The sequence below is a fragment of the Pseudophryne corroboree genome, chromosome 1 (assembly GCF_028390025.1).
Source record: "Pseudophryne corroboree isolate aPseCor3 chromosome 1, aPseCor3.hap2, whole genome shotgun sequence".
Classification (NCBI taxonomy): domain Eukaryota; kingdom Metazoa; phylum Chordata; class Amphibia; order Anura; family Myobatrachidae; genus Pseudophryne; species Pseudophryne corroboree.
In genome coordinates, this window is record NC_086444.1 from 43,757,902 (window position 1) to 43,829,990 (window position 72,089).

The window sequence follows — 72,089 nt, forward strand, 5'->3', positions numbered from 1 at the left end:
GCCTTCCGTAGGGGTCCCGCATGCAGGGTACTCCAAACATATATTCACAGACGGCGGCACTCGTGAATTATCAAGCAAAGACAGGGATGTGCTTCAACGTTTCGAGGACTTTATTTCCTCGTCATCAGGATAAATAAACAAACACAAAACTCACGTTTATATCCCCTCACCGCACCACGTGAATCACGGCTGGATCCGGAAGACCGAGGACGGCGCCCACATGTGACGTCATCATTCGTTCCCCGTCACCATAACAACCGACCAACAAACTTCTGTGACAAATAAAACGGCATAATGAGGGAACGAGTCACCATAAGGAGTATTCAGACAGATACATAGAGTAGTTCTAATATGTCTTATGTTGTTATAGTCCATTGTTGATCTGGATCCGATCACACAAAAAATAGTACATTATATGGTATTCATTAAAACTCACATAAACCCGGCAGATAACCCAGATGAACTTAATCTAGCACCATGATAACACATATCTAAATAACAATATATGCAAGCCGCACATATCCCATATTATACATTGCATTATAGCATACAGATCCGCAATCATAAGAACTTTTACTCTCATAGAAAGCAGTGGAGCCCAAGGGTTTCATTGAGACCCTTAGGGGACAAGGTGTTTAATCTGTGAATCCACCTAGATTCACAGCGCAAAAGTGCAAGAGATCTATCCCCCCCTCTGCATCTGGGAGGCACGTGATCTATAATCATATACCTCAGAGCTGATAGATTATGACCAGCTCTCACAAAGTGTCTTGCAATAGGTTGATCGCTATGGCCCTTCTCCAGAGCAGTCCTGATCGATAGTCTGTGTGTAGCCATACGTTCACGTAGGGTTCTATCTGTCTTTCCTACGTAACTAAGGCCACAGGGACAGGTGATCATGTATACAACGAATTTCGTCGTACATGTCACCCGATGCCTAATAAAAAACTTTTTACCGCTATATGGATGTCTAAAGCTGTCCCCTGCCACCATATAGCTACAGGTGGTGCAGCTCAGACATTTATAGCAGCCGTTCTTTCTTGACAAAAAATGGGACTCGGGGGTTTCTATTTTAGTAATGTCAGTCTTGACTACCCAGTCACGTATATTCCTCCCCCTGGTATAACATGGCATCACTGTCTTACCCATTAAATTCAAATTTTTGTCAGTACTGACTATAGGCCAGAGTTTTTTTGTAATGGTTCTAATCTGATTGCTCTTATCATTATAGTGGTTAACCCACGCAATGCGATTAGTGTTATCATTTCTTTGTCTGGTGACCAGAAGTTGCTCACGGGGAATTGATAATGCTCTGGCTTTTGCTTGCTGTAGCATCAGCTCATCATAACCCCGAGTTTTAAATTTAATTATCATTTGATCGATGTTATCAATAGCTAGCTCATCGTCACTACAAATCCGCCTAGCACGGAGGAATTGAGAGTATGGTAACCCATACTTCAGAGGCTTAGGGTGGAAACTTGATGCATGTAACAGGGTGTTTCGGTCTGTTTGTTTACTGAATAAATTCGTGGAAATTTTACCATCATTCAATTCTATCAGCACATCAAGAAAATGTACCGACTTACAATCAATAGAATAAGTGAATTTAATGGGACTATCGGATGTATTATGACTAGATATAAGCGACACAAATGATTCCTCCGATCCCGTCCAAATAAGGAATATGTCGTCTATATATCTAGCATAAAATAAAACCTTATTCCCAACTAATGTTCTATTGAAGAAAATATCACGTTCTGCGCTAAACATAAACGCGTTGGCGTACGATGGGGCCACATTGGACCCCATCGCACACCCAGATGTCTGCAGGTAATACTTCCCATCATGAAGGAAATAATTTTTAGTCAATACTAGTTCCAACAGTTCTAAAACAAAATCAATATTAGGACCAGTATATAATGGATTTGAAACAATTAACTCCCTTACTGCACGAATACCCTCCGCATTGGGTATAATCGTGTACAAATTTGAGACATCTATACTACACAGTAAACTATTAGCTGGTATATTGTTTACAGAGTACAATCTTTTCAAAAATGCGGTAGTATCTTGAATATATAAGGGATGTCCCATAATGCACGGCTGCAATAAGCAATCGAGATATACCGAAATTGGTTGGAATAATGACCCCCTGGCAGAGATGATGGGCCTGCCAGGTGGATCATCAAGTCCCTTATGTATCTTGGGTAACGTATAGAGCAGTGGAACAGTAGGCTTCTTACACCGCAGCATGGTGCCAAGTTCTGCTGTAATGTAGCCCTGGTCCACTGCTCTATCCAGACATCTAAACAGTGTCTGGCTAAAAACATCAGTGGGGTCATACAATAACAACCTGTAAACATCACCATTAGCCAGTTGGCGTTCTATCTCCTTTCTGTATATTTCTAGATTTTGTACAACTATAGCCCCGCCCTTATCTGCGGGGCGTATAGTTATGTCGGTATATGAAGATAGATCTCTCAACGCCTTAAATTCATCAGAAGATAAGTTACTGTATGATTTATTATATGACATAGAATTAACCACACCGTCTACCTCGTGATTCAACATACGAGAGAAAGACTTAATGGAAGTATTGTTAGTGGGGGGGTCATATATATATATATAACACTTATTTACAACATACTGTGTATGTGTATATATATATATATATATATATATATATATATATATATATATATATATATACTGTGCATATATACAGTATACATAGATATAAAAACATGTGTGTGTATATATATATATATATATATATATATATATATATATACACACATGTCTATGTATACTGTATATATGCATGTATATGCACAGTATATATATATATATATATATACATATACATATACATATACATATACATGCACACACATGCACACACATACACACACACATAATGTTGTAAATAAGTGAGATATATATATATATCTATATATTATATAAAAATCTCTCCCTACAGTATGTGTGTGTGTGATAGAGAGAGATATATATATATAGATATATATAGATAGATATATATATCTATATATCTATATATCTATATATCTATATATCTATATATCTATATATCTATATATCTATATATCTATATATCTATCTCTATCACACACACACATACTGTAGGGAGAGATTTTTATATATATATATATATAACACGTATTTACAACATACTGTGTATGTATATATATGCGTGTAATGTGAATATATGTGTATGTGTATATATGTATGTATGTGTGTGTGTGTGTGTGTGTGTGTGTGTGTGTGTGTGTGTGTGTGTGTATATATATATATATATATATATATATATATATATATATATATATATATATATACATTTACCTGTATGTACGTGTCTATGTGTGTGTGTATACATACATACATACATACATACTAGATACATACATACATACTAGATACATGCATACTAGATACATAGAGGTACATATATACACACACACACACATACATAGACACACATACATACGTACGTACATACACTAGATACATAGAGGTAAATGTACGTATATGTGTATATATATATATATATATATATTTCTCTAACGTCCTAAGTGGATGCTGGGGACTCCGTCAGGACCATGGGGAATAGCGGCTCCGCAGGAGACAGGGCACAAAAATAAAGCTTTAGGATTAGGTGGTGTGTACTGGCTCCTCCCCCTATGACCCTCCTCCAAGCCTCAGTTAGGTTTTTGTGCCCGTCCGAGCAGGGTGCAATCTAGGTGGCTCTCTTAAAGAGCTGCTTAGAAAAAGTTTTTTTAGGTTTTTTATTTTCAGTGAGTCCTGCTGGCAACAGGCTCACTGCATCGAGGGACTTAGGGGAGAGAATTGCAACTCACCTGCGTGCAGGATGGATTGGATTCTTAGGCTACTGGACACCATTAGCTCCAGAGGGAGTCGGAACACAGGTCTCACCCTGGGGTTCGTCCCGGAGCCGCGCCGCCGACCCCCCTTACAGATGCTGAAGATTGAAGGTCCGGAAACAGGCGGCAGAAGGCTCTTCAGTCTTCATGAAGGTAGCGCACAGCACTGCAGCTGTGCGCCATTGTTGTCACACACTTCACACCAAGCGGTCACGGAGGGTGCAGGGCGCTGCTGGGGGCGCCCTGGGCAGCAATATTTTATTACCTTAAGGCAAAAGAATACATCACATATAGCCATTAAGGCTATATGTATGTATTTAACCCATGCCAGTTATCTAAATCCACGGGAGGAAAGCCCGCCGAAATAGGGGGCGGGGCTTATTCTCAGCACACAGCGCCATTTTCCTGCTCAGCTCCGCTGTGAGGAAGGCTCCCAGGACTCTCCCCTGCACTGCACTACAGAAACAGGGTAAAACAGAGAGGGGGGGCAGTTTTTGGTGATATACTGGATATATTTAAGCTGCTATAAGGAACAACACTTATATAAGGTTGTTCCCATATATATTATAGCGCTTGGGTGTGTGCTGGCAAACTCTCCCTCTGTCTCCCCAAAGGGCTAGTGGGGTCCTGTCTTCGATAAGAGCATTCCCTGTGTCTGCTGTGTGTCGGTACGTGTGTGTCGACATGTATGAGGACGATGTTGGCGTGGAGGCAGAGCAATTGCTGATAATGGTGATGTCACCCCCCAGGGAGTCGACACCGGAATGGATGGCTTTGTTTATGGAATTACGTGATAATGTCAGCACATTACAAAAATCAGTTGACGACATGAGACGGCCGGCAAACCAGTTAGTACCTGCCCAGGCGTCTCAGACACCGTCAGGGGCTGTAAAGCGCCCTTTACCTCAGTCGGTCGACACAGACCCAGACACAGACACAGACACTGAATCTAGTGTCGACGGTGATGAAACAAACGTATTTTCAAGTAGGGCCACACGTTATATGATCACGGCAATGAAGGAGGCTTTGCATATCTCTGATGCTGCAAGTACCACAAAAAGGGGTATTATGTGGGGGGTGAAAAAACTACCTGTAGTTTTTCCTGAATCAGAGAAATTAAATGATGTATGTGATGAAGCGTGGTTTAACCCAGATAGAAAAATGCTAATTTCAAAAAAGTTATTAGCATTATACCCTTTCCCGCCAGAGGTTAGGGCGCGCTGGGAAACACCCCCTAGGGTGGATAAGGCGCTCACACGCTTATCAAAACAAGTGGCGTTACCGTCTCCGGATACGGCCGCCCTCAAGGATCCAGCAGATAGGAGACTGGAAACTACCCTAAAAAGTATATACACACATACTGGTGTTATACTGCGACCGGCTATTGCCTCAGCCTGGATGTGCAGTGCTGGGGTCGTCTGGTTGGATTCCCTGACTGAAAATATTGATACCCTGGATAGGGACAGTATTTTATTGACTATAGAGCAATTAAAGGATGCTTTCCTTTATATGCGAGATGCGCAGAGAGATATTTGCACTCTGGCATCGAGAGTAAATGCGATGTCCATATCTGCCAGAAGGAGTTTATGGACGCGACAGTGGTCAGGTGATGCGGATTCCAAACGACAGGCAGCAAGCAGCCCCTGCCCAGGAACAGAAGCCCTCCCAGGGTTCTGCAAAGCCCTCAGCATGACGCTGGGGCCTTACAAGCGGACTCAGGAACGGTGGGGGGTCGACTCAAGAATTTCAGCGCACAGTGGGCTTGCTCACAGGTGGACCCCTGGATTCTGCAGGTAGTATCTCAGGGTTACAGGTTGGAATTCGAGAAGTCTCCCCCTCGCCGGTTCCTAAAGTCTGCTTTGCCAACGTCTCCCTCAGACAGGGCGACGGTATTGGAAGCCATTCACAAGCTGTTTGCTCAGCAGGTGATAGTCAAGGTACCCCTCCTACAACAGGGAAAGGGGTATTACTCCACGCTAATTGTGGTACCGAAGCCGGACGGCTCGGTAAGACCTATTCTAAATCTGAAATCTTTGAACCTGTACATACAAAAATTCAAGTTCAAGATGGAGTCACTCAGAGCAGTGATAGCGAATCTGGAAGAAGGGGACTTTATGGTGTCCCTGGACATAAAGGATGCTTACCTGCATGTCCCAATTTGCCCTTCACATCAAGGGTACCTCAGGTTCATGGTGCAAAACTGTCATTATCAGTTTCAGACGCTGCCGTTTGGATTGTCCACGGCACCTCGGGTCTTTACCAAGGTAATGGCCGAAATGATGATTCTTCTGCGAAGAAGAGGCGTATTAATTATCCCTTACTTGGACGATCTCCTGATGAGGGCAAGGTCCAGAGAACAGCTGGAGGACGGAGTAGCACTAACCCAAGTAGTGCTGCAACAACACGGGTGGATTCTGAATTTTCCAAAATCTCAGTTGACCCCGACAACACGTCTGCTGTTCCTGGGAATGATTCTGGACACGGTTCAGAAAAAGGTGTTTCTTCCGGAGGAGAAAGCCAGGGAGTTATCCGAACTTAAATCACAAATGGGTTGTCCCAAGAAAAGAAACTTAGGACAAAAGAAGCTAGCCTCTTTGTGGGGGCACTCGTTTGATTAATATAGATTTAAAATGTAACTTTTATTAAATTCATTAAAATTGTATATATGAATTCTTTATAATTCCCTTGAGAAGGATTGGCATGTGATGAAAGGAGTAGTATAGTAGTTTAATATTGGATGAAATTCTTCCTCAATGGTACTCCCTAGGGTGAAAATATCAATATATATATATATCCACATATATATCTATATATACATATATATATATATACATATATAAAGACATACACACATGTAAAGTTGTGTGTATGTCAAAAGATGCGTGTAGGCGGTGGTGACAATATAATTTTTCAAGCACCACCATCAGATATGTTCAACAATAGAGCACAGTGCTACCGTGTATGGAAAAATTAGTTAATCATCTTGTTGAAAAATTAATTAATGAATGGTGATAGGTTCTGGGCAATGATTTACCTCCAACCCCTGAAATTAGAAAGGTTGGAAGGAAAAGTATGGGCAGGATAAGGTAATCTGTAAGATCCCGTCTCACTATTCTTCCAGATATAATAAATCAATAACCATCCATTATAGTCATCAATGTTCCAACCCACCACTTAAATCAATTAACACCTCATTAGAATCAATGCAGCATAGAGTAGGCACAGATAGCAATCAAATTATAAGTAATCAAATGGTAGCTCACACCGTTTGAACAGAAGGAAGGGGGGTATATGCACAGTCTCCTTTCAGTCCTTTAATCAAACGTAGATCTATTAGTTATTTAATTGCTTGAGGTCAGTCAAGACACTGTGTTGAATATCTCAGAGCGAAACACTGAAATCCCGTAACTTTATATCTGAATGTGTTATTAATGGGTTGTCATACCGCACATGATCACCAAATAAGTAATCTTAGAGATTCTGAACATTAATCATATCAAAATGTCACAGCTTGTCTTGAAATCACATATACTTGTTAAATCATATGCCCGATCTAAACAAAATTTGTAACATTTGGTGGGTATTTGTTTCTCAGCTGTAATGATATGTTAATGCAAACAGTAAACAGTGTTTAAGTTTGTGACATATAAATATAACATTAATTAATATATAGGACAGAGAGACCCCGTTCCGTTGCCCATAGCAACATCTACTGCCTTCCCATGTGTGCACTGAGGCACAGTGAATGGGAGGTGAGAGTATTAACCATGGGTGGTAGCAGGTGGAAGAAAGAGAGTGTTTCTGCTTTCAAACGTTCATGTATCCTGGGACCCTGATGATATATATCATTGCAGGGCTGCAGGTACAGTACTGGTTTGATGAGAGAACACTGAGTACCTTAAATTTCTCTATGCTGCTCCAGCATGCAGATATTCAGTTAGCTGGAGGTGATTTGACAGGTAGCAGTGCTCTGTGCGACAAATATGCCCAGCTCCGGCTGAGCACGTATATACAGCAGGAATCCCGCACTGGCTGTTATAGAGAAACAGCGTTTTGCCGGGTCTGTGGCTCCTATTGTCTGCTCGTGTGAGTCTTACGGCCGGTAGCTAAGTCTGGTAGCGTAGTAAGTTGGCTGGTCTCCCTGTATAACGGGTTTCTCCAGCTACGGCCAGGCACATATACGGAACTTGGGTTCAGCGCTAGTGGCTGCGGCGCCGGATCTCCGGCTTGTATTCCCCGCTCGTATGTGACCGGCAACCGGTAATTACGTCTAGTGATGATCTGAACAGGCTGAACGTACGTTTCACCCTCTCTGGGGCTTGATCACCATATGCCTCAGCGGGGAATATTATTATTATTATTATTATTATTATTATTATTATTATTATTATTATTATTATTATTATTATTATTATTATTATTATTTCCACTTCTTCTTTATTAGTCCCTTAATGTTTACTGTGGAGCATAACTGTATGTGGCGCAGGGACTTGCAGTGAGCTAAATGGATTTAAATCCAATATATGAGCCATAGGGTACATCTGGGCATTATACACAGGTGCAGCAGTATAAACTTCTGGAAATCTGGTGAGTTTTGATCTGAGAAGTACGGAAAAGGTCAGAGTGCCTCACCTGCCATAGACTTTTTACTCCTGAGTTTTGGCTATAAAAATTATTAGAATAATGCAAAGAAGATATTTGAAACATAATCTTTGTATTTTTCATATACTTTATACAATCAAAACTCTGCTACAAATGTTAATATGACAGGAAAGGCTCTGCTTCACCTGCCTCACCCCACCGCATGTCACTTATGTGGCATAATGTGTGATGGGCATTACAGTGTCTGGCATAACGTGTAATAGGCATTATGATGTATGGCATAATGTGGAATGGGCATTATGATGTGTGGCATAATGTTTAATAGGTGTTATGGTGTTTGGCTTAATGTGGAATGGGCATTATGATGTGTGGCATAACGTGTAATAAGCGTTACGGTGTGTGGAATAATGTGTAATAGGCATTATGATGTGTGGCATAACGTGTAATAAGCGTTACGGTGTGTGGAATAATGTGTAATAGGCATTATGATGTGTGGCATAATGTGGAATGGGCATTAAGGTGTGTTGTGCTTGGACCTTTTGGACCTTATGTTAATATTGTTGCTTCAGTATAGGACAGTGGTTCTCAAATTATGGGGAAGATGTACTAAGCAGTGATAAGAGCGGGGAAGTGAGCCAGTGGAGAAGTTGCCCATGGTAACCAATCAGTTGCTCTGTATATATTTATAGTATGCAAATTCTAAATGTTACATCAATGCTGATTGGTTGCCATGGGCAACTTGTCCAGTGGCTCACTTTTCCACTATTTTCACTGCTTAGTATATCTGTCCTTGTGTGCCGTGGCACCGTGGGGTTCCTTGTGACTCTTGCAGGGGTACCTTGGATTGGTGGTCCAGGACCAATTCAAATTATTTATGGTCAACGTTATAAGCAAAACCAGTGCTGGTGGCTGTCAATCATAAAATATTTGGAGAAACAGAAGTTAATCTTGTCTCTCACCTCATAATTGAACCTAAGGATGACATATAAACACAATTTACTTAATATATTTCTTTCTAAATTTCTCAACGAGAAACTGTTGGCCTAGGGGTGCCGTGGTAAAATATTCTGATGCTATAGTACGCCTTGATTTCAAAAACTTTGGGAACCACTGGTAGAGGAACTGATATCTCTTCAGGGGAGGCCAGGTTTTCCAAGTTGGAACACATGTAGTTTGGAGCCTTTTTACACATGGTTTTGATCAGGGGTTCTCAAACTCGGTCCTCAGGACCCCACACAGTGCATGTTTTGCAGGTCTCCTCACAGACTCACAAGTGAAATAATTAGCTCCACCTGTAGACCTTTTAAAATGTGTCTGTGAGTAATTAATACACCTGTGCACTTGCTGGGTTACCTGCAAAACATGCACTGTGTGCGCCCCTGAGGACCGAGTTTGAGAACCCCTAGTTTTGATGGTATGAGTAGAAAGGCCTGTGAGACAGTGCTGTAATATCTGCCTGATCTGCTGCACTTGTGCTTTGATGCAGCCCCAAATGTTCGGAGGAATCAAAATGCTGACTCTGACTTTTTGCTATGGGTTTTGGTGAGTGCCCTCTCCTCCATCTAATGGAATAAAAGCTTGTATAGAGCATGTGTTGGCGCTGTTGGAAATAATTGATCATTTAAATGCTGAGAGTTTTCTATATTTCAAATGCATACATTCACTTATACACACATAATAAAAAATTATATATATATATATATATATATATATATACAACCAACTGCGGCAGCACTCCCATCCAATCACAATCTCACTGGCCGGTGCCCTCCTAGACCCGTATGGCAGCGGGTCATCAATAGCGTATTGTCGGCGGCACTCCGGTGTCATAAACAAGACAACAGCAGGTTTGCAAAAAATAACAACGTTTCGAAGTTTATTTACTCCGTCTTCAGGTTATACAAACATTGAACAACACATACCTTTTATCCCCTCCCAGTGTGCAGAGAGACCTGGCGTGGACCTGGCGTTTCTGACGCCCACTAGTGACGTCATCCCGCCGTCCTACCTGCCCGGGGCATAATTAAAACAGGTGTGACTGTGCTCCCAAACAAAAATAGACATTTACACATATAAAACATACACAGAAACAATTAAAAACAATTTTCATTCCACAAACTGTAGCATAAACACAGATAATGTGCGCATGTATCAAAATGTGAGCAACATGATACCACATGTTGCAGCTCGTTACTATAAAATTACATATCATCTCGCCACAGAAGAACCACAAATTTATTCACAAGAAACAATGTAATCCTAGGTTCTCATTCAACCCCCTAGGTGCCAAAGTCTGGAGCTCATGTATCCACTTAGATTCTCGTTGCAATAACTGCAATGATCTATTTCCACCTCTAATATTTGATGGTACGTGATCAATGATGATATACTTTAAACAGGCTATACTATGCCTTGCTACGGCAAAATGCCGTGCCACTGGTTGATCACTAGTGCCATTCAGTATAGCCTTCCTAATGGCCAATTTGTGGTTGGCCATTCTTTCCCTAAGTGTGCAGTCAGTCTTGCCGACATAATGGAGTCCGCAGGGGCAACTAATTAAATAAATAATATATTTGGTCGTGCACGTCACTCTGAAATTGATAGTGTATTTCTTGCCACTAAAGGGATGATTGAAAGTATTCCCCGTAAGTAGTGATCTACAGGTGGTGCAGTTTAGACACCTGAAGCACCCCTTGCGTAAGGCTAGAAACATGTTCTGTTCGCTTTGTGCAGAAGATAACCCCGTGATGTCAGTTTTCACTAACCAATCACGCAGGTTTTTGCCTCTCGTGTATGTCGGCATGATAGATGTCTCCGACAGATTCAAATCATGATCAGATTGAATCATGGGCCATAATGATTTGGCAGTTTTCGAAATTACCCCACTTTTGGTGTTAAAGTGATTCACCCATGGTAATCGAGAACTGCCAGTTTTCTTTTGTTTCTGAGAAAGCAATACTCGTCTATCCATATTAAGTGCCTTCTGTTTGGCCAATACCAGTTTCTCAAGAGGATAACCCCTTTGTCTAAATTTAGAGATCATATCATCGATCTGGGCAGTGGCATCATTCTTATCACTACAAATTCTCACGGCTCGTAGGAACTGAGAATATGGTAACCCATATTTTGATGGAAGAGGGTGAAAACTGGAAAAGTGGAGTAGTGTATTCCGATCAGTGTTTTTGTAATACAGATCTGTAGAAATCATACCATTATTACATCTCACCAATACATCTAGAAATTTAACACTTTCCCTGCTCATCTCACACGTGAATTTGATGGGATGTTCTGATAAATTATGTGCATTAATGACATCACTTAATTGATCCTCAGTTCCCGTCCAGATGACGAAGACGTCATCGATGTAACGTAAATATAGGATAATGTGTTCACGCACATCAACCCTATCGAAAAAGATTTCTTGTTCCACCATGAACATATATGAATTTGCATATGACGGGGCCACCGGGGACCCCATCGCACACCCAGAAGTTTGCAGATAAAATCTGCCGTCAAATAGAAAGTAGTTATGTGTGAGAGTCATGGCTAACAGATCTATTACAAAGTCGACATCAGGCCCATCGTATAGGGAATTACCCAAAATTAATTTACGTACGGCTTGTAGTCCAGCCTGATTAGGGATCACTGTATATAGACTAGAAATATCAATGCTGCACAGCACACTATTATGTGGGATATTTCCAAGAGCTTGTAACTGCCTGATGAACGAGGTGGTGTCTAATAAATATCTCTCCCTATCTATTATACAAGGTTGCAAAAGAGAGTCAAGATAAGTAGCAACATTCTGAAACAACCCACTCCGGGCAGAGATAATAGGACGACCCGGCGGATTGTCCAACCGCTTATGTATCTTGGGTAATGAGTATAATAGGGGGACCTTAGGATGTTCAACAATTAATGCTTTCATAAGTGATTTTGAAATCATATCAAGATCTACAGCACTCTGTAATTTGTCATGCAAACTTTGAGCAAAGGTCTGCGTAGGATCCCCCTTTAACAACCTATATACAGATGCATCATTCAATTGCCGATGTAATTCATTTTTATATGCATCCAGATCCTGAATCACAATACCCCCACCCTTATCTGCGGGGCGTATTGTGATATCAGAATAGGATGCTAAATCTCTAAGAGCCTCAAATTCAGCCTTACTTAAGTTATTGTGACACCTTAAATTCGAATTGAAATCATTTACACTAGACACATCATTACTCAATAACCGACTGTAAGTCTTGATGGTAGCATTATTAGAAATAGGGTCAAACTTACTGCGTCCTTGTAATTTAGCTAATTTAGGAGGTAATGGGTCTGCCTCAACTGAGGCTGCAGTCTGTTTAGTACCATGGAAGTGTTCATGTAATTTCAACTGTCGATTAAGCTTGTATTTCTCGACTTCCCACTTAAACGGATCAAACTTCACTGTAGGTACAAACGAAAGTCCCTTTCTAAGTACCTGTAGTTCCGTGGGAGTGAAGTTATGTGTCGACAAGTTGAATATTATTTCTTGCGGTACAGTGGAGGGCGACCCACTCTGCCCCGGCCTCGACCTTTTCCACTGTCCACCTCTGCGCGTCCACCGCCTTTGTCGGCACCTGTGGTGCGGCTCCGTACTCCTAAAGGGGACCGAGAGGACGATGTAGTAGCATCCGAAGTAATGTCAGAGTCGCTATTCGTGTTTTTATCCGCTGATGAGTCTGACTGCCACAGTTGCTTATAGTTCCGTGGTCGAAAGTGCCGTGGTCGATCATTACGTGTACCACAAGCCCAAAGGTATACCCGATTTTGCTCATAATCGGCATTAACCTTGGCAAGCTTGTTTCTTTTAAATTGAATAAGGTCTTTCCTGTAGGCTGTAATTTGATTTTCTAACTTCTCCAGCCAATTGCAGCGTGTGTCACTAGCAATAGCATTTTTATGTTTCTGTTCAAACGCAGAAATCTTGTCTCTGGCAACAGTTAGCTCACGGGTTGATTCCTCAATCACGAGTAGCAGGAGATCAAAACTGCATTTATTGAGGATTGCTATCCATCGTTTGCAGAATGCAGTATTATATCGCCCGATCGTCGGGGCATTCCGTATTCTGAAACCACGTGGTATGCGTTTCTCTTTGTAATAGTCACTCAACGTTATCCCGTGATACAGGTAATCAACTTCTTTTTGCTTTAATTTAAGCCACTCACGGTACAACATATCAGTAGATTGTGCATCAGTGTCGTCTTTCAGTCCACGATCACGTAGGATGACTTCAGCTTCTGCCTCAGAGAAGGTCAGAGTGGTTCCCTGTGTGAGCAGCGCTAGATTCACATGCTCCACTGTATCCGTGCCTGCCGACACATTTGGTTCAGCCATTCTCAGCTGACCACTGGATTCAACACACTGAAGGAAGAGATGAATATAAAGCAACGTGGGTGCTTAAGCCCTGGACATGCAGCTACCTGCCAGCACGCTTGTCCACATATGCAACCAACTGCGGCAGCACTCCCATCCAATCACAATCTCACTGGCCGGTGCCCTCCTAGACCCGTATGGCAGCGGGTCATCAATAGCGTATTGTCGGCGGCACTCCGGTGTCATAAACAAGACAACAGCAGGTTTGCAAAAAATAACAACGTTTCGAAGTTTATTTACTCCGTCTTCAGGTTATACAAACATTGAACAACACATACCTTTTATCCCCTCCCAGTGTGCAGAGAGACCCGGCGTGGACCTGGCGTTTCTGACGCCCACTAGTGACGTCATCCCGCCGTCCTACCTGCCCGGGGCATAATTAAAACAGGTGTGACTGTGCTCCCAAACAAAAATAGACATTTACACATATAAAACATACACAGAAACAATTAAAAACAATTTTCATTCCACAAACTGTAGCATAAACACAGATAATGTGCGCATGTATCAAAATGTGAGCAACATGATACCACATGTTGCAGCTCGTTACTATAAAATTACATATCATCTCGCCACAGAAGAACCACAAATTTATTCACAAGAAACAATGTAATCCTAGGTTCTCATTCAACCCCCTAGGTGCCAAAGTCTGGAGCTCATGTATCCACTTAGATTCTCGTTGCAATAACTGCAATGATCTATTTCCACCTCTAATATTTGATGGTACGTGATCAATGATGATATACTTTAAACAGGCTATACTATGCCTTGCTACGGCAAAATGCCGTGCCACTGGTTGATCACTAGTGCCATTCAGTATAGCCTTCCTAATGGCCAATTTGTGGTTGGCCATTCTTTCCCTAAGTGTGCAGTCAGTCTTGCCGACATAATGGAGTCCGCAGGGGCAACTAATTAAATAAATAATATATTTGGTCGTGCACGTCACTCTGAAATTGGTATTGGCCAAACAGAAGGCACTTAATATGGATAGACGAGTATTGCTTTCTCAGAAACAAAAGAAAACTGGCAGTTCTCGATTACCATGGGTGAATCACTTTAACACCAAAAGTGGGGTAATTTCGAAAACTGCCAAATCATTATGGCCCATGATTCAATCTGATCATGATTTGAATCTGTCGGAGACATCTATCATGCCGACATACACGAGAGGCAAAAACCTGCGTGATTGGTTAGTGAAAACTGACATCACGGGGTTATCTTCTGCACAAAGCGAACAGAACATGTTTCTAGCCTTACGCAAGGGGTGCTTCAGGTGTCTAAACTGCACCACCTGTAGATCACTACTTACGGGGAATACTTTCAATCATCCCTTTAGTGGCAAGAAATACACTATCAATTTCAGAGTGACGTGCACGACCAAATATATTATTTATTTAATTAGTTGCCCCTGCGGACTCCATTATGTCGGCAAGACTGACTGCACACTTAGGGAAAGAATGGCCAACCACAAATTGGCCATTAGGAAGGCTATACTGAATGGCACTAGTGATCAACCAGTGGCACGGCATTTTGCCGTAGCAAGGCATAGTATAGCCTGTTTAAAGTATATCATCATTGATCACGTACCATCAAATATTAGAGGTGGAAATAGATCATTGCAGTTATTGCAACGAGAATCTAAGTGGATACATGAGCTCCAGACTTTGGCACCTAGGGGGTTGAATGAGAACCTAGGATTACATTGTTTCTTGTGAATAAATTTGTGGTTCTTCTGTGGCGAGATGATATGTAATTTTATAGTAACGAGCTGCAACATGTGGTATCATGTTGCTCACATTTTGATACATGCGCACATTATCTGTGTTTATGCTACAGTTTGTGGAATGAAAATTGTTTTTAATTGTTTCTGTGTATGTTTTATATGTGTAAATGTCTATTTTTGTTTGGGAGCACAGTCGCACCTGTTTTAATTATGCCCCGGGCAGGTAGGACGGCGGGATGACGTCACTAGTGGGCGTCAGAAACGCCAGGTCCACGCCGGGTCTCTCTGCACACTGGGAGGGGATAAAAGGTATGTGTTGTTCAATGTTTGTATAACCTGAAGACGGAGTAAATAAACTTCGAAACGTTGTTATTTTTTGCAAACCTGCTGTTGTCTTGTTTATGACACCGGAGTGCCGCCGACAATACGCTATATATATATATATATATATATATATATATATACTGCAACAATGGCTTGGCACTCTGGACAATGTGGAAATAAATGTGGTGCCCTCCCCACATGCACTATTTTACACGTTTGTAACCACGTCCTGACGAAAAGGCCAGAGGGCCTTGAAACGTTGACGACGATTTAATATGGAGTTTCACTAAAGGAATTTATATTGAAGAATTTGGAGTGCCGCCCTTTATTCTTATTCATAAGAATTAAGTAACTATATAATTTTTTTTTTTTTTTTTTACAGCAGTCATCACGTCCCCATATCAGTAGCCACACCCCCTGCAGTGGCACATAATAGGCCCTTCAGAAAGTTCAGCTCCAGGCCCATTAGGACCTTAATCTGGCACTGGGTGTAGGTAGCGATAAGATAAACACTACTTAGGTGGGCCGCGGGCACCAGCCATGGACACACACACTGACCACGCTGGCAGCATTTCAAACGTAGCGATGGCCACCAGCCAGTCAGAACTGGCAGTCCGGCAGCCAATCAGGTGCCGTGGCTGCTGCCGCTTCCCTGATTGGCTGCCGGTCTGCCAGCTCTGATTGGCCAGTGCTACGTTTGAAATGCCGCCAGCGCGGTCAGTGCGTGTCCTCATAGCTGATGTAACTACATTGCTGACAGCTGGGCAGCGCTGTGCTATAGTGCTCAGCGCTGTCCGGTAAAACTGTGCATGCGCACTCTAATCCCGGGATTGGAGGCTCCAATCCTGGGATTCAAATCCCGGCATTTTTGGGTCCAAATCCTGGGATCCCGCCGATCCTGATCCCGGGATTGGCCTCCCTAGTTGTAAGGGAACCATTGATGGTCTGTAACCATCAGGCAGTGATGTCCATCCCTGAATAACTGCTGCCTTCTGTGCTCTTACATGTGTGTATCTTATGTTTCCTAGGTGGCTGACTGTTAATATGGCAGAGACAGTAGAGCAGCAGGTAAGTACAGTGTGTGGTGACACTATGGTATAGGTGAGGCTGGAGAATGGTAATGTGGGTTACTGTAGGTGGTCACATGCCCTGTATTGGGAGTATTTACACTTAATATTCAGGGATATATGCTTGTTCGCCTCATGCGGTTAGTAGTGTGCGCCTCTAAACCAGTCACACCCCCTCCCCTCCCAAATGCTACTGTTACAGTCCAGGTTTTAAGAATATCTATGCTTGAACCTAGATGATTAAATCAAATGGACTAGGGTACTAATTGAGTCACCTGTGGTGAAGCATGGATACTAAAACTTGGAGTGCAGTTTGGAAGCATTGTATGTAGACTAGGCACAGAATGGTGTATGTTTGCTCCTGTTCATTTTAAGTAATGGTGGTGGTCTACAACCCCCTTTAACAGTGCAGCCAGACCTTGCATGTGCAATGTGTGCTGCAGTCCCTGACTGATCAACTGGGCCACCTGTAGTTGTGATATTACTGGTCCTAGTAACCTGTGTACTATGCAACTGCTGCATCTAAAACTCACTTTTGTGTTTAAAAACCAAAACTGAGTGGTAATTGCCAATGTTATAGGTCACAACTGTAAACCGTAAATGTGCACCCTGAGCCCTGTCCACAGGTGTAGCCTCCTGGTCTGCTCAGAGAAGAACCCAGCTGTACGGTGTTGGACTAACTCTGGCTGTTTCTCCTGTAGAACGTTGTGGTCAGGTTGATCAACCTCCCCTTGGTGAGCTCAACATATGACATGGTGTCTTCTGCCTATATCAACGCCAAAGATAATCGCCCCTACCTCAAATCTGTGTGCAATGTAGTGGAGAGGAGTGTGGAGAACATCACGTCGGTGGCTGTGACCAGCGCCAGGCCAATCCTGCAGAGACTGGAGCCTCAGAGTAGGTTTTGAGACTTTCTGCTGTGTCTGGAAACTATCTTTAAGGAGGACACTTATCAAAGCTCAGAGTTGAGACTTTAGTGGCAATTAAAGGCTAACTGGCTGTTTCTTTATCAGTCTCCAAACTTTGATAAATACCCCCCGCCCACCCAATATTAGATCCAGTCTGTCATGCATTATTGACTTCCCTGTACTCACTGTGGACAGACTTGTCCGTATTTGACAGCCTAGTACGTCCTTAATTAAAATACACATACATTAAGTACTGTACTCTGTATTCTGCTTGTCATCCAGTTGCTGATAATTACCTCTTATGTTTTCTCTTACAATGAGGATTAGCACTGGATTTAGTTGGTGTAGCAGTAAAATGCTGATTTATGGTCTTGTATGTTGTAAATTCGGTCTCCTACTATGCAAAAAACAAGCCCATCTTAAATCACCTTGGCATAGAAAGTAGCCTAAATATTGGCTGTCCCTGGTCTAAGATACACATCACTAGGCTAGCAATTGATGGTACCATTGGTGGGTTAGCATCAATGTTAAATAACAATTGATGACTTCACCCACTGATCGTTAACCCCATCTATTCGCAGGGCTGCAGGCCAATCAGGGGGTGGCATTAGGCCCCATGTGCTTGCAATAACATTGGGGCTCTGTACCATTTATGTTGGAGAGCCATTGGATCTCTATATTCGATTGTTTGTAGTCATTGATGGCCAACTCAATTTAGATGCATACTTGGTGCTATGTACTGTTTCATAAGTGGCTTTTTTCTTTTCTTTGTCAAACCCTTTAGTTGCCCTGGCTAACAACATTGCATGTATAGGATTGGATAAGATTGAGGTGAAGCTGCCCATTCTCTATCAGCCTACTGACAAGGTAACTTTACAGCCCAGCAGCTATACCTGAATATCCTACACATAGGATAACATGCATTACACAGGCGTGTTGTATAAATGTCATCTGCAGTACCTGTGTCCTCCTCTAGGTGGTCTCCACTGCCTCTGAGGCAGTTCTTGGTGCTAAGGATGTGGTTGTACAGAGTATATCAGGAGTAGTTGGCAGAACTAAGGGAGCTGTGCAGGATGGTGTAGAGATGACCAAGGCTGCTGTGAATGGGGGCATTAGCACCATTATGGGGAGCAGTGTAGCGCAGATGGTGAGCAGCCGTGTGGACACTGCACTGACGACATCGGAGAGTCTCCTGGAACAATACCTGCCACCCACAGACGAGGAGCTGGGTAAGCCGGAACTGATGTGAGCAGTATATTCATGAACTAACACTTGGACTACAGGGACACAAAGTATAACTATAGCCACACAACTCTTACTAGGCCACTGACAGGCCAGCTGTAAAGCCAAGTCGGACATTTAAATGGATTTGTTATATTTCAAGCTTCTATATATTTTCAGCGAAGGAATCTACAAAAACAGAGGGGTTTGAAGTGGCAGCAGGAAAGTCAAGTTACTACGTTCGCTTGGGGTCACTCTCTACCAAGGCCCGTAAACGTGCTTATCAGCAAGCCTTGACACGAGTGATGGATGTCAAATGCCGGAGCCAGGAGGCCATGGCTCAGCTACAGAACACCGTTGATCTGGTCAGTTGCAGATTTATAACCATGGCCACCACCTGTCCAGTATCCCTTTTGTTGCTGTAGCTGTAAAGGACTATTTCTTTCTAAGAAGCAACATTTAGAATGTTGCTCAAGGTGAAGAAATGAGCTCATAAACAATTCCATGGTCTGGATGTAGCAGATGTGACGGCTGGGCTACCCCTGACATGGTTGTATCTGATGCGTCCAACACCCAGTGCGTGGCTGCTGGAAATATTCCAGCAGCCGTTAATCGTGGTGATAAAAAAACACAGCAGTGTAAATTCCTGGCGCAAAGAGTTGTCAGCCCAATCTAGATCCTCAACAGATCAGTCCAAATAACAGATCAAAAACAATATTCTAAGAAAAAACAAATGAGAGGATAGATCAAAGGCGATAACAAATAGAATGAATTTTGATATACGTCACATGGTATGATGTCCTTTTGGATATTCACTCTTTCAATTGTCTCATGATATCCAGATGTCAAACATGAAAAAAAGAGAGAGTACACATACATGGGTGGTATTGCTTTCAACACTAAATGAACAACCTATGAGTGTCCAGAAAAACGAAGCCTAAAGTGCCGGACCCAACTTGATAGTAGATGAGAATAGTATCTCGCCACCAATTTGCCAATATTTTGTGGACGTACCGAAACTCACATCAAAATATATAAGAACAGGTGTATAAAGGTATCTTTAAGCTGCTATTATCCCACGTGATGTAACAGAGTTTCGACTACCTTGAAAAAGACCCAGGAGGTCGAAACGTCGTTGGTGAAACCAGAGAGTGGAAACCACATAGAAAAACATCAGATTGCTGTTTTACGAACTTTTAATAAAAACCCTTTGAATTATCGTTGATGTCATTCCTGATCCTGGCTTGAAAGATACCTTTATACGTGGAACTAATCCCCCTCCAAAGTGAGTGGGGTACGTCTTCTGAAATAGCTCTCTTTCTGTGTTACATCACGTGGGATATAGCAGCTTAAAGATACCTTTATACACCTGTTCTTATATATTTTGATGTGAGTTTGGGTACGTCCACAAAATATTGGCGAGATACTATTCTCATCTACTATCAAGTTGGGTCCGGCACTTTAGGCTTCGTTTTTCTGGACACTCATAGGTTGTTCATTTAGTGTTGAAAGCAATACCACCCATGTATGTGTACTATCTCTCTTTTTTTCATGTTTGACATCTGCTTATCATGAGACAATTGAAAGAGTGAATATCCAAAAGGACATCATACCATGTGATGTATATCAAAATTAATTCTATTTATCGCCTTTGATCCTCTCATTTGTTTTTTTTTAGTTAATCGTGGTGGTTTGCACCCTTGGTTTCTCACCAGTGTGTCAAACACTGCTGTATCGGGAAGCTGGCAGCACCGCCACCTGGTGGTGGAGGAACAGCTGCTGCAGAAATGTACACTGCAGCACTTCCACTTCCCCATTTTTAAATACCCAGCAGCTGCTAGGTCATAGGAACACTGCTGCCTTTCACACATTCACAGATGAGCATTGATTATCAGAATATCGATCATCTGATATTGGGGTTTTTCCATTTCATGTATATCCATTAATGACTAATTTAATGAAATCTTCATTATGGAATCCTATATTGATAGAAGACCACTGATAACTTCAAATTCATGCACAGTATACCATAATTGCTATAGAAGAAAACATCATGAAATGGTATTGGGTAGTGTTTATGTACTTTAGGCAAAGACACGTTCATTATATAATCAAAAAATCAGTTTCTGAATAAACCTTTTCCAGTTTAAGTGATTAAAGGATCTCATCTTTTAGATTGAATTTGCAAGAAAGAACCTGAATGGTGCCAACCAGAAGATCCATGATGCTCAGAATAGGATGTACCACACGTGGGTGGAATGGACTAAAAGCACAGGACAGCAAGCTAGTGGGGAGGCTGAGAGCACGGAGGTAAGCTCCTCTACTGGTGTACATGCCAGGTGTCCAAGTACTGAATAAGTAACGCATAGAGCATCAGAGTATAATTTCTAACCTGTAACTTCCGGTTTTTCAGCAAATTGAATCACGCACTTTGACTATTGCCCGGCATCTGACTCTACAACTGCAAACCACCTGTCTCTCCCTGGTGACCGGTGTCCAAGGCCTTCCGCAGAACATCCAGAGCAAGGCTCAGAACATCAGTGTCATGGCTACAGAGGTCTATCGGAACTTCCGTTCTGCTTCCTCCATCAGAGACCTGTCTGATGGCCTCTTAGCCACCAGCAAGGAGCAATTCACCAAGATGAAGAGTTCTATGGATGACGTCATGGATTACTTGGTTAATAACACCACTAAACTGGCTGGTTGGTCCTTTTTACCCACAGATGGCTGGCTACCCACATGGGGAGCAAGAAGCTGATGTGACAGATTCTACTAATAGGGATGATTGATCGCACTTCAGTCTACAGTCACTTTGTACCAAATTCACCCAAGTGGGCTATCACCGATGTGTAGTGGCAAATGTTTCATGTAGCTTTACTGTATACTTTCACTCGTATTTTTACACAAATGCTTTTTAGATAAACCTGTATTAATTGTTTCATCCACCACACTGTCACTTATGTTGTGCACTTTTGTATATTAAATATTTTTGCGGTAATGGTTTGTGTTCATGATGAAGCTTTGTACATAACTTCATAAATTTTAACGTTATGGCACTTGGAATGGGGGTAGGGGTGTTAGTAAACAAATATTGCAGACTTCCTGTGCAGTTCTATGGGGTGTAAAGGGGAAAAGCCTGATGCCAGTCACAAGGATAAATGTTCTGATACATTACATCCATTGTTGCTCCCTTAATATGTAACTGACATCAGAGCAGCAGTGGAAGTATGCGGGTAGGCTCGGGTATGGAGTACCCTTAATAATTTGGAAGCAGGTACTCGGTACCACCTGCCACACACTTTGCCATTACCACGATTATAATGTGCCACAAAGCAGCAAGACCATGGTGCTTGGCAGCACGACGGGTCCCCCCCCCCCCCCCCCCCCACACACACACACACACACACACACTGTGTCAGGGTTACTGGGAGTGCAACAGTGGCTGTATTATCCTATTATAATGGAGGTATTACTATATTGTTAAATTGGGGGCATTACAATATATTGCTATTATACAGGAGGTATCCCTACATATATTTATACTGGAGGCATTACTATATATTTGTAGCTTTGCCCCCAGATTTCTCCCCCCCCCCCCTCCCCCCCCCCCCCCCAAAAAAAAGGGGCTGTCATGTAGCCACTCCCACTAGCAGCATGTGGCCACACCCCCTCATGACATGTCCACATCCATTTTTTGGCACTCTGTACCACTAAGAGAATATTTCTACTTGCACAACTGCATCAGAGCAAAGTATTTGATCAATTAGGACTTCAGTAATCTGGTCCTAAGAATAAATGAGAGGTAAACTACTTTATGGGTGGTAAGACTTAAGCAGAAACTCATTACACAATTGGGCTTCAGGGCTAAAGCCAGAGCTGGCCATAGGCATATACAGCCACAGTCTCACACAGTATATAGGCATGCTGCATATCATTTTAATCAGCAGGAGCTGCTTGTGTATCCTAGCCACATAGCAATGCAAGTAAGATGCATTTTCATTAAAAAAAAAGGTGCCCACGTTAGCATTGAGGCAAGATTTGAGGACACATCTGTATCCAATCAGAGGCAGAGGTCACAGTGTTAGTGGCAGTGTGAGTGCTGTGTGCATGTGAGTGGGTTGGTTGTGCAGTAGTGTTTGAAATATGTGTAAGCAGCATTATGTGTGTCATGTAAAAATTATTTAATAATGTGCAACATATGTGTAAGGGGCACTGTGCATCATTATGTGTATAAGGGCATTAATAATGTGCGGCATGTGTGTAAGGGAATTATGTGTAAAAGGGCATTAATAAAGGTTGTCATAATGTGTAAGGTGCATTAGGTTTATAAGGACATTAATAATGTGTCTAATGTGTAAGGGGCATTACTGTGTGGTATTATGTGTATAAATGCATTAATGTGTGGCATTATGTGTTTAAGGTGCTCTACTATGTGGCATTGCGTATAGAAAGGGCATTACTGTGTCATCTAATGTGAATAAAGAGCAATATGGTGTGGTGTAATGTGAATAAGGAGCAATTCAGTGTGATGTATTGTGAATAAGGGGCTCTACTGTGAGGAGTAACATTTATAAGGTACAGTGATACTACTGTGGTGGACACTATCGCATGATCAAATGTGAATAAAGTTGCAGTTCTGTGTGGTGTAATTTGTATTGGGGTTACTATTGTGTGGCCATGCCCCTTGCCAGAAAAAACACATACCTTTTTGGGCTGTGCACCAAATGTGCGAACTGTTCCTATTTAAAATATAGGGGGTACAAAGTAAACACCAAAATAAGGACTGTTATGGGTGAGGGGTGATGTGCTGGGAAAGAGGTGCAAGGTCAGAGGCGGAACCAGCGGTGGTGCTAGGGGGCACCAGCCAAAATCTTGCCTAGGGCATCATATTGGCTAGGGCCGGCTCTGGCTAAAGCCCCTAATACATTGCTTATGGTGGTCATTCTGAGTTGATCGCTAGCTGCATTAGTTTGCTGTGCAGTGTTGAGGCAAAAAAATGGCACGTATGCGTGACTTATTATTACAATGAACAATGTAGTTTCACGCAGGGTCTAGCGACGCTTTTCAGTCGCACTGCTGGCTGCAGAGTGATTGACATGAAGTGGGTGTTTCTGGGTGGCAACTGACCATTTTCAGGGAGTGTGCGGAAAAACGCAGGCGTGCCAGAAAAAAATGCAGGTGTGGCTGGCCGAATGCAGGGCGTGTTTGTGACGTCAAAACAGGAACTGAACAGTCTTAAGTGATCGCAAGCGCTGAGTAGGTTTTGAGCTACTCTGAAACTGCACAAAAAAAACTTTGCCGTTGCTCTGCGATCCTTTCGTTCGCACTTCTGCTAAGCTAAAATATACTCCCCTGTCATAATGATTGAAATAATAAAAAGAAGATATTTATCACAGAGTCTGTGATAAATATCTTCTTTTATTATTGGAATCATTTTTTCCCTATTACTGTGGCTGCATGTTAGGGTGGGAGGCAGCCGGAGAGGTGCCTCCCGCTGCTAACATTAAAGTCCGGGCAGTGGGGGGCGGGGTGCAGCAATGGCTGTGAAAGCCCACTGAAAAAGAATGGAGAAGCGGCACCACTACAGGTGCCTCAATGACAGGGGTGTGCATTCAGCCCCGATGAATGCACGCCCCTGTCACTGCCCCAGATGTGATTGGCCCTGCGGATCCAGTGCTGGATCCGCTGTCCAATCACTAGCGATACCCCTTCCCGGCTGCAGCAGGCGCCGTGGGCTGTGTGGGCGCCCGCTGCAGCCAGCGCCGCTGACTGACACCAGAGGTCATAATTGACCCCTGGTGTCTGAGCGGCGCTACTAAGGGAGAGACGTCATGAGTCATGACGTCTCTCCCATAGTACAGCAGGTACGAGCCGGCGGACGGAGATGGAGGACAGCGCTGCAGGATCGGTAAGTATTGTGTGTGTGTATTTTTTTTTTTTTTATGTGTTTGTGTTGGGGGCACCACTACAAGGGGCACAGCAACTTTGGGGCACCACTACAAGGGGCACAGCAAGTGGGGGCACCACTACAAGGGGCACAGCAAGTGGGGGCACCACTACAAGGGGCACAGCAACTGGGGGCACCACTACAAGGGGCACAGCAACTTTGGGGCACCACTACAAGGGGCACAGCAACTTTGGGGCACCACTACAAGGGGCACAGCAAGTGGGGGCACCACTACAAGGGGCACAGCAAGTGGGGGCACCACTACAAGGGGCACAGCAAGTGGGGGCACAACTACAAGGGGCACAGCAAGTGGGGGCACCACTACAAGGGGCACAGCAACTGGGAGCACCACAATGGGGCACCACTACAAGGGGCACAGCAACTGGGGGCACAATTACAAGGGGCACAGCTACAGGGGGCACAGCGACTGGGGGCGCAGCTACAAGGGGCACAATTACAGGGGTCACAACAACTGGGGGCACAGTTACAGGGGTCACAACTACTGGGGGCACAGCTACTGGGGCCAAAGCTACAGGGGGCACAGCGACTGGGGGCGCAGCTACAAGGGGCACAATTACAGGGGTCACAGCTACTGGGGGCACAGTTACAGGGGTCACAACTACTGGGGGCACAGCCACAAGGGGTACGCTACTGGGGCACAATTACAGGGGTTACAACTACTGGGGCACAGTTACAGGGGTCACAACTACTGGGGGCACAGCTACTGGGGCCAAAGCTACAGGGGGCACAGCGACTGGGGGCGCAGCTACAAGGGGCACAATTACAGGGGTCACAGCTACTGGGGGCACAGTTACAGGGGTCACAACTACTGGGGGCACAGCCACAAGGGGTACGCTACTTGGGCACAATTACAGGGGTTACAACTACTGGGGCACAATTACAGGGGTCACAACTACTGGGGGCACAGCTACTGGGGCCAAAGCTACAAGGGGCACAATTACAGGGGTCACAACTACTGGGGGCACAGCCACAAGGGGCACAGCTACTGGGGGCACAGTTACAGGGGTCACAGCTACTGGGGGCACAGCGACAGGGGCACAGCTACAAGGGGCACAGCTACAAGGGGCACAACTACAGGGGTAAAAACTACTCGGGGCACAGCTACAAGGGGCACAACTACAGGGGTCACAACTATTGGGGGCGCCTGCTCCATCCTCCCAGCCAGCAGCAACACTCTCCCCTGTCTGTGCTAACGTCCTTCCGCGTCAGCGAGTGCATAATATTCATTCATTTCTCTCTATTTCTCTCTCTCTCTCTCTCTCCTCTTGTGGATTACTTCATTTGTAAGTATAATTTTCATTTTTACAGGTACCGGCCTATTGGATTATACTCAGGGTCGGATTGGGAACAAAAAGCGGCCCTGGAAAAATTTGTACTAGTGGCCCCACATGGGCAGCACCAGAGGTGTAAGGTCTAGCCATGGGCCATGGCAGCAGCACCCACCCCCCAAGACTTTCCAGATAGTGGGCATGTCCAGCATCAAGGGGGAAGTTAAAAATAAAATTAAATTTTATGAGCACATTATATGATACACCTTCAGAATTTAGGAAACTACATCATTCTTAAGAAAGATATTTTCTTGCTTATTACACCAACCATATCCCAATCACTATTTACTCAATCTTATATGTCAGCCAAGCAGGCAGACAGAGCATACAATAGATCATCTGCAATCACAGGCTAAGTGGCAAAGTAATTTTCTTATATAAGCAAATTATTTTGCATCTTATTCATTATGTCTATAAAAAGGACCACATGTCCTCAAACAAAACAGGCCCCACGGGTGCGTCGGCCCACCGGGAAGCTTCCCTGTAAACCCTATGGCCAATCCGCCTCTCATTATACTGGACAAGTGGACGTGACCGGCGTGGGATGTAGGTAAGTAATCTCTCATTTTTACAGGAACCACCTATTGGATTCTACATGGACAAGTGGATGTGACCGGCGTGGGATGTAGGTAAGTATGTGTAAGTGTGTTTTAATAAATTTTTACTTTCACGGTGTGTGTGTTGTGTTTTTATTTGGGTATTTTTTTTGTTGTAGAACTACAGGTACCAGCGGGCCCATTATTTCCCCGCATGCTGGTACTTGAGGTTCAACAAAAAAACAATATTCTTTTTTTTTTTACACACTTATGGCTATCAGCCCGGCACCCACCGCCCAGGGGTGCTGGGGACAGCCTCGGGCTTTACCCCTGGTCCTTGGGTGCTTAGAGGGGGGGACCCCTTGATTTAAGGGGTCCCCACTCCTCCAGGGAACCCCGGCCAGGGGTGACTAGTTGGGGGGGTAATGCTACGGCCGCAGGGACCTACATAAATGTGTCCCCCGGCTGTGGCATTATGTCCCTTGCTAGTGGAGCCCGGTGCTGGTTTTAAACATACGGGGGACCCCTACATCTTTTGTCCCCCGTATTTTTGGAACCAGGACTGGTCTAAGAGCCCGGTGCTGGTTGTCTAAATACGGGGAACCCTTGTTCAATTTTTTCCCAGTATTTAAACAACCAGGACCAGCTCAAGGAGACCGAGGCTGGTTATACTTAGGAAGGGGGACCTCACGCATTTTTAAAAAAATTTTTTTAACCCATTCAGACCCTTCTCCATTAAGTTAATAGAAGCCCTGGACAACAAAATTACATTTATGTCCTCCTCCCACTCCCTTCCCAGTCCCAAACACTAATTTTTTTTTTTTTTTTATAAAAATTTACAATATATCACAAGTATGATGAGCAGGCAGGCAGAGGGCATTGGCGGCATCGGATTGAGATGCAAATTAGTGGAGGAGGGCTGGGTCAGTTGATGGTGGGCAAGTTTGTAAGCCATTGGCGGTGGCAGCAGGCATCGGCTCAGAGGCAGTAGCGGGCATAGGCTCGGCGGCGGTAGGGGTCATCGGCAGAATCCGGCGGACATTATGGCTGTAGTGCCTCACCAGCCATTGACCTCACCGCATGCCACTGGTTTGCACAGCTGCTAAAAACTGCTAGCGAGCGATCAACTCGGAATGACCACCTATGTTCCATAACTTGTACAGTGGAGTCATAACCTGTCATGTCTGTTCTGTTCCTCAGGGCTCGGCTCATTGGGTCTCTGACAACTAACTTGGCTTGAAACAAAACTGCTACCCCGAGGGCACCACCGCCGCCATGGCAAGAGCCGCTACTAATCCCCTGCCCCCAGCTGCAGTGGGCGCTGTGTGCGCCCGCTGCTGCCAGTGTCGCTGACTGATGCTAGAGGTCAAAATTGACCCCTAGTGTCAATGCAGCGCTGCTATGGCAGAGACGTCATGATGTCACTCCCACATAGAGGAGCTGGCACCCGGAGACGACAGCAGCAGCGGTCCAGAAGCAGGAGCAAGGCTGGTAAGTATTTGTGTTTTTTTTTTTTTTTTTAGGGTTTCAAAGCGGCGCTACTATTGGGGGCAAATCTACAGGGGGCACTACTATTGGGGCAAATCTACTAGGGGCACAACTACTGGGGGGAAATTAACTGGGGGCACTGCTACAGAATGCAAATCAACTGGGGGCACTGCTACAGAATGCAAATCAACTGGGGGCACTGCTACAGAATGCAAATCAACTGGGGTCACTGCTACAGGAGGAATAGCTACTGGGGGGGAAATTAACTGGGGGTACAGCTACTGGGGGCACAAGTACAGGGAGATAACTGTGGGTATGCCCAGTGGCGTAAGTTCGTCCCAGTAGGCCAGAGGTGAGATAAATATTGGTGCCCCCCCCCCACTTTACTGATGGAGTTATTTGCTCCTGTATAGGAAGCAGGAGAATTCTTACTATACGAAGTTACGCGTAATTCATACTTACCTACTCTCCCGGAAGCTGTGGGAGGCTCCCGTTTTTGGGGGTAGCCCCCCGCACCCCCGGAAGAGTGGGCAGGTCTCCCGCATCCTGCTCGCACCCTAGTGATGCGGGCAGGATGGAGAGATAACCTCCCGCATTCGCGGGTCCGTCGGGTGGAGAAGGGGTTAAAATGACGCAAATCGTGTCATTTTAGCCCCGCCCCCTTCTCGCGGAACCGCGAATCGCGGCATTTCCCGATGCGGGGGCGGGGCTTAGTGGTGTCACAGTCCGGCCCCGCCCCGCGAAGAAACCTGCAGCGTCTCCTCTCCGGGCTTCTCCCGGAGAGGAGAAATACAAAGTCGGTAAGTATGGTGTAATTGTCAGAGAAGTAACTTCATGTAGTTAGAATTCTCATATTTCCTATAGAGGAGCAAACAGCTTCATCAGTAAGGTGTCTGCTTCCAGTGTAATAGGTTATGGTTTCTAATCCCGGGTATGACACTTGTAAAATGTGTATCTAAAGTATAATAAAAAGGGTGTGACTTGTAAGGTATACCCCTTTTCCACTAGATCCTTAAAACACGGGTAAATGCGCGGGGGCGCGCATTTACCCGTGTTTTTCCCTAGTGGAAACGGGTCCCCCGGCAAATTCCCGGATCAAGTGATCCGGGAATCCTACCCTGGTAGCTAGCCGGGTTGAACACGTGTTCAACCCGGCTAGCTGTCTAGTGTGAACGGGAGCCGTGTCGAGGCGACACGGCTCCCATTCACAGTGCATAGGGAGGGCGGCGCTGGGAGATCATGTGATCTCCCAGCGCTGCCCCTGCCGCGTCACTAGCGCGTTACCAACCCAGCAAGTGCCGGGTTGGTGAGCGCTGTCTGCAGCACAGATCGCAGCCGTGTCAGGCGACACGGCTGCGACCCGTGCTACTCTAGTGGAAAAGGGGTAGTACAGGGACCAGTGAGGCAATTGGCTACTGATAAGAGAGTAGCAGCTATCAACTTAATTTAATGGTGTCACAGAATGGGAGGAGAGGTGCCCCCTTCAGAGCAGGAGCACGGCGGCAGATGACTCCGTTGCCTCCCAGAGTTCTGCCTCTGGGTATGCCCCTTCCCTATGAAGAAGCCACACCCCTGTTTTGGGATGCGCGCACCAACTGTATTTTACCTGGGGGGTGCCACAGGAAACTTTCGCCATGGGTGCCACAAGGTCTAGAACCGGCCCTGATCCACAGGATAACATTGGGATATAAGGTAGTGTCAGCGGATTGGCACCAATGATCGAAAGCGTTCGGCCTCCCAGAATGTAATGGGCCAGTCCCCTATATCCCCGCCTCCAGGCTGAGGAAATTCTGTTTTCCAAAACTTAAGGCAGGAGCGTCATAGAGAGCCCTAATCAGGCGAGAAGAACACACTTCTGTACAAGATGGAAGAGGTTAGTAGGTGTAAGGATCCTCAAATCGTATGGGATCCCTGTGGATACTGTGGACTTAGGTGAAAGAGTTATCGACGGTAAGTCTATCATAGCTACTATTTCTCCTGCAGGGTCCACAGATTATCCACAGGATAAATATTGAGATATCCCAAAGCAATTTTAGTGGAGGGGACGATCCTGATTAGACAGAATGCAGCGTCCTGAGAGGCAAAGGCATAATATTTAATGAATGTGTTAATGGAAGACCATGTGGCTGCCTTACATATCTGTTCAGCTGAAGCACCACATTGTGCTGCCCATGACGGGCCTACCTTATGAGTAGAGTGAGCAGAGACCTTAGCTGGTATAGGGAGATCAGCTTGAGAATATGCTTCTAAAATCGTCATCTGAAGCCACCTCGCCAGTGTCAGCTTGTCAGCAGACCATCTTTCTGATGGCACGGGTACGATCCACGTAGATCCTTAAAGCACAGACTACGTCCAATGATGACTCTCCCGCAGAAAGGTCCAGCCCTTGGAAAGCCGGGACTACAATTTCTTAGTTTAAGGTGGAAATTAGACACCACCTTAGGAAGATATCCAGATTTGGGACTGTGAACCATTCTATCTGGATGAAATATCAGAAAAGGAGGACGACATAACAATGCCCCTAAGTCTGAAAGTCTTCTAGCTGAAGCAATAGCCAGTAGAAATAGAACTTTCACTGTCAACCATTTAAGATCCACTTGCTTCAGTGGTTCAAAATGGGGCAATTTGAAGTGCCTTTAGGGCTAAACTTAGATCCTAAGGAACTGTAGGAGGAACAAAAAGAGGTTGGATGTGAAGCATTTCTTAGGAAAAAAAGTGCAAACGTCCTGCAGGTTAGCAATTTTTTTTTTAAACCATAGTCAATGCTGACACCTGAACTTTTAAGGAAGCCACCTGTAGACCTTTGTCCATTCCTGCCTGAAGGAATGCTTGGACTCTGGAAACTCTGAAGACCTAGGGTCAAATTTCCTGTCACTACACCATTGAATATTTGGTAATAAATGCGAGCTGAGGAAGGTTTCCTTGCTCTAAGCATTGTTCGAACTACCTGTTGTGAGAATCCTCTTTGTTTCAGGATGGAAGTCTCAAGAGCCATGCCATCATAGACAGCTGATCCGAGTGCTTGTAATAGCAAGGACCCTGAGACAGTAGATCTGGACGTTGAGGGAGTAGGAACAGAGCATCCACCGACAGCCTCTGCAGATCTGTGTACTGATGTCTTCTGGGCCAAGCTGGAGCTATTAGTATCACGGTGTCCTTTCCCTGTTTTACCTTTCGCATCACCCTGGGCAATAGGGCGATTGGTGGAAACACATGGGCCAGACAAAAGTCCCATCTTACTGACAGGGCATCCACAAAGGTCACTTTGGGATCCTTTGTCCTTGACCTTTATGTGGGAACTTTGTTGTTCTGATGAGAAGCCATGAGATCTATCTCTGGTAACCCCCACTTGTCTACCAGAGTCTGGAAGACCTCGGGGTGTAAAGTTTAGAACTCACTTAGAACTGCTTACCTCCTTCATTGGCTGCGAGTTCCTTCCTGATGATTGAGGTACGCTACTGTCGTTGCATTGTCTGAGCGAATTTAAACTGGTTTCCCCTGAAGAATGTCTTTGCCTGAAAGAGTGCCATATATATATAGCCCAAAGTTCCAATATATTAATTGGCAGGCAACATTCTTACTTGGGTGTTACCCAAGCCTCTTGCATAATCTCCGTGAGCTGTTCCGGCCCCCGGAAATTCAGCCCTGATTGTTTTGGGACGTTTAAACACAGGTGTCTTGGATTTTAACAAAGGCTCTGCTGCCTCCTCTAAGCATAGAATGGCATTCATAGTACTAATTAGCTCAGGTCTGTCCACTGAGCTGAGGCCTTCCTCCTTGTCTCTGTATGCAGACCCAGAATGCGAGGAATCCTCATCCTCCAAGGAGTCCTCATCTGAAACATGTGTAGACTGTGAGGATGTTGTTTCCTGTTTGTGTGATTTACTTACCACAGGCCTTTCAGCCTGTTTTTGTTGAAAGGCTGCACATCCCTGGACTGGATGTGATAAACCCCAGCGGAATGTTGCATGTAAGGGTTAATAGGGTAACCTATCACTGGTAAAGGAGCTGGCATTATCCGCTCAGCAGTCCTGGATAATGTCTGTGCAAAAGAAGCCCATGGGGGATCAACTTGAACCTGTGCCTGCCTTGGATTATTCAAGAGGCTTTGGTGAAAGCTAAAACAATTTGCACATAATCCATTTTGAACCAGATCCTGAGAGGTTAACCCAGCTTTGCAAGACAAACATGAAATGAGTGTTGGTGCTGCTGGGGAGAGTGTATCCTCATCACCCTTGCCTAGACATGATAAATAAATCACACACCTGTACAGTGTTAACTACACAAATTATAATTGAAATCACTTAAAAACTTGTTAAAGTGACATACAATCTGATCTCTTCCTGCTTTGCACCAGCATTGAGGATCGGAATACACAGAAAACTGACAGAATTATAGTAAAGTCAGCAATCACACTAGCAATCAGTCACAGGTTATACATTATCAAAATAAGCAATATGAGCACATAAACAACTAAAAATACATTTCAAGTATGTAGTAGAAACATATTACTGCATTGCCTTATATATGACTTCAGACGTATTCAGTTGCACAGCGAAAGAAACAGCACCAATAGTTTACAGACTCATATGCATCAGGCACTTATCCAACTACTCGTACTTGATGGTAGGTAGAGACATTGGGGGACATTTACTAAGCAGTGATAAGAGCAGAGAAGTGAGCCAGTGGAGAAGTGCCCATGGCAACCAATCAGCACTGAAGTAACATCTATAATTTGCATACTATAAAATGATACAGACTCAGAGCTGCTGATTGGTTGATGGGGCAACTTCTTCACTGGCTCACTTCTCCGCTCTTATCACTGCTTAGTAAATGTCCCCCTTAGTGCTGTATCATCCGGCTCAGGAGAGTGGGATACAGGGAGACTTAACCCCGCTTCCAGGATCCATCAATACGTTAGTGAATGCTGAGTGGATCCAGATGCCAATAGTGTACACTAACGCTCCGTGAACCTACAGTGAACACAGACGCCCAAGTGAACACCGACGCACCAGTCACACAGCCGCCTATGCTGCAATTGGGTCCTTTAGATACACAGCATCTCAGATGGAAACGGGAAATCAGTTCAAATCGGGAAACTCGGAGGAAACTGATCAGGAATCGGGGGAGGACAAGTCACTAGGTAATGAAAGCCAGGACTGAACAACGAACAATAAAAAGTTGCCACTGTCTTAGATTGGTGTTTGTGTAAGCATTGCATTCCCAAGACAGATAATCTTAGCCTAATGGGCTCTACACATTGCGCGATCCACCACCGAGCTGCCCGACGGCGGATACGGCCGACGGGCGACCCAGCGGCGGGGGGAGGCAGTGACGGGGGGAGTGAAGTTTCTTCACTCCCCCATCACCTGGCTCCATAGCAGTGCAGGCAAATATGGACGAGATCGTCCATATTGGCCTACATGCACAAGCGACGGGGCACCAGCGATGAACGAGCGCAGAGCCACGCATCGTTCATCGCTGGTGCCTCCACACTGAAAGATATGAACGGTATCTCGTTCATTAATGAACGAGATCGTTTATATCTTTGAGTATTATCACCCAGTGTGTATGGCCCATTAGACACCTAAGGGGAGATGTATCAGAGCCTGGAGACTAGAGAGAGATAAAGTAGATGAGATAAACTACCAGCCAATCAGCTCCTAACTGCCATGTTACAGGCTGTTTTTGAAAAATGACAGTCAGGAGCTGGTTGGTTGGTACTTTGGGGCAGATGTATTAAGCCTGGAGAAGTGATAAAGCAGTGATAAGTAGAAGGTGATAATGCACCAGCCAATCAGCACCTAACTGTCATTATTCAAATATGTAATGATTGGCTGGTGCGTTATCACCTTTCTCGTATCACTGCTTTATCACTTCTCCAGGATTAATACATTTGCCCCTTTATCTCTAGGTTTACCACACTGTCCCTGGGCTGGCTGACATCAAGTCTGCATTTCATCTGGTTTCAATCAGCTAGAGAACCTGTGTAATCCATGAGTGCTTAGATATAAAGGGACATTATGGTAAGCCTATTTATCTCTCTCCACTTTATCTCTCTCCAAGGCTTAATACATCTGCCCCATGTCACAGAAATGTAGTTAGACACTTATGGAGCTGACAGGAGACACTAATGATCTGCACCCACACCTGTAACTCCTCCTCCTGAGCCCTAGATAGGGGAGGGACAGAGCAGGTCACATGTGAGGCAGCCCCTATAAAAGCCAGGGTGCCCTGAGGTAGGGAGCAGCAGTCAGGAAGGAGCCAGGAGGTTGTGCAGAGCTCAGGATATTGGAATACAGGTAACCACTGGAACACCATCCAATCATTACCATTTGATGGCTGTAAACATTGGAATGCTGCAGTTGAAATATTAGTAGTTGCAAGGGAACCATTGATGGTCTGTAATCATCAGGCAGTGATGTCCATTCCTGAATAACTGCTGCCTTCTGTGCTCTTACTTGTGTGTATCTTATGTTTCCTAGGAGGCTGACTGTTAATATGGCAGAGACAGTAGAGCAGCAGGTAAGTACAGTGTATGGTGACACTATGGTATAGGTGAGGCTGGAGAATGGTAATGGGGATTCCTGTAGGTGGTCACGTGCCCTGTATTGGGATTATTTACACTTAATATTTGGGGATGTGTGCCATGCCCTATGCAGTTAGTAGTGTGCTCCTCTAAACCAGTCCCCCACCCACCCCCAAATGCTACCATTACAGTCCAGGTTTTAAGGATATCTATGCTTGAGCCTAGATTAAATCAAATGGACAGGGGTACTAATTGAGTCACCTGTGGTGAAGCATGGATACTAAAACCTGGACTGTAATTGCAGACTTTGGGGAAACTCTTCTAAACCATACTTTGACTGCAGTTTGGGAGCATTGTATTTAACCTAAGCACAGAATGGTGTATGTTTGCCCCTGTTCATTTTAAGTAATGGTGGTGGTCTACAACCCCCTTTAACAGTGCAGCCAGATCTTGCATGTGTAATGTGTGCTGCAGTCCCTGATTAATCAACTGGGCCACCTGTAGTCGTGATATTACTGGTCCTAGTAACCTGTGTACTACACAACTGCTGCATCTCAAACTGTGTGTTTAAAAACAAACCCAAACTGAGTGGTAACTGCCAATGTTATAGGTCACAACTGAAAACCGTAAATGTGCACCCTGAGCCCTGTCCCCAGGTGTAGCCTCCTGGTCTGCTCGGAGAAGAACCCAGCTGTACGGTGTTGGACTAACTCTGGCTGTTTCTCCTGTAGAACGTTGTGGTCAGGTTGATCAACCTCCCCTTGGTGAGCTCAACGTATGACATGGTGTCTTCTGCCTATATTCACACCAAAGATAACCACCCCTACCTGAAATCTGTGTGCAATGTAGCGGAGAGAAGTGTGAAGACCATCACGTCGGTGACTGTGACCAGTGCCAGGCCAATCCTGCAGAGACTGGAGCCTCAGAGTAGGTTTTGGTGTTTTCTGCTGTCTGAGCTTTGATAAGTGTCCTCCTTAAAGATAGTTTCCAGAGATGAGAGATTAGTGGCAGTTAAAAGATATTTGGGTGTTTACATGATCAGTCTCCAAGCCTTGATAAATACCCCCCCCCCCCCCCCCCCCCCCCCACCAATATTAGATCCAGTCTGTCATGCATTATTGACTTCCCTGTACTCGCACACGGGACAGACTTCAGTATTTTACAGCCTAGTATGTCCTTAATTAAAATACACATACATTAAGTACTGTACTCGGTATTCTGCTTGTCATCCAGTTGCTGATAATTACCTCTTGTATGTTTTCTCTTACAATGAGGAGAGCACTGGATTTAGTTGGCATAGCAGTAAAATGCTGATTTATGGTCTTGTATGTTGTAAATACGGTCTCCTACTATGCAAGAACAAGCCCATCTTAAATCGCCTTAGCATAGAAAGTAGACTAAATATTGGCTGTCCCTGGTCTAAGATACACATCACTAGGCTAGCAATCGATGGTACCATTGGGGGTTATCATCAATGTTGTATAACAATTGATGGCTTCACCCACTGATCATTAACCCCCATCTATTACTCGCAGGGCTGCAGGCCAATCAGGGGGTGGCATTGGGCTCCATGTGCTGGCAATAACATTGGTGCTCTGTACCATTTATGTTGGAGAGCCATTGGATCTCTATATTTGATATCATTGATGGCCAACTCCATTTAGATGCATGTTTGGTGCAATGTATTGTTTCATAAGTGGCTTTATTTTTTTTTTTTTTTAATAAACCCTTTAGTTGCCCTGGCTAACAACATTGCATGTATAGGATTGGATAAGATTGAGGTGACGCTGCCCATTCTCTATCGGCCTACTGACAAGGTAACTTTACAACCCAGCAGCTATAACTGAATATCATACACATAGGATAACATGCGTTACACAGGTGTGTTGTATAAATGGTATCTGCAGTACCTGTGTCCTCCTCTAGGTGGTCTCCACTGCCTCTGAGGCAGTTCTTGGTGCTAAGGATGTGGTCGTACAGAGTATATCGGGAGTAGTTGGCAGAACTAAGGGAGCTGTGCAGGATGGTGTAGAGATGACCAAGGCTGCTGTGAATGGGGGCATTAGCACCGTTATGGGGAGCCGTGTAGCGCAGATGGTGAGCAGCCATGTGGACACTGCACTGACTACATCTGAGAGTCTCCTGGAACAATACCTGCCACCCACAGACGAGGAGCTGGGTAAGCCAGAACTGATGTGAGCAGTATACAGGTTGAGTATCCCATATCCAAATATTCCGAAATACGGAATATTCCAAAATACGGACTTTTTTGAGTGAAAGTGATATAGTGAAATCTATGTTTTCTGTGGCTCAATGTACTCAAACTTTGTTTAAAACACAGTATTTTTTATAACTTTGTATTAAATGACTATCAGGCTGTGTATAAGGTGTATATGAAACATAAATGAATTGTGTGAATGTAGATACACTTTGTTTAATGCACAAAGTTATTAAAAATATTGGCTAAAATGACCTTCAGGCTGTGTATATAAGGTGTATATGTAACATAAATGTATTCTGTGCTTAGACTTGGGTCCCATCGCCATGATATCTCATTATGGTATGCAATTATTACAAAATATGGAAAAATCCGATATCCAAAATACCTCTGGTCCCAAGCGTTTTGGATAAGGGATACTCAACCTGTGTTCATGAACGAACACTTGGCCTACTGGACCACACAGTATAACTATAGCCACACAACTCTTACTAGGCCACTGACAAGCCAGCTGAAAAGCCAAGTCATCCATTTAAATGGCTTCATTGTATTTCAAGCTTCTATATATTTCTTTTCAGTGAAGGAAGCAACAAAAACAGAGGGGTTTGAAGTGGCAGCTGGAAAGCCAAGTTACTACATTCGCTTGGGGTCACTCTCTACCAAGGCCCGTAAACGTGCTTATCAGCAAGCCCTGACACGAGTGATGGATGTCAAATGCCGGAGCCAGGAGGCCATGGCTCGGCTACAGAACACCGTTGATCTGGTCAGTTGCAGATTTATAACCATGGCCACCACCTGTCCAGCATCTTTTGTTGCCATACATGTAGCAGTAAAGGACTATTATTTTTTTTATTTTCTAAGAAGCAACATCTAGAATCTTGCTCAAGGTGAAGAAAGGAGCTCATAAACACTTGCATGGTCTGGGCTACCCCTGACATGGTTGTATCTGATGTGTCCAACACCCAGTGAGTGGCTGCCGGAAGTCTATATTCCAGCAGCCGTTAATTGTGGTGGTTTGCACCCTTGGTTTCTCATCTGTGTCTCAAACACTGCTGTATCGGGAAGCTGGCAGCACTGCCACCTGGTGGTGGAACAGTTGCTGCAGAAATGTACACTGCAGCACTTCCACTTCCCCAGTTTTAAATACCCAGCAGCTGCCAGGTCATAGGAACACTGATGCCTTTCACAGCATTCACCGATGAGCATTGATGATCAGAATATCAATCATCTGATATTGATTTTTTTTTTTTTTGTTTCATCTATATCCATTAGTGACTAATTTAATAATCTTCATTATGGAATCCCATATTGATACAAGACCACTGATAACTTCAAGTTCATGCACAGTATACCATAAAAATTGCTATAGGAATAAAACCATGAAATGGTATTGGATAGTGTTTATGTACTTTAGCCAAAGACATGTTCATTATATAATAATCAAAATCAGTTTCTGAATAAACCTTTTCTAAATTAAGTGACTAAAGGCTTCTCATCTTTTAGATTGAATTTGCAAGAAAGAACATGAATGGTGCCAACCAGAAGATCCATGATGCTCAGGATAGGATGTATCACACGTGGGTGGAATGGACTAAAAGCACAGGACAGCAAGCTAGTGGGGAGGCTGAGAGCATGGAGGTAAGCTCCTCTACTGGTGTACATGCCGGATGTCTAAGTATTGGCTGCATAGAAATACTACTCGGATACTCTAACAGAGATTCTCAAACTCTGTCCTCAGGGGCACACACAGTGCATGTTTTGCAGGTATCCCAGCAGGTGCACAGGTGTATTAATTACTCACTTACACATTTTATTAGGTCCATAGGTGGAGCTAATTATTTCACTTGCGATTCTGTGAGGAGACCTGCAAAACATGCACTGTGTGCCCCTGAGGACCGAGTTTGAGAACCTCTGCTCTAACATGTAACTTCTGTTTTTTCAGCAAATTGAATCACGCACTCTGACTATAGCCTGGCATCTGACTCTACAACTGCAAACCACCTGTCTCTCCCTGGTGACCGGTGTCCAAGGCCTTCCGCAGAACATCCAGAGCAAGGCTCAGAACATCAGTGTCATGGCTACTGAGGTCTATCAGAACTTCCGTTCTGCCTCCTCCATCAGAGACATGTCTGATGGCCTCTTAGCCACCAGCAAGGAGCAATTCACCAAGATGAAGAGTTCTATGGATGATGTCATGGCTTACTTGGTTAATAACACACCACTAAACTGGCTGGTTGTTCCTTTTTACCCACAGCCGGCTGGCTGCCCACATGGGGAGGAAGAAGCTGACGTGACAGACTCTGCTAATAGGGACGATTGACCGCACTTCAGTCTACAGTCACTTTGTACCAAATTCACCCAAGTGGGTTATCACCGATGTGTAGTGACAAATGTTTCATGTAGCTCTACTGTGTACTTTCACTCATATTTTTACACAAATGCTTTTTAGGTAAACCTGTATTAATTGTTTCAGCCACCACACAGTCCATTATGTTGTGCATTTTTGTATATTAAATATTTTTGCTGTTATGGTCTGTTCATGATGAAGCTTTGTTCATAACTTTATAAATTTTAACGTTATGTCACTTGGAATGGGGGTAGGGGTGTTAGTAACCAAATATTGCAGACTTCCTGTGCAGTTCTATGGGATGTAAAGGGGGAAAAACCTGATGCTAGTCACAAGGATAAATGTTCTCAGTGGTGCACCCAGGGGGGGGTTTCTGAGTACCCAGAAACCCCCTTCCACCAAAAAAAAAAATTATTATTATTTTTTTTTTTAATGCTGCATGAGTATTGTTAATGGCTGTCTAGCATCCTCTGCAGCCTGCTCTCTTCCTGGTGGCACTTGTAAGTGCTTCATAAAAGTTTACTTTATTTTAATTATAGTACATATATCCATGTGCAATTTGTGCATACATATATACACATGCATATAAACACACACGTGTGTCTGTGTGTGTCTTACAGAGTACATAAACAAACTTTCAAACAGGAAAACAGCAACTTACAGTTGATGACAGTATAGGACAAGTACAGGGTAAATAAACATAGTTACTTATTCCAGTGTCATCTGCTGATGTATCAGGTGGCAGAAGACTGCTGGAGTTGATGCAGTTGAAGATTATTATAGTAAGACAAAGGATAAGCACATGAGGGAAGAGGGCCCTGCTCGTGAGAGCTTACATCCTAAAAGGGGAGGGGTAGACAGACAGGGGTGACACAGATGGGGTACACAGAGCGTAGAACAGAGGGTTAGGATGAGATTTGGCTGGGTTTGGTGAAGAAGTGGGTCTTGAGAGCCTGTTTGAAGTTTTGTAGAGAGTTGGAGAGTCTGAGGGGGAGAGGTAGGGAATTCCAGAGAATTGGAGCAGCACGTGAAAAATCTTGGAGGTGGGAGGAAGTAATCAGTAGGCAGGAGAATCAGCGTGCATTAGCAGAGCGAAGAGGACGGGTGGGAGTGTAAAGGGAGATAAGGTCAGAGATGTAGATGGGAGAGGAGTGGGTGAGGGCTTTGTAAGTGAGTGTGAGAAGCTTGAAATGGATATATATGCATGTTTAATATGCTATGTGTATATTATATTATATATATATATATATATATATATATATATATATCTCTATATATCTATCCCTCCTACCCTTTCACTTTATTTAGGGCTATGTATAATTTGGCGTGCCTCCACTCAAGCAAATATGGATACACCCGGGTTTGCTTGAGAGAACCCTACCTAATATAGGCAGTGGGTGTTGTGAGTGTGTTGCCGTAGCTATAGATTTAATATAGGGAGATCGCCTCACCTGCGTTATCCAGTATTTTCTTGTTTTCCAGGTTGCCCTCACTGTACAGGACTCTCCAGGATCAGGATATCGTGAATTCACCGGACAAGCGACCTTAGGTAAGTAACTTTATTGTCACTCTCAACATTTAATTAATCATCATGTAGATTGGATCAAATTAGGCTTTACATCCGCTAAAACAATCCTTATTTCAATATTATGCCACAAAGTCAATGCATGCAATACAAAAAAAACTATAAAATAACCAGTCTGATGGACTGGGTACCCGGGTTTTACCTTGTACCTTCTGCGCAGTTTACCTAATAAGTTACCTTAAGTGATCACTTTAAAGTTCAATAGTTCGGGGTGGCCACCACTGTGGTTTTAAAATCCCATAGTAGTACTGTAAATAGGGTACCAAACTACTAATCACTAAGCGTTAGTAAGCTATCCAGGCCGTAGCAGTACAATATCCTGCGTATGTAGAAACAATGTCTCTAGTCGGTTGAATCTCAGTTTCTATCTCCAAAATTAACCCCTGTGAGTTGTCAACAATAGCGCTTGGATTTAATCCCAATTTCTTGTCTCCATATAATAACTTGTGAAGAGTAATAATGTCTTCCAGGGTCAATGACGTGTCGAATTAGTCATCCTGTGCTATTCCTATGACCCTTCTGATAGTGGAAAATGGAGTGCATACAATTATCTGTCTAGCTAGCAATGAAAAAGTTAGTAGATTCTTTGTAGACAGCAGTGTGATGCATAGGAGGAAAGCATACAGGAAAGTAGGCAGTAGTATTCAAGCTGCAAGTTACATACCATTAGGCACACATAACCAGTCCCATCCCTATAGCTGGTCAATAATCCTGTCTGCGATGTTTAAGAGTAATTATTCTGGCACTGGACTTCATGGGCATAAGCTCAATACATGTACCATTGTATCGGGGGTTATCAGTAGGGATGTGCACTTGATTTTTTTCGGGTTTTGGGTTCGGTTCCGCGGCCGTGTTTTGGGTTCGACCGCGTTTTGGCAAAACCTCACCGAATTTTTTTTTGTCGGATTCGGGTGTGTTTTGGATTCGGGTGTTTTTTTCAAAAAACCCTAAAAAACAGCTTAAATCATAGAATTTGGGGGTCATTTTGATCCCAAAGTATTATTAACCTCAAAAACCATAATTTCCACTCATTTTCAGTCTATTCTGAATACCTCACAATATTATTTTTAGTCCTAAAATTTGCACCGAGGTCGCTGGATGACTAAGCTAAGCGACCCTAGTGGCCGACACAAACACCTGGCCCATCTAGGAGTGGCACTGCAGTGTCACGCAGGATGGCCCTTCCAAAAAACACTCCCCAAACAGCACATGACGCAAATAAAAATGAAAGAAAAAAGAGGTGCAAGATGGAATTGTCCTTGGGCCCTCCCACCCTTATGCTGTATAAACAGGCCATGCACACTTTAACCAACCCATCATTTCAGTGACAGGGTCTGCCACACGACTGTGACTGAAATGACGGGTTGGTTTGGACCCCCACCGAAAAAGAAGCAATTAATCTCTCCTTGCACAAACTGGCTCTACAGAGGCAAGATGTCCACCTCATCATCATCCTCCGATATATCACCGTGTACATCCCGCTCCTCACAGATTATCAATTCGTCCCCACTGGAATCCACCATCTCGGCTCCCTGTGTACTTTGTGGAGGCAATTGCTGCTGGTCAATGTCTCCACGGAGGAATTGATTATAATTCATTTTAATGAACATCATCTTCTCCACATTTTCTGGAAGTAACCTCGTACGCAGATTGCTGACAAGGTGAGCGGCGGCACTAAACACTCTTTCAGAGTACACACTTGTGGGAGGGCAACTTAGGTAGAATAAAGCCAGTTTGTGCAAGGGCCTCCAAATTGCCTCTTTTTCCTGCCAGTATAAGTACGGACTGTCTGACGTGCCTACTTGGATGCGGTCACTCATATAATCCTCCACCATTCTTTCAATGGTGAGAGAATCATATGCAGTGACAGTAGACGACATGTCCGTAATCGTTGTCAGGTCCTTCAGTCCGGACCAGATGTCAGCATCAGCAGTCGCTCCAGACTGCCCTGCATCACCGCCAGCGGGTGGGCTCGGAATTCTGAGCCTTTTCCTCGCACCCCCAGTTGCGGGAGAATGTGAAGGAGGAGATGTTGACAGGTCGCGTTCCGCTTGACTTGACAATTTTCTCACCAGCAGGTCTTTGACCACCCGTGAATCCTTGTTAAGTGAATTAAGGGCTCCATCCACAAGTCCCACATGCCTAGCGGAATCGCTCCCTTTTAGCTCCTCCTTCAATGCCTCCAGCTTCTTCTGCAAAAGCCTGATGAGGGGAATGACCTGACTCAGGCTGGCAGTGTCTGAACTGACTTCACGTGTGGCAAGTTCAAAAGGTTGCAGAACCTTGCACAACGTTGAAATCATTCTCCACTGCGCTTGAGACAGGTACATTCCACCTCCTATATCGTGCTCAATTGTATAGGCTTGAATGGCCTTTTGCTGCTCCTCCAACCTCTGAAGCATATAGAGGGTTGAATTCCACCTCGTTACCACTTCTTGCTTCAGATGATGGCAGGGCAGGTTCAGGCGTTTTTGGTGGTGCTCCAGTCTTCTGTACGTGGTGCCTGTACGCCGAAAGTGTCCCGCAATTCTTCTGGCCACCGACAGCATCTCTTGCACGCCCCTGTCGTTTTTTAAAAAATTCTGCACCACCAAATTCAAGGTATGTGCAAAACATGGGACGTGCTGGAATTTGCCCATATTTAATGCACACACAATATTGCTGGCATTGTCCGATGCCACAAATCCACAGGAGAGTCCAATTGGGGTAAGCCATTCCGCGATGATCTTCCTCAGTTGCCGTAAGAGGTTTTCAGCTGTGTGCGTATTCTGGAAACCGGTGATACAAAGCGTAGCCTGCCTAGGAAAGAGTTGGTGTTTGCGAGATGCTGCTACTGGTGCCGCCGCTGCTGTTCTTGCGGCGGGAGTCCATACATCTACCCAGTGGGCTGTCACAGTCATATAGTCCTGACCCTGCCCTGCTCCACTTGTCCACATGTCCGTGGTTAAGTGGACATTGGGTACAACTGCATTTTTTAGGACACTGGTGAGTCTTTTTCTGACGTCCGTGTACATTCTCGGTATCGCCTGCCTAGAGAAGTGGAACCTAGATGGTATTTGGTAACGGGGGCACACTGCCTCAAGAAATTGTCTAGTTCCCTGTGAACTAACGGCGGATACCGGACGCACGTCTAACACCAACATAGTTGTCAAGGCCTCAGTTATCCGCTTTGCAACAGGATGACTGCTGTGATATTTCATCTTCCTCGCAAAGGACTGTTGGACAGTCAATTGCTTGGTGGAAGTAGTAAAAGTGGGCTTACGACTTCCCCTCTGGGATGACCATCGACTCCCAGCAGCAACAACAGCAGCGCCAGCAGCAGTAGGCGTTACACGCAAGGATGCATCGGAGGAATCCCAGGCAGGAGAGGACTCGTCAGAATTGCCAGTGACATGGCATGCAGGACTATTGGCATTCCTGGGGAAGGAGGAAATTGACACTGAGGGAGTTGGTGGTGGGGTGGTTTGCGTGAGCTTGGTTACAAGAGGAAGGGATTTACTGGTCAGTGGACTGCTTCCGCTGTCGCCCAAAGTTTTTGAACTTGTCACTGACTTATTATGAATGCGCTGCAGGTGACGTATAAGGGAGGATGTTCCGAGGTGGTTAACGTCCTTACCCCTACTTATTACAGCTTGACAAAGGCAACACACGGCTTGACAAATGTTGTCCGCATTTCTGGTGAAATACTTCCACACCGAAGAGCTGATTTTTTTGGTATTTTCACCAGGCATGTCAACGGCCCTATTCCTCCCACGGACAACAGGTGTCTCCCCGGGTGCCTGACTTAAACAAACCACCTCACCATCAGAATCCTCCTTGTCAATTTCCTCCCCAGCGCCAGCAACACCCATATCCTCCTCATCCTGGTGTACTTCAACACTGACATCTTCAATCTGACTATCAGGAACTGGACTGCGGGTGCTCCTTCCAGCACTTGCAGGGGGCGTGCAAATGGTGGAAGGCGCATGCTCTTCACGTCCAGTGTTGGGAAGGTCAGGCATCGCAACCGACACAATTGGACTCTCCTTGTGGATTTGGGATTTCGAAGAACGCACAGTTCTTTGCGGTGCTTTTGCCAGCTTGAGTCTTTTCAGTTTTCTAGTGAGAGGCTGAGTGCTTCCATCCTCATGTGAAGCTGAACCACTAGCCATGAACATAGGCCAGGGCCTCAGCCGTTCCTTGCCACTCCGTGTGGTAAATGGCATATTGGCAAGTTTACGCTTCTCCTCCGACGATTTTATTTTAGATTTTGGAGTCCTTTTTTTACTGATATTTGGTGTTTTGGATTTTACATGCTCTGTACTATGACATTGGGCATCGGCCTTGGCAGACGACGTTGCTGGCATTTCATCGTCTCGGCCATGACTAGTGGCAGCAGCTTCAGCACGAGGTGGAAGTGGATCTTGATCTTTCCCTAATTTTGGAACCTCAACATTTTTGTTCTCCATATTTTAATAGGCACAACTAAAAGGCACCTCAGGTAAACAATGGAGATGGATGGATACTAGTATACTTATGGATGGACCAGTGACTGCCGACACAGAGGTAGCTACAGCCGTGGACTACCGTACTGTGTCTGCTGCTAATATAGACTGGATGATAATGAGATGAAATTAATATAAATATATATATATATATATATATATATATATATCACTAGTACTGCAGCCGGACAGGTATATATATTTATTATGTAATGACTGATGACGGACCTGCTGGACACTGTCAGCTCAGCAGCACCGCAGACTGCTACAGTAAGCTACTATAGTAGTATGTATAAAGAAGAAGAAAAAAAAAAAAAACACGGGTAGGTGGTATACAATTATGGATGGACCAGCGACTGCCGACACAGAGGTAGCTACAGCCGTGGACTACCGTACTGTGTCTGCTGCTAATATAGACTGGATGATAATGAGATGAAATCAATATATATATATATATATATATATATATATATAATATCACTAGTACTGCAGCCAGACAGGTATATATATTTATTATGTAATGACTGATGACGGACCTGCTGGACACTGTCAGCTCAGCAGCACCGCAGACTGCTACAGTAAGCTACTATACTATAGTAGTATGTACAAAGAAGAAAGAGAAAAAAAAACCACGGGGAGGTGGTATACAATTATGGATGGACTGCCGAGTGCCGACACAGAGGTAGCTACAGCCGTGGACTACCGTACTGTGTCTGCTGCTAATATAGACTGGATGATAATGAGATGAAATCAATATAATATCACTAGTACTGCAGCCGGACAGGTATGTATATTTATTATGTAATGACTGATGACGGACCTGCTGGACACTGTCAGCTCAGCAGCACCGCAGACTGCTACAGTAAGCTACTGTCACGATCCGGGTATCTGGACGCCATTTCTTACCCATCAGATGCCTTCTAAGGCTGGCTCAGCGCTCCAGGACCGGATCCCATCTGTTATCCTAATGTTCACATTCCTGCATCCTCTCCTGTCTCTCTGAGACGCTGTCACAGTAACGCCTTATTACATCTGGCATGGCGTCAGCCGCGGCCTCCGCTGTGTCCGCGTGGTTGGATGTGCACTTGTCAGCCTGGCGTCTCCTGTCTCCAGTGGCCGGCGCCGCCATTACTGTTTTCATTACCACATGGATTACAAACCAAACTTCCCTCCAAGTGTCTGCATGGGCGCAGCCATCTTGGATTCTGTCAGCTGATCATTTCCTCCAATCTGTTGTCAGTATTGTTAATCTGCATAATTGCCTAGCCAATCCCTTCCTTGCTGCAGGTATAAATACACTGTGCCTGAGCAAGGAAGGCGTCAGTGCTTTGGTTGTCAAACCTAGTTCCTGTTTGTCTCTCTCCTGTGATTGTCTTCCAGGTTCCAGCTCCTGTCTCAAGACTTCCACCATAGAGACCCGCACCAGCATTCCACCTGCGGTGTAGCCTGACTCTCCAATCCATTGTGGATTCATCTGTTTCCAGCTACAACATTACCTGCTTCCAGCTCAGCTTCCAGCAGAGTACAGCTTCCCTTAAAGGGCCGGTGTCCTTTCTACACTTTACCACTCTCCACCGGTATTATTATTTCTCCGCTCTCAAGTTCTACATTTCAGTTCATATTTCATCGCTCCCAAGTTCATCTATTATTTAACTGGTTCCAGCCAGTATCCACTCCGTGCTAACAACAGTCTGGTTCCAGCCAGTATCCACAGCAGCTGTTTTACCTTCAGCAACCCAGCTTTTCCTGGAACACCAGCTGGCACAATCCTGGGTTATCTCCATTGCTACAGTCGGGCCTGGTAAGGACTTTCCATCTAGAAGATCATAAGAACTATCTCACACTACCAGTGCCCTGTGGCTCCTGCCATCCTGTAGTACCCAGGAACTGTATTTATTATTTGCTGACTTTTACGTTTTCTTTTACTGCTGCTGTGTTGCGGAGTTGTCATAATAAACATCATTGACTTTTATCCAAGTTGTCGTGGTCACGCCTTCGGGCAGTTATTATTCATGTTACTTACATGTCCAGGGGTCTGATACAACCTCCCAGGTTCCGGTACATCTCAGCCCCTACAACTGAGGCTGCCTCCCGTCAGCTCAGGCCCTCAGTTGTGACAGCTACTATACTATAGTAGTATGTACAAAGAAGAAAGAAAAAAAAAACCACGGGGAGGTGGTATACAATTATGGATGGACTGCCGAGTGCCGACACAGAGGTAGCTACAGCCGTGGACTAACGTACTGTATCTGCTGCTAATATAGACTGGATGATAATGAGATGAAATCAATATAATATCACTAGTACTGCAGCCGGACAGGTATGTATATTTATTATGTAATGACTGATGACGGACCTGCTGGACACTGTCAGCTCAGCAGCACCGCAGACTGCTACAGTAAGCTACTATACTATAGTAGTATGTACAAAGAAGAAAGAAAAAAAAAAAAACCACGGGGAGGTGGTATACAATTATGGATGGACTGCCGAGTGCCGACACAGAGGTAGCTACAGCCGTGGACTAACGTACTGTGTCTGCTGCTAATATAGACTGGATGATAATGAGATGAAATCAATATAATATCACTAGTACTGCAGCCGGACAGGTATGTATATTTATTATGTAATGACTGATGACGGACCTGCTGGACACTGTCAGCTCAGCAGCACCGCAGACTGCTACAGTAAGCTACTATACTATAGTAGTATGTACAAAGAAGAAAGAAAAAAAAAACCACGGGGAGGTGGTATACAATTATGGATGGACTGCCGAGTGCCGACACAGAGGTAGCTACAGCCGTGGACTAACGTACTGTGTCTGCTGCTAATATAGACTGGATGATAATGAGATGAAATCAATATAATATCACTAGTACTGCAGCCGGACAGGTATGTATATTTATTATGTAATGACTGATGACGGACCTGCTGGACACTGTCAGCTCAGCAGCACCGCAGACTGCTACAGTAAGCTACTATACTATAGTAGTATGTATAAAGAAGAAAGAAAAGAAAAACCACGGGGAGGTGGTATACAATTATGGATGGACTGCCGAGTGCCGACACAGAGGTAGCTACAGCCGTGGACTAACGTACTGTGTCTGCTGCTAGTATAGACTGGATGATAATGAGATGAAATCAATATATATGTATATATAATATCACTAGTACTGCAGCCGGACAGGTATATATATTTATTATGTAATGACTGATGACGGACCTGCTGGACACTGTCAGCTCAGCAGCACCGCAGACTGCAACAGTAAGCTACTATAGTAGTATGTATAAAGAAGAATGAAAAAAAAAAAACCACGGGTAGGTGGTATACAATATTATATATATATATATATATATATATATATTATATACAATTATATATATATATATATTAAACTGGTGGTCAGGTCACTGGTCACACTATCAGCAACTTGCAAGTAGTACTCCTAAGCAGACAATAACAAAATATATTATACTGGTCTGGTGGTCAGTGTGGTCACAACAATGGCAGTGTGGCACTGACTCTGGCAGCAAAAGTGTGCACTGTACGTTATATGTACTCCTGAGTCCTGCTCTCAGACTCTAACTGCTCCCCACTGTCAGTGTCTCCCCCACAAGTCAGATAATACACTTACAGTCACACTATCTAATCTATATCACTTCAGCAAGTAGTAGTAGTATAGTAGTACTCCTCCTAATAATGCTCCCCAAAATTACTACTACTGTGTCTCTCTCTACTGTCTCACTCTCTTCTCTAAACGGAGAGGACGCCAGCCACGTCCTCTCCCTATGAATCTCAATGCACGTGTGAAAATGGCGGCGACGCGCGGCTCCTTATATAGAATCCGAGTCTCGCGAGAATCCGACAGCGGGATGATGACGTTCGGGCGCGCTCGGGTTAACCGAGCAAGGCGGGAAGATCCGAGTCGCTCGGACCCGTGAAGAAAAAACTGAAGTTCGGGCGGGTTCGGATTCAGAGGAACCGAACCCGCTCATCCCTAGTTATCAGTATAATGTAATTGGTGGTATCTTTAACAGGGATGCTGCTGTGGAAGCTGATCAGGATATACTTTTACAAGGCACTCCGGTTCAGCCTCTTGGGTCTGTCCCTGCCCGTTATCTCCTCCCTGGGGTTGGTTTAGTATAAGGAGTGCAGCCTGCTGAGGGAAGCTTTCAGACCCGCCTCCCGCTGTCACTCGCCGTTCCCGGCCGCCTCCCACTGTCACTCACCGATTTGGGGCCTGGTTTGTGGGGCAGCGCCGCCTCTTGATCCGCCCAGTGAGGGATAGCTCTGCTGTGGACTCACTGATATCGCCGCCCACAGCCACACGGGGTCACTATCAGGAGACTCCTCTTCCGCTCCGCCCAGAGGGATTTACTGATGTCGGAGCCCGTCGCCGCTCGCCACAGCCGTCCACACTTCGGTCCCGCTATCCACTTCACAGGAGCCGCTGGGGAATTTGGTCAGTATATCTCTCCCCCAGAGTCGCCGTCCAGAGCCAGGTCTGTCACACTTTTTACAGTCATCCGGCAGTACGCAGCTCCGTCTCCTGCCGCTCAGTCCCCAGCACTCTCCCCCGTCCGTTTAACTGTCGTCTCTTCCTCGAGCTCTCCCAGTTCATCTCTGGCATGCGGGCACTTAACTTCCCTGCATGAGGTACTTCTAGAAAAGTCTCAAGCCCAGCTCATGCCACTTTGATCCCCATGGTCCATATCCCTATAAACCTGGGCTATTATAGTTCTGGACTTTACGCCCATGTGTAATTTATATCATACATATACAATTATATACATTTTACAATTAGTTCATACCATTACATATATTTATCCCCCATATATGATCATTTATTATAGGGGCTACATATATATATATATATATATATATATATATAATGTGTATATATGTGTACATTACACACACTAGTTTTACGGACCCAGCATGTACTGGGTCACCTCAGTCCCTGCCCCCGTGCTTGGCTCCACCCAGTTCTGAAAACCCCCCCATGAAAATCCTGCGTTTGCCACTGGTTCTGATACATTCCATCCATTGTTGCTCCCTTAATATGTAACTGTTATCAGAGCAGCAGTACAAGTATGCAGGTACAGAGTACCCTTAAGAATTTGGCAGTGAGTACGCAGTACCACCTGTCACACACTCTGCAATTACCACAATTATAATGTGCCACAAAGCAACAAGACCATGGTGCATGATGGCTCCTCCCACTTTATCAGGGTTACTGGGAGTGTGACTGGCTGTAATATTCTGTTTTATAATGGAGGCATTACTATGTATTAAATTGGGGGCATTACAATATTTCTATTACACTGGAGGAATTATATATTTGTAGCCTTGCCTCCAGATTCTTCACCCCCCACAAACAAAAAGAGGGCTGTTGTGTGGCCACGCTGCTAGTGTCATGGAGTCACTAGCAGTAGGTTGCCATGCCCCCTCACAACACATGACCACGCCCATTTTTGGCATTCTGTACCACTAAAATATTTCTACGTGCATCACTGCAAAGTAACAGATCAATTAGGACTTCAGTAATCTGGTCCTAAGAATAAATGAGTAGTAAACTACTTTATGGGTGGTAAGACTTTAGCAGCTCGGGACTCGGCTCATTGGGTCTCTGATAATTAGCTTGGCTTGAAACATGGCATTTTAAAATTCAGTCCCCCACAACTGAACTAAAAGATTGTCCTAAAATACGGCTTCACTAGTGTTGTGCAATAATCAGTCACTGGTTAACCAAATTGGCCTGCCTCCCACACCTAATATCGCATGCTTGGTCACAATCTACCTGTAAGGTGCATTGTAAATGGTTCTATGCAGATTACCTGTACATAGGGGATTTTATTTTTTACGTGTAAAAATACATAGTTGCTGTATAACTTTCTCCTAAATCCACAGCAGTAGCGGCTCTTGCCACGGGCAAGCAGGCTTCTTGCCCTGGGCACTGCAACCCAAAGAGTGCCACCACTGCCATGGCAAGAGCCACAACTAATCCCCTGCCGCCGGCTGCAGTGGGCAGACGTCATGATGTCTCTCCCACAGAGAGGAGCTGGTCCTTGGAGATTGCAGCAGCGATCCGAAAGCAGGAGCAAGGCTGGTAAATATTGGTGTATTTTTTTTTTTTTTTTTAGGGTTTCAAAGCAGCGCTACTATTGGTGGCAAATCTACAGGGGGCACAACTACAAGGGGAACAGCTACTGGGGGGGAAATCAACTGGGGGCACTACTACAGGATGCAAATCAACTGGGGGCACAAGTACAGGGGGATAACTGTGGGCATGCCCCTTCCCTATGAAGAAGCCACTCCCCTGTTTTGGGACGTGCGCACCAACTATTTTACTTGGCGGGGTGCCACAGGAAACTTTCGCCATGGGTGCCACAAGGTCTAGAACTAGCCCTGATCCACAGGATAACATTGGGATATAAGGTAGCGTCAGCGGATTGGCACCAACGATCAAAAGCGTTCGGCTTCCCAGAATGTAACGGGCCAGTCCCCTATATACCCACCTCCGGGCTGAGGCAATTCTGTTTTCCAAAACTCAAGGCAGGAGCATCATAGAGAGCCCTAATCAGGTGAGAAGAACACGCATGCACACACTTCTGTACAAGAAGGAAGAGGTTAGTAGGTGTAAGGATCCTCAAATCGTATGGGATACTGTGGACTTAGGCGAAAGAGTTATCGACAGTAAGTCTACCATAACTACGCATTTCTCCTGCAGGGTCCACAGAATAAACATTGGGATGTCCCAAAGAAATTTTAGTGGAGGGGACGCTCCTGATTAGACAGGGGAATCCTTTGCCAGAATGCAGCATCCTGAGAGGCAAAGGCATAATATTTAATGACAAAACACAAGAAATTTGAAATACTGTCGTACACCACAAGCGCTAAGGTAAGTAGAATATCACCATAACATCCCTTTTGAGTTGCATGGAAGGTTCTTAGGTCGAAATTGTGTCTCCAGTTCTAATCAATTGTATGTAAGGTCTCCAAACATAGTTGACATGAAAGACAGGATAACAAAAAACAACCAATGTGTGGTAAATGTTATCAACACTTAAGCAATAGAAAAAGAAATCAGACTCCTCTATAAAACTAAGGTGGATCCAAAGCGTACCTCACTCACACTCTAAAGAGGAGGCATTAATCGCATCACGGTTTCTTTAAGTGGTTAACCTTTCAATTTTTTATAACACCCAGTGTGATGAATAGGGAATTCAGCCCAACACCTCAATCGTTTGTTGTGGATTCCCAATGGAGGCAGATGATGCGTACCCCAACACTCACACTCAAACGGTTGATGTAAAACACATAAAGGTATCTTTCTCTCCTAGGGAATAATAGTAGTCTGTAATGGCGTACCACAACTCACAGTTTGGACTGCTGTACACCTCCTATCAAGGTATCTTTAGGTCCTGGACAGGGATTTCAGTTTGTGGTTTTAGCTTTGTTCATGGAAACTCCCAATGTGCATCATATGAAAAAAGAAAACAAGCAAACCAATGTGTAGTAGGTTTTGCTAATCTTAAATGCAATGTGTAAATAAATCTCTGAGGCAGATAGGTTCAATGCGTACCCCACTCACATATAAAATGGGGGTTCTAAATATATAGCGGTATCTTTGGGGAGGTTCTATTTGATGGTGCAGTATATACTGGACTCAATAAACCACAGATGTATTTCCACTAGAAGGTAATTGTGTGCGTACCCCAACACTCACACTCGGGGAGCAGATAAAAAGCCCATAAAGGTATCTTTAACTTCTCAAAGTGGGGGTGATCAATCAATATGGCGTACGCCAACTCACAATTCGATGTGCTGTGTATCTCCCATCAAGGTATCTTTAGGTTCCAGGTGGGAAATATGGCTTGTAGTTCGGACCATGTAGTTATCCGCAAACCCCAAAATTGAAAAAAATATTGGCACTCACAATGGAGTAAGAAGGAAGGTTTACAAATATTTATTTAACAATACACGGGGAGGGGGGGGGGGGGGATTTTGAGGAAAGTGTATGAAAAAGATCATACAGCATTACATGGACCAAACCATAAAAGTGGCAAAGAGAAATGAAATCCTCCTTTTTAAATAAAACCAAAATTAAAAAAAATAGATAAAATCCAGATGGTATGCTACTCACACTCCTTTTTGTCGACGCGTTTTAGCCCTAAACTGGGCCTTTATCAAGACATGTTGGAGTGTGTTAGTAGCTTGATATTTAAAGGACAAAGCGCCAATAGGAAATGAGCAGGAAGTGACGTCATAATTAAAAATGAGTATCCATTCTCTTTGCCATTTTTGTACAAAGAACATGCTATACGGACATTTAGAATACATCCTATGCTTAGAAGCTAAAACAATCTCGATATTTTAAACGGAGAAAGAGAAAAAACATATTTCTATATTATGCATGGTGACTTCTGGCGGAAGTGACAATTTGTGCCGGGAATTATGGGTCATGTAGTTTTTCTTCCAAACCGCATGGTCATTATTGCCCGGAAGTCACATGGACCGGAAGTGCTCTGTAGTGTTCATGGGAAATGTAGTTCTTTAGGCATGCGGCCGGATCATTACCGGAAGTTGTCATTTTACATAGTGATGAGCGGGTTCGGTTCCTCTGAATCCGAACCCGCCCGAACTTCAGCTTTTTTCCACGGGTCCGAGCAGGCTCGGATCCTCCCGCCTTGCTCGGTTAACCCGAGCACGCCCGAACGTCATCATCCCGCTGTCGGATTCTCGCGAGACTCGGATTCTATATAAGGAGCCGCGCGTCGCCGCCATTTTCACACGTGCATTGAGAGTCATAGGGAGAGGACGTGGCTGGCGTCCTCTCCGTTTAGAGAAGAGAGAGACACAGTATTTTGGGGAGCATTATTAGGAGGAGTACTACTATACTGTATACTACTCTACTACTTGCTGAAGTGATATTTATAGAGTCATAGGGAGAGGACGTGGCTGGCGTCCTCTCCGTTTAGAGAAGAGAGAGACACAGTATACTATTTTGGGGAGCATTATTAGGAGGAGTACTACTATACTGTATACTACTATACTACTTGCTGAAGTGATATTTATAGAGTCATAGGGAGAGGACGTGGCTGGCGTCCTCTCCGTTTAGAGAAGAGAGAGACACAGTATTTTGGGGAGCATTATTAGGAGGAGTACTACTATACTGTATACTACTCAGACACAGTATTTTGGGGAGCATTATTAGGAGGAGTACTACTATACTGTATACTACTCTACTACTTGCTGAAGTGATATTTATAGAGTCATAGGGAGAGGACGAGGCTGGCGTCCTCTCCGTTTAGAGAAGAGAGAGACACAGTATTTTGGGGAGCATTATTAGGAGGAGTACTACTATACTGTATACTACTCTACTACTTGCTGAAGTGATATTTATAGAGTCATAGGGAGAGGACGTGGCTGGCGTCCTCTCCGTTTAGAGAAGAGAGAGACACAGTATTTTGGGGAGCATTATTAGGAGGAGTACTACTATACTGTATACTACTCTACTACTTGCTGAAGTGATATTTATAGAGTCATAGGGAGAGGACGTGGCTGGCGTCCTCTCCGTTTAGAGAAGAGAGAGACACAGTATTTTGGGGAGCATTATTAGGAGGAGTACTACTATACTGTATACTACTATACTACTTGCTGAAGTGATATTTATAGAGTCATAGGGAGAGGACGTGGCTGGCGTCCTCTCCGTTTAGAGAAGAGAGAGACACAGTATACTATTTTGGGGAGCATTATTAGGAGGAGTACTACTATACTGTATACTACTCTACTACTTGCTGAAGTGATATTTATAGAGTCATAGGGAGAGGACGTGGCTGGCGTCCTCTCCGTTTAGAGAAGAGAGAGACACAGTATTTTGGGGAGCATTATTAGGAGGAGTACTACTATACTGTATACTACTCTACTACTTGCTGAAGTGATATTTATAGAGTCATAGGGAGAGGACGTGGCTGGTGTCCTCTCCGTTTAGAGAAGAGAGAGACACAGTATTTTGGGGAGCATTATTAGGAGGAGTACTACTATACTGTATACTACTATACTACTTGCTGAAGTGATATTTATAGATTAGATAGTGTGACTGTAAGTGTATTATCTGACTTGTGGGGGAGACACTGACAGTGGGGAGCAGTTAGAGTCTGAGAGCAGGACTCAGGAGTACATATAACGTACAGTGCACACTTTTGCTGCCAGAGTCAGTGCCACACTGCCATTGTTGTGACCACACTGACCACCAGTATAATAATATTTTTTGTGATTGTCTGCTTAGGACTCGGAGTACTAGTTGCAAGTTGCAACGTGACCTGACCACCAGTTTAATAATCAATCACCACCAGTTTAATATATATATAATTGTATATAATATATATATATATATATATATATAATATTGTATACCACCTACCCGTGGTTTTTTTTTTTTTTTTTTCTTCTTTGTACATACTACTATAGTATAGTAGCTTACTGTAGCAGTCTGCGGTGCTGCTGAGCTGACAGTGTCCAGCAGGTCCGTCATCAGTCATCATTACCAATACCTAATAAATATATTATCTACCTGTCCGGCTGCAGTACTAGTGATATTATATATACATACATATATATATTGATTTCATCTCATTATCAATCATCCAGTCTATATTAGCAGCAGACACAGTACGGTAGTCCACGGCTGTAGCTACCTCTGTGTCGGCACTCGGCAGTCCATCCATAATTGTATACTAGTATCCATCCATCTCCATTGTTTACCTGAGGTGCCTTTTAGTTGTGCCTATTAAAATATGGAGAACAAAAATGTTGAGGTTCCAAAATTAGGGAAAGATCAAGATCCACTTCCACCTCGTGCTGAAGCTGCTGCCACTAGTCATGGCCGAGACGATGAAATGCCAGCAACGTCGTCTGCCAAGGCCGATGCCCAATGGCATCGTACAGAGCATGTCAAATCCAAAACACCAAATATCAGTAAAAAAAGGACTCCAAAACCTAAAATAAAATTGTCGGAGGAGAAGCGTAAACTTGCCAATATGCCATTTACCACACGGAGTGGCAAGGAACGGCTGAGGCCCTGGCCTATGTTCATGGCTAGTGGTTCAGCTTCACAGGAGGATGGAAGCACTCAGCCTCTCGCTAGAAAACTGAAAAGACTCAAGCTGGCAAAAGCACCGCAAAGAACTGTGCGTTCTTCGAAATCCCAAATCCACAAGGAGAGTCCAATTGTGTCGGTTGCGATGCCTGACCTTCCCAACACTGGACGTGAAGAGCATGCGCCTTCCACCATTTGCACGCCCCCTGCAAGTGCTGGAAGGAGCACCCGCTGTCCAGTTCCTGATAGTCAGATTGAAAATGTCAGTGTTGAAGTACACCAGGATGAGGAGGATATGGGTGTTGCTGGCGCTGGGGAGGAAATTGACAAGGAGGATTCTGATGGTGAGGTGGTTTGTTTAAGTCAGGCACCCGGGGAGACACCTGTTGTCCGTGGGAGGAATAGGGCCATTGACATGCCTGGTGAAAATACCAAAAAAATCAGCTCTTCGGTGTGGAAGTATTTCACCAGAAATGCGGACAACATTTGTCAAGCCGTGTGTTGCCTTTGTCAAGCTGTAATAAGTAGGGGTAAGGACGTTAACCACCTCGGAACATCCTCCCTTATACGTCACCTGCAGCGCATTCATAATAAGTCAGTGACAAGTTCAAAAACTTTGGGTGACAGCGGAAGCAGTCCACTGACCAGTAAATCCCTTCCTCTTGTAACCAAGCTCACGCAAACCACCCCACCACCAACTCCCTCAGTGTCAATTTCCTCCTTCCCCAGGAATGCCAATAGTCCTGCAGGCCATGTCACTGGCAATTCTGACGAGTCCTCTCCTGCCTGGGATTCCTCCGATGCATCCTTGCGTGTAACGCCTACTGCTGCTGGCGCTGCTGTTGTTGCTGCTGGGAGTCGATCGTCATCCCAGAGGGGAAGTCGTAAGCCCACTTTTACTACTTCCAGTAAGCAATTGACTGTCCAACAGTCCTTTGCGAGGAAGATGAAATATCACAGCAGTCATCCTGCTGCAAAGCGGATAACTGAGGCCTTGACAACTATGTTGGTGTTAGACGTGCGTCCGGTATCCGCCGTTAGTTCACAGGGAACTAGACAATTTATTGAGGCAGTGTGCCCCCGTTACCAAATACCATCTAGGTTCCACTTCTCTAGGCAGGCGATACCGAGAATGTACACGGACGTCAGAAAAAGACTCACCAGTGTCCTAAAAAATGCAGTTGTACCCAATGTCCACTTAACCACGGACATGTGGACAAGTGGAGCAGGGCAGGGTCAGGACTATATGACTGTGACAGCCCACTGGGTAGATGTATGGACTCCCGCCGCAAGAACAGCAGCGGCGGCACCAGTAGCAGCATCTCGCAAACGCCAACTCTTTCCTAGGCAGGCTACGCTTTGTATCACCGCTTTCCAGAATACGCACACAGCTGAAAACCTCTTACGGCAACTGAGGAAGATCATCGCGGAATGGCTTACCCCAATTGGACTCTCCTGTGGATTTGTGGCATCGGACAACGCCAGCAATATTGTGTGTGCATTAAATATGGGCAAATTCCAGCACGTCCCATGTTTTGCACATACCTTGAATTTGGTGGTGCAGAATTTTTTAAAAAACGACAGGGGCGTGCAAGAGATGCTGTCGGTGGCCAGAAGAATTGCGGGACACTTTCGGCGTACAGGCACCACGTACAGAAGACTGGAGCACCACCAAAAACTACTGAACCTGCCCTGCCATCATCTGAAGCAAGAAGTGGTAACGAGGTGGAATTCAACCCTCTATATGCTTCAGAGGTTGGAGGAGCAGCAAAAGGCCATTCAAGCCTATACAATTGAGCACGATATAGGAGGTGGAATGCACCTGTCTCAAGCGCAGTGGAGAATGATTTCAACGTTGTGCAAGGTTCTGATGCCCTTTGAACTTGCCACACGTGAAGTCAGTTCAGACACTGCCAGCCTGAGTCAGGTCATTCCCCTCATCAGGCTTTTGCAGAAGAAGCTGGAGACATTGAAGGAGGAGCTAACACGGATCGATTCCGCTAGGCATGTGGGACTTGTGGATGGAGCCCTTAATTCGCTTAACAAGGATTCACGGGTGGTCAATCTGTTGAAATCAGAGCACTACATTTTGGCCACCGTGCTCGATCCTAGATTTAAAACCTACCTTGGATCTCTCTTTCCGGCAGACACAAGTCTGCTGGGGTTGAAAGACCTGCTGGTGAGAAAATTGTCAAGTCAAGCGGAACGCGACCTGTCAACATCTCCTCCTTCACATTCTCCCGCAACTGGGGGTGCGAGGAAAAGGCTCAGAATTCCGAGCCCACCCGCTGGCGGTGATGCAGGGCAGTCTGGAGCGACTGCTGATGCTGACATCTGGTCCGGACTGAAGGACCTGACAATGATTACGGACATGTCGTCTACTGTCACTGCATATGATTCTCTCAACATTGAAAGAATGGTGGAGGATTATATGAGTGACCGCATCCAAGTAGGCACGTCACACAGTCCGTACTTATACTGGCAGGAAAAAGAGGCAATTTGGAGGCCATTGCACAAACTGGCTTTATTCTACCTAAGTTGCCCTCCCACAAGTGTGTACTCCGAAAGAGTGTTTAGTGCCGCCGCTCACCTTGTCAGCAATCGGCGTACGAGGTTACATCCAGAAAATGTGGAGAAGATGATGTTCATTAAAATGAATTATAATCAATTCCTCCGTGGAGACATTGACCAGCAGCAATTGCCTCCACAAAGTACACAGGGAGCTGAGATGGTGGATTCCAGTGGGGACGAATTGATAATCTGTGAGGAGGGGGATGTACACGGTGATATATCGGAGGATGATGATGAGGTGGACATCTTGCCTCTGTAGAGCCAGTTTGTGCAAGGAGAGATTAATTGCTTCTTTTTTGGTGGGGGTCCAAACCAACCCGTCATTTCAGTCACAGTCGTGTGGCAGACCCTGTCACTGAAATGATGGGTTGGTTAAAGTGTGCATGTCCTGTTTATACAACATAAGGGTGGGTGGGAGGGCCCAAGGACAATTCCATCTTGCACCTCTTTTTTCTTTAATTTTTCTTTGCGTCATGTGCTGTTTGGGGAGGGTTTTTTGGAAGGGACATCCTGCGTGACACTGCAGTGCCACTCCTAGATGGGCCCGGTGTTTGTGTCGGCCACTAGGGTCGCTTATCTTACTCACACAGCTACCTCATTGCGCCTCTTTTTTTCTTTGCGTCATGTGCTGTTTGGGGAGGGTTTTTTGGAAGGGACATCCTGCGTGACACTGCAGTGCCACTCCTAGATGGGCCCGGTGTTTGTGTCGGCCACTAGGGTCGCTTATCTTACTCACACAGCTACCTCATTGCGCCTCTTTTTTTCTTTGCGTCATGTGCTGTTTGGGGAGGGTTTTTTGGAAGGGACATCCTGCGTGACACTGCAGTGACACTCCTAGATGGGCCCGGTGTTTGTGTCGGCCACTAGGGTCGCTTATCTTACTCACACAGCTACCTCATTGCGCCTCTTTTTTTCTTTGCGTCATGTGCTGTTTGGGGAGGGTTTTTTGGAAGGGACATCCTGCGTGACACTGCAGTGACACTCCTAGATGGGCCCGGTGTTTGTGTCGGCCACTAGGGTCGCTTATCTTACTCACACAGCTACCTCATTGCGCCTCTTTTTTTCTTTGCGTCATGTGCTGTTTGGGGAGGGTTTTTTGGAAGGGACATCCTGCGTGACACTGCAGTGACACTCCTAGATGGGCCCGGTGTTTGTGTCGGCCACTAGGGTCGCTTATCTTACTCACACAGCTACCTCATTGCGCCTCTTTTTTTCTTTGCGTCATGTGCTGTTTGGGAAGGGTTTTTTGGAAGGGACATCCTGCGTGACACTGCAGTGACACTCCTAGATGGGCCCGGTGTTTGTGTCGGCCACTAGGGTCGCTTATCTTACTCACACAGCTACCTCATTGCGCCTCTTTTTTTCTTTGCGTCATGTGCTGTTTGGGGAGGGTTTTTTGGAAGGGACATCCTGCGTGACACTGCAGTGACACTCCTAGATGGGCCCGGTGTTTGTGTCGGCCACTAGGGTCGCTTATCTTACTCACACAGCTACCTCATTGCGCCTCTTTTTTTCTTTGCGTCATGTGCTGTTTGGGGAGGGTTTTTTGGAAGGGACATCCTGCGTGACACTGCAGTGACACTCCTAGATGGGCCCGGTGTTTGTGTCGGTCACTAGGGTCGCTTATCTTACTCACACAGCTACCTCATTGCGCCTCTTTTTTTCTTTGCGTCATGTGCTGTTTGGGGAGTGTTTTTTGGAAGGGCCATCCTGCGTGACACTGCAGTGACACTCCTAGATGGGCCCGGTGTTTGTGTCGGCCACTAGGGTCGCTTAGCTTAGTCATCCAGCGACCTAGGTGCAAATTTTAGGACTAAAAATAATATTGTGAGGTATTCAGAATAGACTGAAAATGAGTGTAAATTATGGTTTTTGAGGTTAATAATACTTTGGGATCAAAATGACCCCCAAATTCTATGATTTAAGCTGTTTTTTAGTGTTTTTTGAAAAAAACACCCGAATCCAAAACACACCCGAATCCGACAAAAAAAATTCGGTGAGGTTTTGCCAAAACGCGGTCGAACCAAAAACACGGCCGCGGAACCGAACCCTAAACCAAAACACAAATCCCGAAAAATTTCCGGCGCTCATCTTTAATTTTACATCATCGCCGCATTGTCTATGGGAAATGAAGTCCCCGTTGTGCTGTTGTTGTAGAGCTTTGACAGACATACAATCTCCTTCCCTTGATATTATTTATCCTGGAATGTCCGATATTTAAAGTCCACAATAAAGATCGTACTTTGTCAGATGAAATAAGCTAAAAAAACTGAAAGAACACAAAGTCTTAATCAGAAGCAGTGTGTAAATTACTAACTTTATAAATGGATTTTTTTCTAGACAAAATAAAAAAAAATTTTTATAGCGAGTGCATGATTTCTATGAGGAGTACTAAATAAAGTGCAAGGAAACATCAAATAGAAATGGATTAGGGAATCTATTGGGGTTAAAGTGCATAGGGTTACCCTTAAAGTGAAACCAATAATCGGTAAGTGCTTAAATTGATTAGTTTGAAGCCATATAGTTGTAACATAAACGAGGCTTCCAATTCAATATAGCCTGGTGAGAATAAATACTAAAAAAATAGAGTGACCATTTAGAAACAAAATGTGGACAGAAAAAAATAGTAGAGGAGAAAAACTGAACATAGTTCACATAAACCATTTTGTTTCAAAATCATTATTTAAACCTGTGGGGTGTAGCGTGTTATAATTAAAAATCAAGTTCATCTCAGTTTTTGCTAGCAGGGTCGCCGTATTATTGATGCGTTTATTCCCTTTTATGTGCCTCAATCCATAAAACCCAGAGACTTCTGAGATGCGGCAACCATGTTTTAATTTAAAATGTGCTGACAAAGAATGTGTTTCAAGACCTTTTTTAATGTTCCGGACATGCTCTCCCAATCTAGTTTTCAAGGGTCGGGAAGTACGTCCTATATATGTCAAGTTGCATTTACAACTAATAGCATAGACGACATTACTTGTATCACAAGTAATGAAGTCATTTATTTCAACAGTTTTATCATTAATAGATATCTTCTCAATTTTGCTGCAACCTCCGCTTTTAATACTGCGGCAACCCATACAGTTGCCGCACCTAAAGAAACCTTTTGACTTTATCCTTGATATGTTTGATTTAGTGTGTAAGGTACTGGAGACTAATTTAGACCTCAAATTTGGGGCCCTGCGGTAGATGTGTACCGGTCTATCTGGCACCAATGATCCAATAATTGGGTCATTTTTTATGAGGTTCCAATGTTTCCTCATAATCTTTTCGATAGATTTATGTTGTGAGGTGTATTCAGTGAAAAAAGCCCATTCATACTTCTTATCTCTTTCTTTTTTCGCATTATTGGTAGTAAGAAGTTCTTGTCGACCTACTGCATTGATGTCGGTCAGAGCTTTATTTATGTTCTCACTTTTATAGCCACATGCCTCAAACTTCTGTGTTAGAGTTGCAGCTTGCTGTTGGAAGATGACATCGTCACTACAGTTTCTCTTTAATCTTTTAAGTTGGCCCACTGGGATAGAGTTGAGCCAACTTTCATGATGGCAGCTGTTAATAGAAATGTAGGTCCCAGAGTCCGTGGGTTTTGAGAAAGTCTTGGTGTTAATAACACCGTCTTTAATATAGACTGTTATGTCAAGAAAATTGACCGTTTCTTGATCAATTTGAAAAGTTAAGTTTATATTTTTGTTGTTAGAATTCAACATTTGACAAAAAACATTAAGACTATCTATATTGCCACGCCAGACAAAGAAGACATCATCGATATAGCGAACGTAGGACACCAGGTTCAACCCGAGTATATTGGAGGACCAGATGGTTTCGGCCTCCCACAGCCCCAAAAAGAGGTTGGCATAACTCGGGGCGAACCTGGTGCCCATAGCTGTTCCTGTCTTTTGGAGATAAAATTGATCTTTAAAGAGGAAAAAATTATTCTCCAGGATAAACTGAACTCCCTCTACAATGAATTCTTTAGTGTCATCAGAAAGATCAGATAAATTAAGAAAGTAGTTGACTGCTTCTATACCATATTCGAGTTTTATAATGGTATAGAGTGAGGTAAAATCAGCTGTAACTAGGAAGTCTCCTTCCTCCCAGTTAATGGCTGCTAGTGTTGTTAAAAAGTCTTTAGTGTCCTTTAGGTGGGATTTATTGGATAAGACTAACGGTTGAAGAACATAATCTATCACCTGTGATAAATTCGCAGTTAAAGATTCAACTCCCGAAATTATAGGTCTTCCTGGAGGGTCCACAAGACTTTTGTGGACCTTTGGGAGGATGTACAATACAGGGGTGATGGGGTTTTCTACCAAGATAAAACCAACCTCTTTATTACTCAGAGTCCCCTTTTTCTCATATTTTTCGACCATAAGTTTTAGTTTTGCATTAACCTGATCTGTGGGGTTATTCCTTAGTTTTTTGTAGACAGATGGATCATTGAGTTGTCTATACACTTCATTTTCATATTTCTCAATGTCCATAAGGACAATGCCCCCCCCCCCCACACACCTTATCTGCTGGCTTAACAATGAACGATTCTGCCTTTCTTTGATCCCCCAGTGCTTTCCTTTCTTTTGCTGTTAAGTTGAAGGATTTTTGGGGGTGATCTTTTAGTTTGGCAAAATCGTTCAGGATAAGTTTGGAGAAGGATTCCAGAAATGGTCCTTGAATATGTTTGGGGAAAAAAATAGATTTAGGTTTGTAAGGGGTAAGAGATGGAGGATTGATTTGCTCACTACATAACTCCTGACTAGCAAAGAATTTTTTTACTGTTAATTTTCTGATATATTTTTGGACATCTACATATAAGTCAAACGAATTAATGAAATTGCTGGGGGCATATTTAAGGCCCTTTTCAAGTACCGAGGTTCCACTCACAGAAAGGTTATGGGAACTTAAATTGAATATTTTAACCTTTTTTAAGAGGTTATCAGATTCTACAGTCTGTATATTAGATTCTTGAGTACATGTCCCATTAGGGATTGAGTTACCTATACAGTCTTTTTATCATCTATTAATGGTAAAACTGTTGAAATAAATGACTTCATTACTTGTGATACAAGTAATGTCGTCTATGCTATTAGTTGTAAATGCAACTTGACATATATAGGACGTACTTCCCGACCCTTGAAAACTAGATTGGGAGAGCATGTCCGGAACATTAAAAAAGGTCTTGAAACACATTCTTTGTCAGCACATTTTAAATTAAAACATGGTCGCCGCATCTCAGAAGTCTCTGGGTTTTATGGATTGAGGCACATAAAAGGGAATAAACGCATCAATAATACGGCGACCCTGCTAGCAAAAACTGAGATGAACTTGATTTTTAATTATAACACGCTACACCCCACAGGTTTAAATAATGATTTTGAAACAAAATGGTTTATGTGAACTATGTTCAGTTTTTCTCCTCTACTATTTTTTTCTGTCCACATTTTGTTTCTAAATGGTCACTCTATTTTTTTAGTATTTATTCTCACCAGGCTATATTGAATTGGAAGCCTCGTTTATGTTACAACTATATGGCTTCAAACTAATCAATTTAAGCACTTACCGATTATTGGTTTCACTTTAAGGGTAACCCTATGCACTTTAACCCCAATAGATTCCCTAATCCATTAATATTTGATGTTTCCTTGCCCTTTATTTAGTACTCCTCATAGAAATCATGCACTTGCTATAAAAAAAAATGTTATTTTGTCTAGAAAAAAATCCGTTTATAAAGTTAGTAATTTACACACTGCTTCTGATTAAGACTTTGTGTTCTTTCAGTTTTTTTAGCTTATTTCATCTGACAAAGTACGATCTTTATTGTGGACTTTAAATATCGGACATTCCAGGATAAATAATATCAAGGGAAGGAGATTGTATGTCTGTCAAAGCGCTACAACAACAGCACAACGGGGACTTCATTTCCCATAGACATTGCGGCGATTATGTAAAATGACAACTTCCGGTAATGATCCGGCCGCATGCCTAAAGAACTACATTTCCCATGAACACTACAGAGCACTTCCAGTCCATGTGACTTCCGGGCAATAATGACCATGCGGTTTGGAAGAAAAACTACATGACCCATAATTCCCGGCACAAATTGTCACTTCCGCCGGAAGTCACCATGCATAATATAGAAATATGTTTTTTCTCTTTCTCAGTTTAAAATATCGAGATTGTTTTAGCTTCTAAGCATAGGATGTATTCTAAATGTCCGTATAGCATGTTCTTTGTACAAAAATAGCAAAGAGAATGGATACTCATTTTTAATTATGACGTCACTTCCTGCTCATTTCCTATTGGCGCTTTGTCCTTTAAATATCAAGCTACTAACACACTCCAACATGTCTTGATAAAGGCCCAGCTTAGGGCTGAAACGCGTCGACAAAAAGGAGTGTGAGTAGCATACCATCTGGATTTTATCAATTTTTTTAATTTTGGTTTTATTTAAAGAGGAGGATTTCATTTCTCTTTGCCACTTTTATGGTTTGGTCCATGTAATGCTGTATGATCTTTTTCATACACTTTCCTCAAAAAAAATTTTCCCCCCGTGTATTGTTAAATAAATATTTGTAAACCTTCCTTCTTACTCCATTGTGAGTGCCACTATTTTTTTCAATTTTGGGGTTTGCGGATAACTACATGGTCCGAACTACAAGCCATATTTCCCACCTGGAACCTAAAGATACCTTGATGGGAGATACACAGCACATCGAATTGTGAGTTGGGGTACGCCATATTGATTGATCACCCCCACTTTGAGAAGTTAAAGATACCTTTATGGGCTTTTTATCTGCTCCCCGAGTGTGAGTGTTGGGGTACGCACACAATTACCTTCTAGTGGAAATACATCTGTGGTTTATTGAGTCCAGTATATACTGCACCATCAAATAGAACCTCCCCAAAGATACCGCTATATATTTAGAACCCCCATTTTATATGTGAGTGGGGTACGCGTTGAACCTAACTGCCTCAGAGATTTATTTACACATTGCATTTAAGATTAGCAAAACCTACTACACATTGGTTTGCTTGTTTTCTTTTTTCATATGATGCACATTGGGAGTTTCCATGAACAAAGCTAAAACCACAAACTGAAATCCCTGTCCAGGACCTAAAGATACCTTGATAGGAGGTGTACAGCAGTCCAAACTGTGAGTTGTGGTACGCCATTACAGACTACTATTATCCCCTAGGAGAGAAAGATACCTTTATGTGTTTTACATCAACCGTTTGAGTGTGAATGTTGGGGTACGCATCATCTGCCTCCATTGGGAATCCACAACAAACGATTGAGGTGTTGGGCTGAATTCCCTATTCATCACACTGGGTGTTATAAAAAATTGAAAGGTTAACCACATAAAGAAACCGTGATGCGATTAATGCCTCCTCTTTAGAGTGTGAGTGGGGTACGCTTTGGATCCACCTTAGTTTTATAGAGGAGTCTGATTTGTTTTTCTATTGCTTAAGTGTTGATAACATTTACCACACATTGGTTGTTTTTTGTTATCCTGTCTTTCATGTCAACTATGTTTGGAGACCTTACATACAATTGATTAGAACTGGAGACACAATTTCGACCTAAGAACCTTCCATGCAACTCAAAAGGGATGTTATGGTGATATTCTACTTACCTTAGCGCTTGTGGTGTACGACAGTATTTCAAATTTCTTGTGTTTTGTCTGTTTATTTAAATGTGGTGACATTTAATTCGAAATCTGTTACATCTGAGCTGCACAGCGCCAGTTTGAACCACCCCCTACATCTTTGTTTCTATATCTGTCTTTCTTCACCATTGGGAGTGGTTTAAATAGGCAGCTACAATACTAACTATTCCATATAGATAGTGTCTCTATGTTCTCCTATAGAGAACAAAGACTTTCACTCTTTGAAAAAACTTTTGGAGATAATAATATAGAAATTGAACTTTTAGATGATGACATATACGGAATAATGAGTAAATTAGAAACTACCCTCATAAAAGAATGCAAATTATGGTGGGAAGTGACGACTTTAGAACAATATTTAGCTCATGAAATCATCCCCCAGGGCCTTAAAATACAGAAAATTTCTACTTTTGAAACTGCTAGAGAGGGTTTTAAAAAAGAGTGGGAAAATACGATTGATGCCTGCTCTTTTTCACTAATGAAGCTTATCATAGAAGAGAGAAAAAGAGAGCTAAATAAACTTGATGAAGATATAGCTATATTTAAGTCTTCAGCCTCTCCGTACAGTAATTCGGAAGAATATAAGGCTCTGGATAAAGAAATTGAGAGTAAATTAAGGAGAACCCAAAGACAATTAATGGAAAGGAAACTAAAAAAGTATAATAGAGATAAATTGGATAAGAACAATTCAGGGGAATCTGACAGTGAAGCACTCACTAAAGAAAGATCTCCTGGAAGATTTAGAAACAATAGAAAGAATGTCTCTTATAATATGCCAAAAAAAAGTTTCCCTCATAAAAATGAAAACTTTAGGGACAGGAAGGAAGGGTTATCTCGGTATAGACCACAAATAATTCCAAACCATAGGTCTAAACATCGACCTGAAGGAAAGTGGAATACTGAGGACACCCGCTACAGAGACTATACTCCAGAATGGAGAAATAGGCCATCCAAAGATACCAGAACCACTAAATTCAGAATGAGAACACGAAACATGAGTAATCAGCATAATCAGACTCCGATACGGACGAACACACCAGTTCGCCAAAAAAAACCTAGCAGATACTCATGGGATATGGATGGCGCTCCTAACTCAAATTATTTCTCTCCTCTCGAATACTTGGAAGATTCTCCTTGTTTTTTAGACGAGAGATCACAGCGAACAAAATTCAGATAACCCCCCAATATCAACCAAGGGGGAAAAGGGGTGGCAAGCCTAGACCTAGGAAACGAAAAAATAAAAAAAGAAGAAAAACAGGTAATAAAAAAGACTGTATAGGTAACTCAATCCCTAATGGGACATGTACTCAAGAGTCTAATATACAGACTGTAGAATCTGATAACCTTAAGTTCCCATAACCTTTCTGTGAGTGAAACCTCGGTACTTGAAAAGGGCCTTAAATATGCCCCCAGCAATTTCATTAATTCGTTTGACTTATATGTAGATGTCCAAAAATATATCAGAAAATTAACAGTAAAAAAATTCTTTGCTAGTCAGGAGTTATGTAGTGAGCAAATCAATCCTCCATCTCTTACCCCTTACAAACCTAAATCTATTTTTTTCCCCAAACATATTCAAGGACCATTTCTGGAATCCTTCTCCAAACTTATCCTGAACAATTTTGCCAAACTAAAAGATCACCCCAAAAAATCCTTCAACTTAACAGCAAAAGAAAGGAAAGCACTGGGGGATCTAAGAAAGGCAGAATCGTTCATTATTAAGCCAGCAGATAAGGGGGGGGGGGCATTGTCCTTATGGACATTGAGAAATATGAAAATGAAGTGTATAGACAACTCAATGAACCATCTGTCTACAAAAAACTAAGGAATAACCCCACAGATCAGGTTAATGCAAAACTAAAACTTATGGTCGAAAAATATGAGAAAAAGGGGACTCTGAGTAATAAAGAGGTTGGTTTTATCTTGGTAGAAAACCCCATCACCCCTGTATTGTACATCCTCCCAAAGGTCCACAAAAGTCTTGTGGACCCTCCAGGAAGACCTATAATTTCGGGAGTTGAATCTTTAACTGCGAATTTATCACAGGTGATAGATTATGTTCTTCAACCGTTAGTCTTATCCAATAAATCCCACCTAAAGGACACTAAAGACTTTTTAACAACACTAGCAGCCATTAACTGGGAGGAAGGAGACTTCCTAGTTACAGCTGATGTTACCTCACTCTATACCATTATAAAACACGAATATGGTATAGAAGCAGTCAACTACTTTCTTAATTTATCTGATCTTTCTGATGACACTAAAGAATTCAATGTAGAGGGAGTTCAGTTTATCCTGGAGAATAATTTTTTCTTTTTTAAAGATCAATTTTATCTCCAAAAGACAGGAACAGCTATGGGCACCACGTTCGCCCCGAGTTATGCCAACCTCTTTTTGGGGCTGTGGGAGGCCGAAACCATCTGGTCCTCCAATATACTCGGGTCGAACATGGTGTCCTACGTTCGCTATATCGATGATGTCTTCTTTGTCTGGCGTGGCAATATAGATAGTCTTAATGTTTTTTGTCAAATGTTGAATTCTAACAACAAAAATATAAACTTAACTTTTCAAATTGATCAAGAAACGGTCAGTTTTCTTGACATAACAGTCTATATTAAAGACGGTGTTATTAACACCAAGACTTTCTCAAAACCCACGGACTCTGGGACCTACATTTCTATTAACAGCTGCCATCATGAAAGTTGGCTCAACTCTATCCCAGTGGGCCAACTTAAAAGATTAAAGAGAAACTGTAGTGACGATGTCTTCTTCCAACAGCAAGCCGCAACTCTAACACAGAAGTTTGAGGCATGTGGCTATAAAAGTGAGAACATAAATAAAGCTCTGACCGACATCAATGCAGTAGGTCGACAAGAACTTCTTACTACCAATAATGCGAAAAAAGAAAGAGATAAGTATGAATGGGCTTTTGTCACTGAATACACCTCACAACATAAATCTATCGAAAAGATTATGAGGAAACATTGGAACCTCATAAAAAATGACCCAATTATTGGATCATTGGTGCCAGATAGACCGGTACACATCTACCGCAGGGCCCCAAATTTGAGGTCTAAATTAGTCTCCAGTACCTTACACACTAAATCAAACATATCAAGGATAAAGTCAAAAGGTTTCTTTAGGTGCGGCAACTGTATGGGTTGCCGCAGTATTAAAAGCGGAGGTTGCAGCAAAATTGAGAAGATATCTATTAATGATAAAACTGTTGAAATAAATGACTTCATTACTTGTGATACAAGTAATGTCGTCTATGCTATTAGTTGTAAATGCAACTTGACATATATAGGACGTACTTCCCGACCCTTGAAAACTAGATTGGGAGAGCATGTCCGGAACATTAAAAAAGGTCTTGAAACACATTCTTTGTCAGCACATTTTAAATTAAAACATGGTTGCCGCATCTCAGAAGTCTCTGGGTTTTATGGATTGAGGCACATAAAAGGGAATAAACGCATCAATAATACGGCGACCCTGCTAGCAAAAACTGAGATGAACTTGATTTTTAATTATAACACGCTACACCCCACAGGTTTAAATAATGATTTTGAAACAAAATGGTTTATGTGAACTATGTTCAGTTTTTCTCCTCTACTATTTTTTTCTGTCCACATTTTGTTTCTAAATGGTCACTCTATTTTTTTAGTATTTATTCTCACCAGGCTATATTGAATTGGAAGCCTCGTTTATGTTACAACTATATGGCTTCAAACTAATCAATTTAAGCACTTACCGATTATTGGTTTCACTTTAAGGGTAACCCTATGCACTTTAACCCCAATAGATTCCCTAATCCATTAATATTTGATGTTTCCTTGCCCTTTATTTAGTACTCCTCATAGAAATCATGCACTTGCTATAAAAAAAAATGTTATTTTGTCTAGAAAAAAATCCGTTTATAAAGTTAGTAATTTACACACTGCTTCTGATTAAGACTTTGTGTTCTTTCAGTTTTTTTAGCTTATTTCATCTGACAAAGTACGATCTTTATTGTGGACTTTAAATATCGGACATTCCAGGATAAATAATATCAAGGGAAGGAGATTGTATGTCTGTCAAAGCGCTACAACAACAGCACAACGGGGACTTCATTTCCCATAGACATTGCGGCGATTATGTAAAATGACAACTTCCGGTAATGATCCGGCCGCATGCCTAAAGAACTACATTTCCCATGAACACTACAGAGCACTTCCAGTCCATGTGACTTCCGGGCAATAATGACCATGCGGTTTGGAAGAAAAACTACATGACCCATAATTCCCGGCACAAATTGTCACTTCCGCCGGAAGTCACCATGCATAATATAGAAATATGTTTTTTCTCTTTCTCAGTTTAAAATATCGAGATTGTTTTAGCTTCTAAGCATAGGATGTATTCTAAATGTCCGTATAGCATGTTCTTTGTACAAAAATAGCAAAGAGAATGGATACTCATTTTTAATTATGACGTCACTTCCTGCTCATTTCCTATTGGCGCTTTGTCCTTTAAATATCAAGCTACTAACACACTCCAACATGTCTTGATAAAGGCCCAGCTTAGGGCTGAAACGCGTCGACAAAAAGGAGTGTGAGTAGCATACCATCTGGATTTTATCAATTTTTTTAATTTTGGTTTTATTTAAAGAGGAGGATTTCATTTCTCTTTGCCACTTTTATGGTTTGGTCCATGTAATGCTGTATGATCTTTTTCATACACTTTCCTCAAAAAAAAATTTCCCCCCGTGTATTGTTAAATAAATATTTGTAAACCTTCCTTCTTACTCCATTGTGAGTGCCACTATTTTTTTCAATTTTGGGGTTTGCGGATAACTACATGGTCCGAACTACAAGCCATATTTCCCACCTGGAACCTAAAGATACCTTGATGGGAGATACACAGCACATCGAATTGTGAGTTGGGGTACGCCATATTGATTGATCACCCCCACTTTGAGAAGTTAAAGATACCTTTATGGGCTTTTTATCTGCTCCCCGAGTGTGAGTGTTGGGGTACGCACACAATTACCTTCTAGTGGAAATACATCTGTGGTTTATTGAGTCCAGTATATACTGCACCATCAAATAGAACCTCCCCAAAGATACCGCTATATATTTAG

At 43.6% G+C, this 72,089-nt stretch overlaps 1 protein-coding gene, 1 long non-coding RNA gene and 1 pseudogene across 2 annotated transcripts; 2 read left to right on the forward strand and 1 right to left on the reverse strand.

Moving 5' to 3' along the window:
- The first annotated feature begins 16,986 nt into the window (after nucleotides 1-16,986).
- On the forward strand, nucleotides 16,987-22,151 carry LOC135055106 (perilipin-2-like; annotated as a pseudogene).
- Nucleotides 22,152-34,672: 12,521 nt separating this feature from the next.
- LOC135055089 (perilipin-2-like) lies at nucleotides 34,673-39,749 on the forward strand. The gene is made up of 8 exons (XM_063958737.1): nucleotides 34,673-34,775; nucleotides 34,959-34,998; nucleotides 35,734-35,929; nucleotides 36,737-36,819; nucleotides 36,929-37,181; nucleotides 37,799-37,983; nucleotides 38,724-38,858; nucleotides 39,163-39,749. The coding sequence occupies exons 2-8, from the start codon at nucleotides 34,975-34,977 to the stop codon at nucleotides 39,538-39,540; spliced, it is 1,254 nt and encodes a 417-aa protein (XP_063814807.1). The 5' UTR covers nucleotides 34,673-34,775; nucleotides 34,959-34,974; the 3' UTR covers nucleotides 39,541-39,749.
- On the reverse strand, nucleotides 35,491-50,271 carry LOC135055159 (uncharacterized). Its single transcript, XR_010243658.1, has 3 exons — nucleotides 49,864-50,271; nucleotides 41,019-41,111; nucleotides 35,491-35,975 (listed from the first exon to the last, which is right to left on the reverse strand). It is a non-coding gene; the product is annotated as an uncharacterized LOC135055159 (long non-coding RNA).
- Between the last annotated feature and the right edge of the window lie 21,818 nt (nucleotides 50,272-72,089).

Coding starts and splice junctions, on each gene's coding strand:
- LOC135055089 (XM_063958737.1), top strand. CDS start 34,975: ATGGCAGAGACAGTAGAGCAGCAG. Junction 37,984..38,723: donor TACAGAACACCGTTGATCTG/GTCAGTTGCAGA, acceptor CTCATCTTTTAG/ATTGAATTTGCAAGAAAGAA. Junction 38,859..39,162: donor GGGAGGCTGAGAGCATGGAG/GTAAGCTCCTCT, acceptor CTGTTTTTTCAG/CAAATTGAATCACGCACTCT.